Genomic DNA, 69,619 nt, shown 5'->3' on the forward strand with positions numbered 1-69,619 from the left:
AACATGTCTGTAGGTTCGGGCGCCCCCTGGTGTCTGGGGGACGCTCTGCAGCCCCTCAGGTTCTGCTGGTTATCACTTAAATTTTACATTTATGTTAAAAATAAATAAATAAAAAAGGGTTTTTGTGTTGCAGGCCCCGGGGTCTGACCTGTGGCAGCAGAGGGAGGAGCTGCAGCTGATCAGGGTTAAATAATGAGCCGTGGGTGTGGACTGACTGCAGAACAGGCCCCGGGCCCCCCAAGTTAAATTAAAGCAGACACCAGAGAAGAACCCGTCCAGGACCCCACGGTGGATGAACATGAGGTATTTGGTGTTTGGTGAATGAGAAGGTTCATAACAATATGTGATTGTTTACATCTGGACAAAAGCGTTATTTGAAAGCATTTATCCCTGAACTAATTAGACAATTCATTTTGAGGCTGGACTGACTTCTTTGTAAACGTCGCCCTCTTGTGATAGAAAGTCCTCTTGACACCAAACCTCCTGAAACATTTGGATTCATCAACGACCCTGTTTGCTAAATGCAGTAACTGCTCAGAAGGACACAGGTTTTGGTCATGACAGGCATTTTTTATTGATCCTCAGGTCATCAGAGACACTAAAAGAAATAAATATTGATCCCATGAACATGAAACAATATCCTATCATGACAGGAAACACACGGCCCGGCACAGACGGAGATTTATCAGCTTTCTGACAAAATAAAGTGGCTGCCCAGGTTTAAAATGAGAGTAAACAGCTGAAGCAGTGGATTTAGTTTTTCTTCTGAGGAAACGCCGCCTTCACCAGCTCATACACGACGTACCCGACTCCTGAAAGAAGATGCATCAATCAGCACACATGAACTGTCATCCAGCAAAAGACACAAACACCAACTCACATTTCCTCTAACTTCCCAGTCTGTCCTTTCATGTTACTGATCAATCCACCAATAATGTGGACTCTAGTTCCTAAAATACCACGTCATTTTAAAAAGTGTTTCAGCAAAAGATTCAACAGAAAGAAGAGAGATTTGCTCACCGACGACAGTGAGCGCCATTGTCGCTCTGTAGAGCAGAGCGTCACTGGTGCCTCCTTTTAAATGAACTGGAATTCCATTATCCTCCTGCAGAGAAACAAGACGGAGAAATCAGAACAGGAAATAAATAAATAAATCAAACTCCTATAAAAGGTTTTAACTTGAACCGTAATTTACCTTTTCTCGTCCTCAACATCTCATCCAAAGAGTTTATACATAAACTGGGTTTAAAACATGTGGAAGTGCAGCTGTAGTTTGGGTGAACATCCATCACACAGCAGTGCCTGAGCCACACTGCAGCTTACGTCGAATGATGAACTTCGACTATGGGGCAGCAGCGAGTCTCAACAAAGAGCTCGGCAGATGTCACATTTTAAAGGAAGTTCCAAAGACTTTCTAAGGTCTGCTGGGAATAAAATGTGCTGGTTTTGTAATCAGACCTCACAGAGGTCAAAGGTCTAACACTGATAAACACCAATGCTGCATAAAGCACTTCTCACATTTCTTCTGCATTCAGTAAGTGAGCAACAGAGTTTTCCTGAATATGAGGCTGCACACTAAAACACACTTCCTGATAATAAACCAACAATGTGTTTTTCCTCATCAATGCAAAACAACTCACTCACTGAATGACAGTTACATATATGTGACTGCTGCATATGTACACAAGTTTCATACACATATGCTAAGATTTAAAATGGATCTTTGAGTGATTCAGTTGGTGTCTGAGGTTTGTTGGACCTGCAGCTCTATGTGATCTTTAGCTGCAGCAGGACAACATGCAGGCTGGCTTCAGTCGCTGCAGCACAGACGTTATAAAAAGCATAGTCCAGAGGTCATCAGCCAGAAAAGTAGCTTGTTTAGTCTAAAAGACACTGGCAGCCTGTTAAATCATCAGTTTACTTAAACGTCAGCGGTGAGCACATCTGGCTGCCTGAGCTGTGAAAGCAGCATTAGAAGCTCTGAGCTACTTCTCTGGCCTCCTCAGCCCTGATTCCTGTGACCCCTGAATGTAAACGAACACTGAAAAGGTCCTTCACCTACACACTTATTCACCGCAGCTCAAACATATAGTACAACATGCAGCATTAGTTCTCCACCCAGTTAGAATGCTTTCACGTCAGCTACTTATCTGTGGAGCTAAAAATGACAGTAACAGATGTTTCAGATCTTCATAAGAAGAACCACTGCTAAGGAAATGAAATATGCACTCGTCAGAACATGGAAAACAGAATCATAAAGTTATACTTTCACACATGGAGAACCCTGCAGCGTCTGCCTGCTGCTAGATGTTTTTTAAGAATTCAAATGACTTTCCCTGAACAATGGAGCTTGAATCACACTGAGAAAAACATGAAACTGTTTGGGCCATTATTCTTGCACCACTATGGTTTCCTCCCTCCAAACTGTACTTCACCGCTAAGGAATGAGAAAGAATTTACTACTTGGCCTTGCAGAAGGAAAAACAGGCATGAATCCTGTCACGCTTTTAGCATTTCAAGATTCTTAGTATGTGTTCTTAATTATTCATCAAGTTACTGAAGACCTTCCAAGACCACTTTGAAGTACTCTATCAGGGTTTCAAGGGGCTGAGAAAGTAATGTTTCTCGTGACTTTTTCTGTACCGTGGCCAGGCTGTGAATGTTCAATTATTCTGTGGCAGCAGGGGGAAAAATTTGTTTTGACCATTAAAAATGATTCGGTCAATTCCAAAGTGTGGAAAAGCAGAAAACCTGCGACAGTCCCCTAAACATTAAGCAGACACTGGCACACATGCAGTACATTTGTTCTATCTCCATCATATTGCATGTGTACACACTATTACAGATGGCAAATAAATTGGGCCTGAAATTGTGACTTCACTATGTGAATCCATCATTTCACCACATAAGGCACTTCTGGACCAGAGGAACTTTATTTTTTAACGTTTATCATAACCTTTGGAGAACGTTCCCCTTTTTGTGGGCCTGCATAGCACAACTATATTATAACTATAATACTTTTAGGATTTTTTTTAAACTCCTCTTTTGGAGTAGGTACTTTTTGTTGCAAAAAGGAACGTGGGCTTCAGTGTCTCACCCAAGGGCATTTGGACATGAGACCTGGAGAAGCCAGGGATCAAATCACCAACATTTGGGGTCATGGTCTATTTGCTGTGCCTCTTAAAGTGTTTTAAATAAACACTCTTGTCTAAAAAAAGCGGGTCCCCACAGGAAAAGTTTGGAAACATTGGTTTAAATGATGATTTATAATATATTTCACCAGGCAGACACCTGAAGAATCAGGTGAGACATGACACAAATCAAAATATTAAGACCAAATCACAGAAACATATTGATTAGCAAATGTTCCGACATTGATATTTACCTCAATATGGCAAACACACAAAAACCAATCAGGCTGTTTGACATTAAACCGAACTTAACTGCTCGTCTCTGTGTTTAGGGTTAGAGTCACAGCTAAGACAATATCTCACGGTGTAGACGAGAATGTTTATCATGTATATTTGAGGCGGTTGGTTCGGGCTGGTTCGGCTTTACCTGGAACAGCTTCTGGTTCTGAGGGACCTTATTTTCCACCGGACGGCGGGCGGAGGTGGACACGGTCCGCCGCGCCACCTGCTGGAGCGCCTGGAAACAGCCAGAAACCAGCAAAGTCAGCACACACAGAGGACACGGACAGCATAGTGTACCCCTTTTAGGTAAATGTAGATAAAGTCCGTCGTTTAAAACCCAAAAGAACCGGATAACGGAGAAAAATACCCATGAGCCACCGCGGACGCTAAGCTAATGCTAACTCTCCCCTCGCCGTGACCCCTAGCTAACAGTCCGAGTTTAAACTTTGCCGCCTTTTTTATACCCCCCCCCCCCATTTATTGATAAAAACCAGATACATGACGCGTGATAACGACAGTATTTGACCATGTGGTAGAAAAGAAACTTACAAAAATGTGTCTGTTCATCTTCGCAACCTGCCTTCTCTCACAAGGACACCGGAAAACGCCACTTCCGTTTTTGAGCTATTTCTTCTTCGTCTTTGACATTAGCGGCAGACTGTGTTGATGCTGCGCGCTCTGCTGCCCCCGCAGACACAAACACGAACTGTTTCAACTGATTAAGGCTGTTTGTTTTCAAGGTTAGTAAAAAATAAAACCTGTCACACATCGTTCATTGCAATTTAAAGGAGACCGGTGCCTCAAAAATGTACTTTGAAGAAATCATTGATTTAATTATTTTATTTAACTGGAGTGTGCAAACACATATTTTAACTTTAAAATTTTAATTTAAATGTGCAGTCCTGCTTAATTCTGACATGACAATTATCTGTTGTGTAAAGTTTTTTTGTTTTTCTCACTGTAAATCATGTGTTCCTCTGTTCTGTGTGGTGTCCTAGAACAGAAGTCTCTGTTCCTTTACATGGCACCCTTTACATGGCGCTAAAATCATAACACATCAAAGAATGGTATTAGTAAATTTAGTTTTTACCATAGACTCTCTGATGTTACTGGTTTATTGATTATTCAGTTATTGTTGAGCTCTTTATGCCATTAGTGCAGACAAATTCTAAAATATTAACATCACAGTGGCAAAATTTTAGTCTTGAATGTAAATACTTAAACATATACAACACACTTTGCTGTTAATACCTAATGATATAGTTGTGTACTTAAAAAAAAATAAAATCAACCAGAGCTTAGAAATTTGCTTTACAGCATCAGGAAAAAAAAAAAGGAAACACAGTGAGGGGACACCTGCTTTAACTCTGAAATGACACATTTATTCTTTTAAAGCAACAATACACATATGGAGAATTAATGTCACATCTAGTGCTTCTTATAGTTGCCATTAATTTTGATAAAAAGTATTAAAAGAAAACAATAAATACATTTTTACTCAGCACATTTCATCATGCAGCATCTATAAATCTCAGCTAAAAATGACAGAATGTGGGTGTCACACTACTTGTGTCCATTAGGACTGACTGGTTTAAATGTCAGACGACAAACATTTACCATGTGCTGTGCAACTGTTCTATCATGCTGCACAGATGATCTATTACTGCATGTGTATGACAATGAATGAAGCTTCAACAGCATGTGAAATGACCTGTCTTGGATTTATGTGTTGCCATGTGCACAAACTAAGACAGAGCTTTTAAACCCTTCAGACCAATGAGCTCTTGCGCGCAAATATTTTATAATGCAAACATGTCTAAAAACTCTAAAATAAATACAGAAAAGAAACATGTCATGTGTACAGCTCCAACAGTTTGTGCTGCCTGAACCTGGTCAGCACGTTTGTAAAAGTGCTGCGACTCAGTACAAGCTTGATTTTAGTTTCAAAGCGAACAAAATGAGGCACAAAGACGAGCTGCACCCGCAGCTCCGTGTTCACATCAACATCTCCATTACCCAGCATGCAACTCTGGACTTACAGCAACAACAATCCAGCTCACCTTATCTGCACCATCAGCCCATAAAGGTCTCCGACTCCTGGGAAGATTTTCTTTTCATTCTGTTGGACTTTTAATTGTTTCACACAGAAAATCAGCCGTCGTCAAGAAGCTTTGAAGCCCCAAAGTGACATCCGGCTGCTGAAGAAGTTAATGTGGGTGTTACATTTTGAACTGTAGGATGATTTTTTAGGGGAGAGACAGGTCACGAGATCGATTCTTTAGTGCAGCAGAGGTGAGCTGGACTCCAGCCGCTGTCTCAGTTGGAGATGTCGGCGCTGTTGTTGCGGTTTCCATATTTGTGGTGAATAATCAGCAGGACGACGCCCAGGAAGAAGCAGATGGAGCCCACAGTGATGTACGCGATGCCCAGGAACGGGTTCTTGCCTCCCATCCAGGAAATGGTGCTGAGGATCATCCTCTTCCGGCCTTCGAAGCTCCGAACGGGATAATCTGAGATCAACAGTTAAAGACTGAAACAGTTTGTGGTGGTTACAGCTCAAACAGACCTCAGGGACCAAACGTACAACAGTTTGTCAACATTAACTTTCCACTTATTTCTTTTCTCCAAGCCCCCCAGACATGAAACATGTTTTATTAAAGGTCCACTACTTTTTGAAACTAAAGATGAACAAATCTGTGATCCCCCGTTTGTTTCTCTGCTGTGTTTGATGTAATAAACTCTGAAATTCTACGTGTAAACTTTGTGAACTGTTTGATGCCTTGTGTGTAACTCCTTATAAAGGATACTGTAGACCACCTCCAGAGTGTAGTTTCCTCGGGGCAGAGTTGGAACCATGTTGTTCTTCTTCTGGATGATGCGGTAGAGTTTGCGGAAGGTCGGCAGTGCGGCGGTTCTCATCCACACAATGAAATCCTCGTTGATAAAGCCGTTGTTCTCTGGGTCAGAGTCCAGCTCGTAGACTGGCCTGCGCCAATTCACCGGCTTTGATGTTCCTGAGTTAGAAGGAAACATCAGCAACAATGAAACTGAGTTTTCTCACTCAATGACTGGTCAGTGAAGGAACCCTAAATGTGGATTGGCTACTGCACTGTCTCCTACCTCAGGAACAAGTGCATCAACCGTTCATTTCCTTAATGTTCTCTATGTTTTAAATTCTGTTTTGGCATCTTACTTTCAAATCTATACACAACAATGAAGACCAGTTTGGTTGAGGGTTAGTGGATCTTAACAAAGGCCAGTGACCTTCTCTATTTTTGATGCTGTCAACAAATCCCATGAATACTTCTCTATTCTGTCAGTGGCTTCCTAAACCTGCTACTCACTGTCGTTTTTAAAGAACAGGAGGAAACACTGTGTTTATTAGAGACTATTTTCATCTTAACTGCAAAAGTCAGAGACTCCAGAGAAAAGTCTGCACCAAGCTGCTGCTGGTACCTTGGAAAACTGCTGTGAGGTTTGCGTTGCTGCCTCCCGGGTTTCTGAACTTCACATGCTTGTCTGTCCACCAGGCGATTCCTGTCGCCGTCAGAGGAATTCTATTCCTTGTGCTGTTGGGGTCAATGTAAAACAGCTCTAATGTGTCTGCAAGAAAAGCACAGACAGTTGATTAGAAATGATTTGTCAGTAAAATGAAGTGTGTGGTCAGCAGGAAACAGAGAAGGACTCACCGTTGAACATGCTGTTGGCGATGGCCCCACACGGTGCGATTGGCTTGTTTTCATAATAAGCATAAGGCTCACACTCCTTACTGGGTTTCTGTGGGTGATGGGAAAGAGAGCAGAGATGTTGGTCACATCTGAAGATGCAGTAAATGTGTTCATGCACAGAAATGTCACAAAACAAAAATCCAGCCAACCCACCAACCCTACTCACTAGAAAAGTTCAGCTGTAGTAAATTTGTTCCAAATAAACATTGTGATGTTGGACTGAGTGAACTTTCCTGTATCCACCACAGTGACAGGGAGGCAAAGTATCAGTCCGGTCAAAAGACAAAGGACTAAAACTGACTGAAATCTTTATACTCATTGGTCTGTAGAGCAGAAGACCAAAGATTCTACTGTATCCTTAGGGAACCAGTGAGTCTTTGGTCTGTGGTGCGTCCTTATAAAGCAGCTGCTCATAGAAACATTCAGACGACAGAGATTTGTGGAACAGATATGTCAAAGTGGTTTATGCAACAGAAAAGGCTGCTAGTGCGGCACCACTGAAAGTAATGGATGACTTGTTAATTTAATATTATACATCAAATTCAGTCCAACTGCACTGAGGGAGTGTTTCTCCAGTGAGAGCTGGACCCAGGTTGTTCCCTTAATATGCTCTAAGTGAGGAGGATCAGACTTGGAGAGACTGGCAGAGGTTTTTGTGCAGTTTAACTAATGCACCGTCTCAGGATTTATGACTTCTGATGTTAAAATCTCCTGCAGAGTGGCCTGGTCCAGTTTTAACATGACTGAGAGTCATCGTTTTGGAGCAGCTCATACCAGGAGGGATGAACCGTCTCCATTCAGCTGGCTGTCATCTCTTGACTTAACGTAGCGACGGTGATTTTGGTAGAAGTTGGACAGACCATAATACATGAAGACATTACTCTGTTGATTAAGAGAAAAATAAAAAATGTAAATATACATATGGGAAGCATTCTGAGCATTTGCACATATAATATTATCTTACTTCATATGGCTGGTCCAGGTAGAAGGGTATTGTGCAGGTACAAGGCCTTGTGTTGTTCCAGCTGAAGTTCTGGGAGCAGTTGAAGCAGGGACTGGACATGTCAACTCCTGTGTAATCGATCTGCAAGCAAGTAACCGAGCTCAGAGACTGAAAACTCTATGTCGCATTTGTCAAATCAGAATGAACAATATGCTTCATGACTGAAAGGAGCCAGACAAAGGATAGAAAAACATAGACGGGGCCCAGGAAAAGCTTTTTGAAAATATAATCAACTCTCAAACTCACATACGACTGTCTGTCTTCACACAATATGAATAACATTATTGTGAATTTATCGTTTGTGGGCAAAAAATGAAAAATGCAAAAAAAGAGAGAGAGAATTTCTCTGATGATGGTTCCAGATGTTTTGTTTGGTCTGATCAACAGTCGAGAACCCAGAGACATTCTCTTTATTATTTATGCTTCAAAATGCCTTAAACTTTTTTTCTATTATTTTAGTATTTTCTCTTTTATAACAAGATGGATTGGGATGTTTTTATTAACTAATATCTCTGCACATTCATACACTGTTTTGAGCTGAACATGGTTGAATAATTAGCTAAGGGACGCGGAAGTGGCATCTGACTGGAAGATCATGTTGATATTTCACTGACGAACCAACTAGATTCAACTAGATATTATTGTCTGAATTTTGCTCACAATTACGCCGACTTTGCCATCCGGGCACAGCCTTTCAAGAAAAGTCGATTTCATAAAAAGAAGATGTCGATATGCACAGTCAGAGTAAAATGCAGCAATTTCTGAATAGAGTTTGGCAGGAGCAGGTCACAGTCCTCATAAATCCAGTGAGTAATCCCGTATTTATCCCTCGGGTCCTTCTGTTTTCATGCTGACTTGTTAACGTTACCTCAAACTCCTTGATGTTGTTGGACGTCACGTACAGGCCGATGCCGATGGGGATGAAGATGAGGCCGATGATGAAGAAGGCGGGGAGGACGGTGCCCGCAGTGAGGATGGGTTGCCATGCGGGAAGTCTCTGCTGTTTAAACGCGGTGTTTTCGGGCTTCTTGCTCCGCAGAGTCCCGCCACCGGCACCGGCGATGTGTCCGTCTTCGTCTTTGGCGTTGTAGCTGGACGCCATCATGATGCCCGCTAGCCCGTTAGCCGTTCGCTGCCGCTGGGTTCAAACGGTTTAGCCTCAAAGCCCCACGGACGCGTTAACAGCTGACACCTAGTGACGTTAACCACCGGATTACGCTGCTAACGTAACACCACGTGTGGTTCTTCACATATTTCTGATGATTTAATCCATTACGGTAACCGTCAAACCGCTAACTAGGAAGCTAGCGACGGCTGCTCCCTCCGGAAGTTTACACGCAGGGTAACGCAATGCGTGGTGACGTCACACGACAGGAAGTCTCCGACGTAAGGATTTGACGCCACCCCCACCCCCGTGTATTGATAATAATCGATGATTATCGATGAAGAGTGCTTCATTCATCTTTATGAATTTGTGTGGTCTGAAATTTACTTTGTGAAATTCATTAATCTGCAATTTCAAAACCTTATTCGTCTTTTTGCATTTCAGGATTCTCAACTCAAAAACCTGCATCTCAAGTTCAGATCATTAAATTCACAACATCCAGATTAAAAACTGACACGTGTGAGCATGAGTTCAATCATCCAGTACATAATTCTCCTACAATACTTCCTACATATCCAATTTTAAATATGATACTTCGATAGGCCGACACTGTGCAGTTTCCCTGCACAATATCAAAGCAACACAAATGGACGAGAAAGAAACCAAAACATCTACAAAGAGACGCAACAGCCTCAAAATCCACAAAAGGACTTTTATCCACCTCCACTGCTCTGATCAGTGAGAAAACATGACACATATGTTCACAATATGCAATTAAATTTATATTAAACTGTATTTTTAATCTGCTTGTTGTTACTATGATTTGCCTGATGCATCACAACTAACAAGGTTCTTTTCCAATCAGTTTTGTTGTTATTGACTGTTTAACAATGTGAAATACCTGAAGGCATCAAAGGTTAAGCTGAAACTTTAGTGTTTAGTATTTACAGTGTAGTGTGTCTCCAATGAGCTGAAACAGTGAAACAGTTAGTGTTTATTTTCAGTGTTAATACATGTTTATTTATTATTGACTATTATTTACTATGGCACAGAAGAATCCACCGCTGGACAGTTGAGAGTACACAGAGGTCACTCTTACAGCATCGTTTCTGCAGTTTCAAGTGTCGCAGCAGTAGGAACATAATCAAATGAAGTGAAAACAACGTGTGAATTTAAAATGAAATTGAAACAGTGGCTTTTGTGAGACAGTTAAACTTGTAAAACTTCAAATTCCTACGTGTCTTAGCATCGTTGAGTAAACCTAAATCCAGTTTCAAGCCACATTTCCACTACGGGGGCAAACTGTCAGTCCAGGACCACATGTGAACAAAACACAAGCTCAAAGGCTCAAAAGCTCAAAGGTCAAAAATGTTTAACTCACAAGAAAGAGAAAAAGCTTACTTGAGAAACAGATGTTACTTGTTACGAATAAAGCTGTAGTCTGGGTCAGTGTGGAGTTTATTCATATAGTCACATGTTTTGTTTCATATGTCTAATAGACTGGGTTAAGTGGACATCACAGTGTTGGTGGTTATGGCTGTATTCCAAGCTTTGGATAACATTTCAAACTGCAGCCCTTTTGTGCTGAAAAGGTTTTAACTGGGGGTCTTCTAAAACCACAAGGTCTCCCATCAGACACCTTCAGATTTCTCCTCGTCACATCAGAGATCACGGCTCAGTGTCGGCTGATGGCTGAGGCGGCGTCCGTCAGTGGACCTGTGGTAGAAAATCACACAGATGTTTCCTTCAGGGTCACACTACAACTTTGTGAACAGTCATATTTACTGTGACCCAGTAAACAGCTTCCCAAAGGCCATTTTGACCACTTCAAACAATAAGAGCCAGTTTCTATGTTTGTGTTTTTCAGCACAACCCAGTCCAGAGACAAAAGGCTGATCCTAAAAGGATCCTGGAGCTGGTTTTTGGAAAGAGACGGGCCTCCCGTTATTGGTGAGGAGGAACCACGTGAGCCAGTAAATGAGACATAAACTGGGCACACACAGCTACACAATCACTGATAATAGTCTGAAGAATCAATATAATGATGTTGTTTAGTTTGTCATCAATCATACATTGTGATTTTGTAAAGAATCAGCTGATGGTTGTTAGTGGAGCTGTAAGGAAACAGTCTCCTGTTAAATTCATGTATTTATTTTTATAAATGGAGAAATATGATATTTGATATCTGATTCAAAAAATTCTTAAACCTGTTTTTATTTATCATCATTGAATTTCACTGCATTCATGTCGGCAGATTCCCACTGAGCTCCTCATGAAGCAGCAGAACAGCATTAACTCTGGCTGCATTTCATTCCCATGTGCCAGATCCAGATCCTGGAGTCTCAGTCTTGGCTTCACTGGAGACGTCATCAGCTCAGTTTGTTCCTCCTTCCTATAGCTCAGCTTTAATTCTGAATGAAGTCGGTTTGACCTTTGGCTTTTCTCTCTTTTCATATCATCGTAAACTGAACATTTTTGGGTTTTGCTCAGATACAGCTGATTTCAGGACCTCACCTTGGCAGCCTATAACTATTTCCCAATAGTTAGCTAACAGTTAGCTAACAATGGCAATAATTAAATAGATTTTCTGCACAATGCAGCTGCACTGCAACAAGAAAGTCTTTGTCCCCTAGTTTCAAAGCAGCTTCCTCAGAGGAAGACGACACAGCATGACCAGAGTCTCAGAGGTGGTTTCTATGATCCTGCTCCGCCCACAAGCAGTTGAGCCACCTATATTTCACACTCTCTTTGCGGTGACCTTCCTGTTTTCCACATACTAAATATCCTGCACTCAGACACTGTTTTCCTCATATCAGCAGTATTTTCTCTCTCACTGTCCAGGCTGCTTCATTATTACATGATAAAGCAGCAGCATTTGTTGCTTCATATATTCTGGTCTCTGGTCTCTTTTTAGAAAATGTACTAACCTTAAAATCATAGTTTATTGATTTGTGTTTTGATTGTGTTTGCTCTGTCTGTTGCAGAATCACGATTCAGGTTTCTGAATAATGTCCGTTGCTTCTTGAAACCAAGAAAATCTTTAGTCATTCTGCAGTTTAGCACTTGTCCATGAGAGGGAGCTACATGCAAACGATATAGCGCTGAAGATTCAATATGAAACAGTAAAATGTATAAAACAAAAGAATATGTAAAGGTTTTCCCCCTAAAAATATCCGTACCATGTCTGTGTGATCAGATTTGACTGAATTATTCCAGGACTGAAAGCTTTGACAGCTCATGTCTCCACTTTTTCATACAAACTCCTTCCTAACTTAAATATTTTGGTCACTTGCTGTGTAATTTCTGTCATGACCCAAAGTGTAATCAATCAACAGGGACACTGTTTAGATGGTGTGTACAGGCCTGTAGTACAGCTACGTTATGGGCTATGGAAACATCAGGCATGTAAGCTGAGAAAATTAGTTTCCCTGGTTGTTCAGGTGTGTTTGGTTTAGCAGCATGGGTTAATATTATGGAGGTTTCCTGGCTGATTCTCTGGAAGTCACACAAAGCTCTAACACACACACACGCACACACACATAAAATGAAAGCTACAAAGCAGCAGCATTCAGAGATAAATAGTTTTTATTTTGGTGCCTGTCACACTGATGGAAAAGTCACACACTGTTAACAATTCACGGTGCTTGGGTGACTGGAAACCTCCATGATGAAATAGACACATGCTATGAAAGATATGAATGATGAGATTAGGTCTAGAGCTACTGCCCAATGTCAGAATGCACTTAAAATCAGCAGCACTGTCACATGCAAAGAGACATTAAACCCCAAGAACCTGTGCTTCAGATCTTTCCTGGAAATGTGTGTAGCTGCAAACTGAAGGCCTGAATAATAAAATAGTGCTGTGAAAGCTAAGCTCTCGTAAAAGGCAGCGTGACGCAGAGTCCCAGCTGTACACGGATGTGGCCTGTAGCTCAGAACTCAATCGGAAGATGTTCAGGTTGAGTCTCAGCTCGAGTCTCAGCTCTTGCCTCCTGCTGCAGAGGCGGAGCTGCTCACCGTCGACTTCCTCAGCTCAATTTTCATCGACTCAAACCTCGTCACCGTCGACACGCCCAGAACCGCCTTGCTGCTCGGTTTCATACCTTTTGAAACTGGGATCCGCGTGGCCACGCCCCGAGCTGACTGCGCGTCCGAACTGGGCTGGAACAATAACAATAAGACACAGGAGAGGATTTGGATCTCAGAACCACAAAGAGCCAGCATTAGTCATGGTTAGAAACATGTGGTGTGATCGAAAAATAAAACAATCCACTAAAGCGTCTGAAGAATATTTGAAAAAGTGTCTTAATGTCACAACATGCTGTCAGTAAAATGATTTCAGACCACAGGGGTCGGCACCCTCTCAGTCTTAAACCAGGTTTAGCCTGAATTTAACCAGCTTAATGCTTACTGGGACCTTCTCCAGCAGTTAGCTGGGGTTAGGACGTATTAACTGGCTTAGACGTTCTCACATTAAGTGAGTTTGAACAAACAAAGTGATCACAGTGCAAAAAAGAAACATCCAATCTCTTTCTTGTGTTTGTAAAGAAGGGAACGTGTTGGTCGGTCTACACAGGCCTCTCTGGAGTGGGATCTAGTACATGTCAGGTCATTCCAGTGTTATTTCATACACGTGTGTTTTTAGATTTTCTGGTTTATACCTGGAGAGAGGGCTATCTACGGAGCACACACCACCTGATTTGAAACATTTCAGGAGCAACTGCAATGTAGAAAATTAGACGACACTCAGACATTTTTGCTTGCAGATGAAAAGAAGAGTCTATCTACAGTTTGTCTCTAGGCCTATGGAGTCAAACAGAAAGACAGATGAAGGACCTGAGAGGTAAATGACCCTCGGTGCTCTCACCACTGATTGTGTTGGTTTGGAGGCTGCAGAGCTGATGGGTGTGATCGTTATGCTACTTGTCATTTTGCTTGGAGTCATCTTCCCGGTTGAGGGCTGGCGTGGGGAGCGGAGAACCGTTCCTGTCGATGTTTCTTTGTTTTCTGAGCTCACACCGAGAGGTCTGAGCGTCACCACCGGACTGCTGCATCCCTCAGCAGGCCTTTTGAACTGTGGACCCAGGTGGATGTGGATCTTGTTATCCTCTGTAGTGATGATGTTGCTGCTAGGGTTGTATTTCCGGACAGGCGTCAGTCCGGGAGGCTTCTCTGGGCTCACCTTGATCACAGTGCGGCTTGCGGTGATTTCATGAGGCTCAGATGAAGCACATGCTTCAGCCACAGGAGTAGTGCTGACTGTGATGATGGACACTGGAGACTGGAGGTTGCCAGAGCTGCTGCTGCCATTGATCTTTTCCACACTCTTGGCCCTGGAGATGGTGGTTATTGTGACTGGAGATTTGGCTCGATCCAGACCTCCCCTCATGTCACAGGCTTTGCTCTTTGAGGTCACAGTTGTGGGCTTTGGCACGATTGTGATGCGAGGTTTCTGAAGACCGAGAGTTGGGATGATGGTGGTGCTGGAGAAGAAATCTTCAGCTTGAGGGCTGGTGATCTCCAAGGTGGCGGTGCTGTTCTCGTGATCTGGGGTCACTCTGATGTGCAGTGGCTGACCTGGCTTTTGGGTCAGGCTCATTTCAGTTGGATGGAGTAATGGTGCTCGATTGTTCTTCTCAGGAGCGGTCTGTGTGAGTGTGATGGCCTCTTTCTTTTTCATCCAGGGTATCCAGGATTTCCTTGCCCCAAGTTCTGTGGATGCCGGAGGGTATCGCTCAAGAACTGTTGGTTTCTTAAGCCCCTGTTGTCTGAGGTTGCTCATTAAGTCGTGTTCTTCAAGGACCGATTTTCGGATAAAGCCTGCTGCCGTCTCATCCTCACCAGGCTCACTGGCCATCACATCCGTCTGCACTGCTGTGGATGTAACTGGGACATCAACCATCCTCCTACCGTTCATGGTCGGCCTCAAAGCGCGACTATAGCGCTTGGTGGCTTCCAGCTCCTTGGTAAGGTTGTCCACTTCTTGACTCATGCTCTTCTTCTTCTCTTCCTCCTCCATGAACCTCTGCTGGAGGAGAGAATAATCCACCTGCAGCTGGGACAGCTGGTCCTCCTTGTTCATCAGTTCGTGGATTTTCTCCTTCAGGGCCTGGACGTCTGCCTGCAGCTCTCTGGTTTTTGCCTCCTCCATCCTGCAGCGGATTCTTAGCTCGGCCTCCGGATTCATGACTTCGCCTTTCTCTATTGCTTTGTTTCTGGCAATCTGACCTTTCATTTCATCCAGAAGCTTAGAAAGGGCATTTGCTTTGTCCTGCTCTGTCCTAAACTTCTTCTCCAGTAGATCATACTCATCCTCAGTTTTCATTAAATCTCCCTCCACAACCTCAAGTTGTTTCAGCCTGCTCTTAAGTCTTTCAATTTCTAGCGTAAGCTCTTTTACTTTATTGTCTTCGTCTGGATTTCTGTTGTTGTCCCTGCTGGCCCACTTCCTCTGCATTTCCCTCTCTGTCTCCTCTAGCCCATCCATTCTTATTTTCATCCCACTCAGTTTGGTATTTAGCTCCCTACATTTTTCTTCTTCACTTGCAAGTTTATTTTTCAGTTCATCTTTCTCTTTAGTGAGAGTTGTGACTTTAAACTCCATCTCTGATTTGAATTTGAGGATATTTTTGCTCTCCTCAATCAGCTTCTCTGTGACCTCTGTGACCTTGCCTTGCTCTGCTTTGAACATTTTATTCAAATCATCACTTTTCTGCTCTTCCTGTTTAAGCCTCTCCGCCATGTTTTTTCTTTCATCTACCAACATGACGGTGAAGGACTTCAGCTTCATCAGATCATCTTTGAGTATCATTTCTGTCTTTTGGAACTTTGACTCTGATGACTCTAGTTCTTTCAGTCGGCTTTTCAGCGTCTCCAGCTCAGCAGCTAGGTCTTTCACAACAAGTTTCTCTTTTTCCAGGTTTGTGTGGAGTTGTGAACACTCTGTCTTGCTCTTGTTGAAAGCCCCTTCCAGTTTTTCCAGTTCAGCCATTCTCTTCTGCAGCTTGTCCACCTCCAGCCTCAGTTCCTTGCTGTGGTTCTCCTCATCCTGCAGCTTTTTCCTCAGCTCGCGACACTGAGTTTCTGTTTTCGTTATTTCCTCATCCTTGCCCTCCATCTCCAGGACTCTCTTCCGCAAAGTCTCCAGTTCGGCCATGAGAGACGAATTGCCGCACTCTCCTTTGCTGATCTTCTCCCTGAGCTCCTGCAGGTCCTCCTCTGATTTCTGCAACACCTTGTTTCTCTCCTCCAGCTCTTCAATCTTCTGTGCCAGCCCTGCCAGCTTCAGCCTGAGCTGCCGGCTTTGGGACTCTTGGTTAGCCAGCTTGGTGGACGTCTCCTCGTGCTCCTGTGCAAACTTGGCCGCTTTGTGCTCCAGCTCGGCCTCCAGCTTGAGGACCTTCTGGTTGTCCTCCTTGGCGGTGTTGGTTGCAGCAACCAATCGCTGCTCTTTCTCCTGCAGCTTCTGAGTGAGGTCCTGGATCTTTTGGCTCTGCTGGTCGATCTGCTCGATGTGCAGCTGCCGTTCGTCCACCAACATCAGGGCAAAGGACTTGAGCTTTACCAGCTCTGCTCTGACCTTCTCCAGCCTCTTGCTGTGGTCCTTGTCCTTACGAGCCTGGTAGGCCTTTTCCTGCTCCAGCAGCCTTTTGAGTCTAGGAAACAGAGACAGAAAAACACGACATGTGAGAAGTGATTAAACATATTTTACAAATGTTATATCAAAATGATGACAAATATGCTTTCTCTCATGAATCGCTGGCTGCAGAAAAGGAACAGTCAGTTACAAACAGGCACTTCAGTATCCTCATCTGAGAAAGATTCATTTTTGACGATCCTCCCATGGCATCTGGTGACCAAAGTATAGTCATCAAGTATTGTTTTGTGCATTCCAGTATCTCTGAAAGCATCTCTGAAAACCAGACCCTGGAAGCGTGGGAACAAAGGAAATAAAAGAGAAGCACATTGGGACCTAAGTGGTGATTCTCTACAACAGAGCCCAATCTGTTCTGTCTCGAGTTCAATAAAGAGAAGAATTGCATCTGCAGGTCAGGAACTCCAGCTAGCAACCATAGCATGTGTGGCCGTGTGACGGCTCACGCTGCGACCAATCCCAGGACTCAATCCCAATCCCAGCCTGTTTAACCCTTTTCTAGTCTCTGCATGTAGACAATCGAGGCACATCTGAAGTCTGTCAAACACACCTTTACATAAGAATAACATGTTGATTTGACTGTACAACTTACTACTGCACCTTTTTACACTTACATCAACAAATGACAAGAAGCAGTGCAGCACTGCCAACTCAGTTCATGTCCTGTGAATGGTTAACTAATCTCTGTGGGAGTCTGTGTGTGTGTGTGTGTGTCTGCTGCAGTTTCTCTTTCACATGGAGCATGCACAGTCACATCAGACATTCAAAAACATCAATAGGTCTCAGCTCCGCACAACAACAAGAAGGACTGAAAGTCTAGATCACAAACCAAATCCACAGATTCTACACAGAGAGTCTGCTCCTCCGAAACTCTGCTCGACTTACCAACAAGTTGGGATGCAGGGCAGGTTGATCCATATCTGAGTGTGTTTTCAGAGCTAAGCAGACGCCAAAGTGCTGCTGAGAGTCTCACCGGGTCAGGGAGGGAAGGAATGAGGGGCCCCGGCTCTGTGGGGAATTAGCCATCACATTCCAAACATGTCATCCCATCAGTGGACAATGGAAAAGGTGGATGTTGTGTTAAACAGCACCGCTCTGCTGGGAGCTGATGTCACCCACTCCTCCATATATGGTGCAGAGGCGATGCCCTTTTTTGGACTCGGGGGAGGAGGTGGTCCAGCCTGGGGGGGGGGGGGGGGGGGGGGGGGGGGGGGTGGTTTCAGCTAGCTCTTCCTCTTCTTTCTAATTATTCCCTTTAGGGGAGGCAAGAGAACTGGACAGCAGGTAAGACATAACACATGCAGCCACTTTCAGTTCAGGCTTTTCTGTTTTGGTTCTGTTTAGTTCCCAACATGTTGTCTCCTGTCCGTCTTGCAGTCCAGCAGTGTTTCCACAGAGACAGGACAACAATGCCAGGCCAGGGTTTTTTGTTTTGGAGTGGACAATGCCGCACTTGCACAGCCTTTCTCATCATAATCCCCCAGTGTTGTATGAAAGGAGAGGACTTGGATATAAATTCTCCATAGTGGAGAAATTGTATGTGTGAGAGATCAGAGCTTCAGAGAGAAGCGCAGGCCTGTGGCTCCTCAATGAGCCAAACATGAGCGGCCCAAAGCACTTACAGATGCAAAGGCTTTCCTTCACTGCTCTTCATTATCTCAAATACACGTTATACATAAATATCACCAGCACAATAAAGCACTTTGTTCGTTAATTGGCTGCATTTTACAGCCTCGATACTTGTGCTTTTGTTGGCTGCCTGTAATTTTGGAGACATGGGAAGAAAGTCCATCAGCTGCTGCACACGTTTAAACTCTCAGTGGATAAAAGTCCCGAAAATATCTGCAAAAGCAACAATACAGCAAATAATCTCCCCATTATCTTCATATCCACTTCCTCCTCATCAAAGCCTCACACCGCCGGCCAACGAAAACAGCATCAGATTACAAATGAAGGGAAACCAACCACCAGCCGTCGAGGCTAAAATATCATAAAACAGCTATGAAACAGATCGTCTTGAGATTTGAAAACACATTAATACAGTCCAGAGATCCTTTATTGTTTCATGTGATGCCATTATCAGGTCAGAATTTAAATTTCAATATGACTACATGCTGCAGATGTAGTGTCATGTGCCTCACCATCATGTTAGCAGCTGCTGTTAGCATTTATGTCAAATCATTACCATGTTATCATATTTAGATCTTAATTTCACATTAGCTGCCTGTCTCCATCTCCAGCCTCTGCTCTGTCAGGAACCTTCCAGACCTGCCGGTCACAACCAGTCCACCAGACACCCTCAGACCTTCCCATCTTTCTCTGCACCATTATCTCCACCTGCCAACACACCTGTCCCTCATTTTACCCAGTCAGGTGCCAGTTAGTGTTGCTGCTTGCCTGTGTTATTCCTGATCCCCTGCAGCTCCTTGTTATATTGGAGTCACTGAACTGTTCCTGCCCGTCTGCACTTGGATGGTTTTCCTTGTACACACTCCAATGCCAACACAGACTACACTAGCCCCAGTGAGTGGATATTAAAATAAAAATCTGGTCGAGTGCAGCTTTAAAGTATAAATATATCATTTTCTCTTGGTATGCATCTCACATCGCTCTTTAGTGGAAGACGATGGCTCTGCAGAAAGCTGCTCTCTGTTCGGGTCTATTCATAGTGTCAGCGCAGACAGAAGCCTGTCAGAGAGAAGAGGCCCCCGAACCCTCCTAAAACTGATCTGAGCCAGGAGATGTTGATCTGAAGCTAATTATAGCCACACTAATTACCACCTTTATTAACATCCAGAACGGTCGACACAGAGAAAGAGGATTTGTTGACTGTTTAAAGGGCAAAAACTGTTTTTTTTTCCCAGGTTGTAATTTAACATGACTTGGAATTGTCCACCACTGTGAAATTACAGGGAATCATGACATGATTTACTGTTTAAATCCTAACTTCTCAAACCACATAACCCCCTACGAGCCTGGGATCTGGGCCCTGACAGTTAGACATGAGTGTCTCATGAGGAAAAGCTCACATGTTTGAGCTGGTTATACTTTTCTACACTGTCTGACAGAAACATAATGCTGCTGACATTAAGCAAATCTCTGGCTCTTTAGCTGCTAAATGCTCCACTGAGCTCACCAGCTCGTCTCTGTCGGCTGTTTTTGGACTGGACAGCTAAATAAATCCAGATTTTTTCAGTTGTAAAATAAAAGAAGTCCAGTTTCTGCAGCAGTATAATACTGATGGTACTTCTAACAGCAGGTTCCTGAGAGCTAAAAAACCAAAAAGCTTTGTGGTGCACTTGTGTTTGCCCATGACCGGTGTTATGCAAACAGAGCATCTAATCGTCCAGCAGGATCTCTGCTGGAAATGACATCACCCTCTGTGTGTTCGGGGTCGACCCATTCATGATATCACCTGCGGCGAATCTGCACGCTGACTGCAGCCGACAGGAATGTGAGATCAGACGGAGCCGAGAGCTTGTCGACTTCAGGGAAGCCGCATGTGGACGGTTCAAAATGAAAATGTCTGACATGTGAACCACAAACCTCCTGAAGTAGAATCAACAGCTCAACCCAAAGTGAACGTTATAATCTTAATGAATCCACATGTTAAAGGCCCCATAGAGACACAGGACCAGCACTGAGCACACAGCTGTGCAGTTTGTAATAGTTCTGTGTGTCTTTAATGAGCCATTTTATATTTATTTGTCCTGCTCTGCTGATTTTTATGTCTCTTTGTAATTGTTTGGCTCATTCTGCATCTCTTGTGTCTCTTTGTGGTCATCTGGTCTCTCCTGTTAGAGAGTACTCATATCTTTGGGACTATTCTGCAGTAGAAGCCTCACCGAATGAGTAAAAGTACACAGAGAAGATGCACGGGATGCTGTTATGAGCCATACAGAGAGATATGAGATCTGCTGAGGGTGGATGAGCTGCAGTGAAGCGTTACTCCACCCTCAGGCTGGTATTTGAAGTTATATGGAGCATGTGGAGCAGATGGGAGCGATGTGGCGTGATGTTTGTCATCTCCCTCATCTGGCTGCTCGAATTACAGAACGAGACTTAGGTTGAACATTAGGTCCATTTACTGACTCTAAATATTTAAATCTGACATACACACTGAAATCCCAAATAAACTATGAAAGTTTGAATGAAATGAAAAAAACTGAAAGAGAAGGAAGGTCAAAATTGGGTCTGGATTGATTTGCATTGTGGTCCAGAGCCAAACTAGGCTGGTCCAGTGGATCGGGTTTAGATTTAGACTTTAAATCCATTAATATGTAGAAATCAAACTTGTTTAACCTGTTTCTGACCAAGAGAATCTCTCATTTGTATGAAACCTGAACTAAACCAGACTGAGAGAAAATCCATTGGAATAATTTGAAAGACATGAAACTAGAAGTCCTCCTTGGAGCCAGTCGTGGCTGAGCGTTGAGCTTCATGTCCTCGATGGCTTGATAAGACACAATTCATCACCCTTCACATCAGATCCCTCCTCCACCACACTGCTCGGGGCTTTATCTGATGCCTGGCGCTGCATAAATAAACATGTTCTCCCAGCCTGATGAGGGACTGAAAGCCACACTGCTGTGGGCTGTTCTATGGGTCTATTCATAGAAAGCTGTCAGATTAACACCTTCACACAGGGCCTCACCTCTCCCTCTCCTGCTCCAGCAGGTTGGTGAAGTCGTCGCTCTTGTTCATGAAGTCGGCGTGTTTCCGTTTCTCGTTGTCCAGCTCCGTGACGGTGCGGCGGTGACACTTCTCAGCCAGCAGCAGCTGCTCCAACATCCGTCTGTACGTCTCCTTCTGTTTGTCCTCCAGACGGTCCAACTGACGGGAAACACGTCAACACTCGTTACTGCCAGATCCGCCAGCACAGAGTCCCAAACCATTAGCTACGGTTCTATTGTGTTTCTGCCTGAACAATGAGCACAGAGACTCTTTCCACACAATTCTCAGCTTCATTCAGACGTTTTCACGCTCGCCGCTCATTTGTTCGGCCTTTTCACTGTATTACACCCTGCAGACATCACCGAGCAAAGCAGATCATACTTTCAAGAAGAAACCGCTGCCACTGAAAACACACAACAGGATTTCAGGCTCTAATTTCACTCTTCACTTCCCTCTTCAGAACAGGAGCTGCACATTTTATTAGGGGTCTTTTTGTAAAGCCAGTCTGATTACAGCAGGCTGCTTTGTGGGCCCCTGAATATTGTTTTAGGACACATGAAGCTATTGTTTAAGTGAGTCTAAACGGCCCCTCCTTCAGTGTTTTCCTCCTCACCTCAGCTATGGGTTTCTCGTACACGTCGTCGGTGCTGGTGCTGCTGTGGGTGAGCAGCCCGTCTCTCTGCAGGGCCTGCAGGGGCTTGAGGGGGGCAGCCGAACCATAATGAGCCTCCAGAGTCTCCGGCCTGGTTTTCTCTGATTTCAGCAGGCCGATGATGTCCTCTCTGGCCTGTGGACACATTAAGATTTTGTACTCACGAGTGAATTGACTGTTACTTAAAAAAAATAATAACACATTTTCAGAAATGAAGCTCGGTGGATGAGTGGTTGCCTCACATCAAGAAGGTTCCTGGTTTGAAACCCATCAGGGGCCTTCCTGTGTGGAGTCTGCATGTTCTCCCTGTGCTTGTGTGGGTTTTCTCCAGGTACTCTGGTTTCCTCCCACAGTCCAAAAACATGTATGTCAGGTTGATTGGTGACTCTAAATTGCCCATAGGAGTGAGTGTGAGTGTGTGAGGTTGTTTGTCTCTATGTGGCCCTGTGATGGACTGGGGACCTGTCCAGGGTGGACCCCTGCCTTTCACCCAAAGAGAGCTGGGAGAGGCTCCAGCTGATCCCTGGGACCCTGGTTAGGACTAAGGGGGTCTAGATGATGGATGGATGGAGTTTTGACACATTGATGATTATTGATAGTTGTTTGTCTGCTGATGAGGTTACTACAGGTCATATCTGACCATTTTAAAAACTGAAAATAAAGCTGTCAATCTGTTTTACACGCTCATCACAAACAAGCTAATTAAAAACAATTATAGAATAAAAAACAAACATTCAATAGATAATAAACATCCAGCTGGAGCAGATTAATAAAGTCAGTGTAATAAAATACAGGACATCACCTTTAAAGTTTAAACATGATGCTGAGATTTTACTTCACTTCCTCTCCCTTTCCCTCACATTTACATCAACCTGATTTCTGCTTGTTGCAGGTTTAAACCAGCAGAGGGCGCTGCTTCCCTCAATCAAATCTCATTTCACTCAACAAGGCCCTGACACAGATTCCTGCACACAGATGGAGAACAGGACGAAACCTTGGATGGTCTGCTTTTAATTTTAAGACCTTTTGGGGGCTCCATCTCAAATATCAGCACTAGAGAGTGTCCTGCTGAGGACTCACCTGTGCCTGAAAGCACCTAGACAACAATAAAAACACATGTAACACTGGTTTCTTTCACAGCCCAGACTGAAAGCAGCAGGGACTGGCTGCTGATGTTACAGGTACAGGTGTGGAGCCTGTGGGTTCACACTAAAGAGGTCAATCCAACCAAAATGCTACTTCACAAACGTTTAGTTGTTTTTATAAAAACTCAGTAGTTTCCAAAGCAGTAGCTGCTCACAGGTCTTTAGCTGGGGACTATTTTCAGCAGTGGATGAATCTACATATTTTCTCTGTAGGTTGTGGTTTGTTAGCTGTGTCTGCAGCTGGTCCTCCATTCTCTTCACTGCTATTATTAAACATATTTAATTTCCTCCAAATAAGCGTTTGACTATTTGGACCCAGCAATGCCAATCACAATGAACCTATTGATATTCACAACCACAGAGTCTGGTTCTCTGTGCAGTTCAGGGCATTGAAAGTGGTGGTGAGAACTAAAGCAGAACAAAAACAGCTTTCCCGGTGTGAAATGTCGCTCGGTGTGGGGTATTTTATTTTTGTGGAACAATTCAACACGCCCAAACAGATGAGCAGAATGGAAACAGAGGGAGAGGCAGCAGCTTCATAAATGTGCCTCCATTAGAAAATCATTATCAGAGGGGAACCCAGCAGCAGCCAGCTGCTTGTTTTCAGACTCTAACCTATCACCTGCTGTGAAATGTCAATATGTCTCAGAGGCCAGACGCCACAGCAGCTTGGGTTAAACTAAAAATGACAATAACTCACTAAAGGAAATCAACATTTTAGTTTCATCGCTCTCCCTGTGAGCGGTTTGTTGGTCGCTGATCTACAACCTCTGAGAGTCCTGGTTCTTCACAGTCACCCTCTAGGATATAAGTTATTTTCAGTCACACGTTTCCCAGTCCACCACATTTAAAGCTCCACTGTAACAACAAACACTGGAGCAGTTTTAGCCCCATAGTCTGATACTAGTGAAAGCAGACTGGTTACTACATTAGCATTAGCAGATTGGGATCTGGGTTTTTGCATTTACTTTCTGGTTCAGTCTGGCTTGATACCTTCACCGTACACAACCATTCAGCACCAAACAGCCAGACACCAACATTTAACATGTAACAGCACTCGGTAGAGACCAAACCAGAGCTAAAAGAGCGTAAATACTGGACTGATGATTGTTGTTGGACATGTATGTTCAGCCACTATGGCTGAAATGATAAAGGGCAGATTGAAGAGTAGCAGCAGTGTGATGTCAGTTTATGTAGAATGATGATGTGGTTTATAACAGAATGATCTGATCTGTCCCACCTGAACTTCTCCTTCCATGACTCCCAGCAGGTGGAGCAGGTCTTTCTTGGACAGATCTGGCATTGCCGTCTTCTTCCTCTCCGCTGGTTTCTGAAGTTTCCTCGTTGTCGTCCCCGACACCCCAGTCCTCCCGTCCTTCTCCTCTCGCTGGACTTTCATCTTCCTCTTTGCCAGCTCTGGTGTGTTCTCCTCATCCTGCTTGATGAAACTTTTACTGGGCTGGATGTGCCCCTCATCTGGACCCTCCATGGTGCAGGTTCTGGATCGCATTTTCTACCTGTGGGAAGGAACACAATGGAAAAAAACAGTGATCCAGGAAAACCAGATGTTTGTAGTTTTTAGATTATGTGCCTCCCTTTGAGACAGCCATTAGTTTTAGTTTGGTTCCAGTGCACAGACGTAAATCTAACTTGACATCAGTAATCCATCACAGTGAATACTTCATCACCTGTAGCATAAAGATATGTAGCGTTTGAGTTTTTCCTGAAATGCTGTGGTTTTTCTTGGGAGGAAAGTCTTGTTTTACAGGATTAATTCTCATTTTGGGGCTGACGGAGCAGAAGTTATAAAGCATGTGCATATGAGTTCATTAATTATGACAAGTCATGTTTGGATCAATCAACCAGGACCGATCTCCACAGGATCAACAACTACCGGTCAGTGTGGAAGTGAAAACTGCAGCTGAGGAGCATGAAGCCAGTGAAGTGGCTGTTTACCACCACGCTGACTCCAAACATGTTGGTCCTGAGAAAAGAACAAGTTCTGGATCCAGACAAGACCAAAGTTCCTGGAGGCCGCAGGTCTGGATGAAAGCGGGTTGTGACCCGGCCAGAGACGGTCCTGGCAGTGACGCTGCCTGTTATTAAGAGCTATTCCAGGGGAGGTGCCAAGATTCCTCACGTGTCAAACCCACAGAGCAAAATGTAAAGCACAACAGTCCTGAGGCAGCAGCTGGAGGTTTGGTCTTTAGAGGAACAGAGTTTTGACAGGACCTGGATGAGGGTCTGGATTCAGTCCACTTACCAAGAGCTCTGATGTGCAGTGGGCTGCCAAGGGGCTTTTATATTACCATAAATATGCAGATGACTCACATCTTCTTATGTCAGTGTTGTCTGATGACTCGCAACCAATACCCCCCCAATCAACCGCCTGGATGAGATTAGCCAGTGAAGTCTAGAGCTGAGTGAGTGAGAAAAGTCCCTGGAGTCAAAGCCACTAAAAGCCTGAGACCAGATTAAAAACCTGGGAGTGATCAGAGAGTGTTCGGGGTGAAAGAAAACAAACATTACAACCATCAGCTTTGAACAGTTATAAAAAGAGGAGGCGTTTTTCACTTCATCTGACTCAGAAAAGCTGATCCAGGTATTTGTCACATGCTGGCTGGACGTTTGTTTATGGGAACACACCACTAATTTTTACATTGTTTACCAGTCACCCTCAGAAACTTCTGCTCCTGCTTTACAAAGCAACGAACACTCTGACTCCAGAACCAGGTCCATGTTCTTGACGTACAGTTCCAGCAGATCTCTGAGGTTCCTCACAGCGTTCTCAGCATTGAGCACTTATGCTAATGGAACAGATCTCAGACTTGCTCCAACACTGTGTTCTTTTAAAAGTGATATTTGTTTATTTGTTTAATGCCATGTTTATTTTAAGATGTTGGAAATATCTGTGTCATTCTAACAAGAAACAAAGGGTTTGTTTGTGTTTTCTGTGGGTAAACACACTAATAAACAAAAATGCACTGACATTAAAGCTTCACATAAGATAAAAGTGGACATTTCTGATTTCATATTGTTAATATTTACAGTAAGTGAGTGTGAAGAGAGTAAACAGTTAGTATACGGTCTGGAAATAGAGGTTTGGTTTGTTTACAGGTGGTGTAGAAGATTCATTTCTGCTGCCAAGTGTTACATCGAGGAGTTTCCAGGTTCCCACATGCCAGCGTGATGTGGTAACGAGTCCCAGATAAGCAAACTGAGCCCTGCAAACCGTTCACCTTCACAAGAGAGGAGCTCTGACTCACAGCGTGACCTTAGCGAGGCGGCTGCAGAATAAAGAGCAGTCAACAGCACTGACGACAAGGTTCATGGGGATGGAAAGACAACTTTGGATTTGTGACTTTGTCTTATTTATTCATGTAGACCTGTTATAAATATCAAAAATAAACCTTAATACTCATAAAATAAAGTTCTATTTCTGTCTTTACTGCAAAGCTCCGTCTTTTATTGCAGTGCATTTGTTTGATCGGGTGTATTTTTAGGAGTAAAATACAAACACATGCATTTTGTGGCTTTTAAAGTTTTGTGTAGAGCCGCTGAGGAGAAAGAGCTGCTTTAAAAAAATGGTTTCCATCTACTGGCATGTCAAACTCCTATGGCACAAATGTAAACAGACCAAAAATATAAGCTGCCAGTTGCAGATTGGACCCACCCCGGGGAGAGATATTTACGGAGATGCAACTGGTCTCTCTGATTTACACTTCAGCCCAGATTAAACCTCAGACAGCTGTGGCCTGTGGTCGACACACGAGACCTACGGTGGGTAAGTGGCGCTGGAGAAACGTTGGCAGCAGAACGTCCAAGTGCTCACGGATTTGACCCTACAGGCGTCTCCAAAGTGGCTCCTTGTCCTGATGAAATGCCCCCGTGTCAGCTGAAAGGATCAGAATCTAGGTCTTCACAGGATAAATCCTAACGATTGTTACGATGCTGTATTTCTGTGCAACCCAAAGCTCCACATTGTCCATCACTTTGCACCAGTTTGAAAACCATGAACTCCAGTCAGCTCGCTGGCTGTAAACATGTCTAACGCCCATGTTGACGTGCTAACGTTGACACACGTCGACATGTTTGGAAGGAAGTGGCAGTGACGATGCATTTGCAGCCATTCGTCCAACAGTTTCACATCTTTTTCACCAGGCGACAGATATGGTCGCTGTTAGAAATGCCCAGTTGCAGGAGGAGGTTTTCCACAAAGCTGTGCTGCGAATGCAGCTTTATAACATAAACCAGTATTTGCATATTGTTGTTTAAAGTTCTGTATGTTCTGACGTGACTCTGATGTGGTCTGCCATAGACACGCACAGGAAAACAGACCTGCTGTACAGCCTCGTGTAGCTGCCTCTATTTGGGAGCTGGACCCTGTGCAGCATCCTCAGCTGTTTGGGGAAATTTAAATCAGGTATTTTTAGGGTCTCCCCACTGGGGTCCAGAGTCCAACAAGAGGAAACTGCCAGCTCTCACTTTGTCAGCCATCAGCAATCCCATGGATGCCTGGGCCTCCATTTGACTTCACAGCTGCAGCTCTCCCACTCTTCCACAACAACACCTGCTATAAATAAGCAGCTGCTGTTTATCGGCCCGACGCAGGTCACGCGGGGCTGACCCCTGCATCACAGCGGTTTCACCAAACCCCCAGCGGGGTCGTCTTTCTTTGTATCTGTTTCGTATTGACGTGTCCCTGATAAATATAGATCATGTTAGCGTCTCTGGCCTCTGTGCTCAGTAATTGTTTTCTCTCTGACTGTCAGTATCACCTCATGAGCCACAGTTAGCTTGTGTTTCTGGTATTTATGGCCATGGAAGAGAAATGGTAGCAGCAGTAACACACCGACTGTCACGTCTTTATATCGATCTCATCTGATCGGACATGTGCTGCTGTTACAGGAGATGCATTCACTGTTAGTCACTGTCATTTACCCTTTAAGTGTCATTAATGTAACGTCCGGTATAAAAAGACGTGTGTCCCTGTAGGCTGCTTTGCAAGTGATGGCAGCTGTGCAGATGCAACAAGCTGATGTTGTGGTTGTTTTCTCTCGTGCATTATGACGTAGGCATGTAGATTCAAGTGCGACTATATTAGGGAACAGTCAGCAGTGCGAGGAGGTCTCCAAAGATCTGGTGGTAAATCACCATAAGGGGGTAGGAAATACAGGAGGGCTCCAGATGCAGCTGAAATACAGTAAACACACTGCTGCCTTAACTCACTGTTAAACCCTCCAGTCACATGTTGACCATGACTTCTGGGCCACTCCGACTATTTTTATTGCGTTTTGTGACAGTGTGACAGCTTTAGTGTTTTCTGAATGCTGGGAATGCAGGAGGAACATCAGCAGCAGAAACTAAAACTACGTATATCAGATTGATCTGACTTAAAGAGAAACTCCACACTATTGTTCTTTGACCACGGGTTCTAGTTCGTGTGTGGTGTTATTATGTTAATATTGTTATTATTGTACCGTACTGGTCAAAGGTTTGGAGTCACCTCAGTTGTCCAGCTGTTATAAAAATGTATGTAGATTTCTGTCTGAACTGTTTCATTTATTCTCCTGCTGCAGTAAAGATGGAAGGAAGCCGTCACTGCATCTCTGACACTTCACTTTCTGACACTTTACAACCTTTGGACCGGTTCAGCTTCAGACCTGGACCTGAGCTGAATAAAATGGGGCTGATTCTAAACTTCTGACATCATGTGGTGTATATCAGCTGCTGTGCCAAAAACTAAAACATGCAGAGTAAAAGCTCAAACCCAGTAAAGAAGGACAGCGTTAGTGGGAAAGGTCCACCAGCCAAAGGCTTGTCTGCCATGTGAGCTCAGCTGGCAGGGATCCACCGACTGTTGGAGGTTTATTTTTATCAAACAGGGCTTGTTAAACAACATGAGCGCTGAGAGAAAGCTGGGAGGTAACAACTACTGTGAGCTGTGGATATAACAGCCTGAACTCCAGCAGAAATCATCTCTGTGGTTAAAGTGAAAGTATTTTAAGTCTAAAGTAGTCGGGGTTCAGACGCGGGTCAGACGGCCTTTTAAAGACTCACAGTTTGAGTTTGATCACAACAGAGGAAGCAGATTTTTATGTTTTTCTACCTTCAGGTTAAAAGGTTGTGACTGATTCTGTGGAGCTGATGGACGAGCTGGTTTTCCCTCCTCTACTAAATTGTCAGAGTGTAAACTGCAGCACTGCAGGAAACCAGGAGCATTTTATAAATCTGTGGAAAAACACTTGAGCCTGCAGGCTGGACTGTACGGTACAGTACCAGATTAATACCAGTCTATCAGAACCTCGTGCTGGAAATAGTGACACTTACAGTCCGGATGTGAATGTCACTACAGGCTCACAGTACCCTCTTCAGTGCTCCGTAGTGGTGTCACAAATAGAAGGCTCATAATTAACACTCATCATTAAAACGCTGAAAATACCTGTGCAACAACAAGACGGGAGGATTAGTTTTGTTCCTCTTCCAGCTCAAATTCATGCACATTTCTCATGTGATATACCATCGTGCTGCAGACGACCCCTGCCTCTGCCTGACCTGCCTCAGTACCTTCCACCTTACATGGAGGGCTTAAGGCTGCACACATGAATGGGCCACTACAAAAATGGAAACCATAAAAGAGCTCAGGTTAGTGGGAAAACCGTGTCAGAGGTGTGGACCCAAGGCAGAGAAGCTGAAGAGAAGAAATCCTGCTCACAGTGACGCCTCTAACTCAAACAGGTTCAGTCCTTCCTTCTAAATCCACAATGAAAATGTTTTGCTTCGCTGATACAACTCAGCTTCTCCAGAATGACACAGAAAACTCAGCTATAGCACATATAAGTACCACAGAGGTCGGTCCGGTCCAACAGCAAAGCATCTGGATGAGACAAAAACATGTTTGTGTTGCTTTTTTTGGAAGAAAAATGATTAAACATTCCTAATTTTATTGAACTCATTCTGAAAATATTTACTCAGATTTTTTTACCTCTTGGATCCAGTCTGGGTTTTTTTTATCTGAATCATAACAGAGGGCAGACGGGCTCGTCCGTTAGCACCAACACTGCAGTCTTAACGCTTTAAGACTGAGATGTCTCTCAGCCCACAATAATCACGTCAGTAAAGCTGTTGTTACAGTTAAAGGAGAACCTTAGGAATCAGTCTGGGGATCTCACGGTTATGTTTTGATCTCCAGAACCAAGAACACGTCCCATTATGACGCTTTAAAGGAACATCTAACTCGGGATGGGACGCTTTTTGAATGAGTTACAACACATTCCTCATCCGTCATCGCGGGAAACTCGTGGGCTGAGACGAGACGGGTTTTAGAAATCCCAGCGGTTCGTGCAACGGCTCTAATCAGCAGTGACCGGGCCACAGAGCTGACATCACTCCCGACATGCAGCCGACCAGCGGCCAAGTCTCACATGCCTTTCGGATGGAATGAGCATGAAGTCACTTCCCTCATAAACTCTGACAGGAGGGGGAGTAAACAGGGACACAGAGGCCAGGATGTCTGAGGGACGAAAGGCGGTTTCACCACTTCTTCTTGTACGTCTTTTTTCTTTTTTTTAAAGCCATTTAGCTCCTGAACAACGATGAACCTCAAGAGGCTGGTGGTCAATTTAGCCTGGTCTGAGAAATGACTCCAGAGAGAGGAGTAAGTGGCATCAGAGGAGACGCCCATTAATTCCGCAGCCCTTTAGCAATAACCTCCGGGAACCTCTCATGTGACACGTCCAGACTCTCCTGCAGTCACTGACACGACTGTAGAAGCAGAAGACCTGATTTTTCCAATCCGTCTTTTTGAGCCTCACACCAGTTAATCCATTCAGTTTTGTCTCTCAATCTAATTAATCTTCTTCTACTAATCCGTTAAGTCGCACTACACGCTTTAATCGACCTTCCTGCACAAACAGGCCCTGCGGTGTCTCTGCTCGCGCTGGTTACTCAGAAATGACGTCCCACAGGAAGTTTAATGATCCTGCACTGAAAGGAGAAGAGAAAGACCCATGGAAGTTCACTTTCAAGTTCACCTTTCAAAATCCAGGACCAGGTCACCGATTGATTAATGAGATTCTGAAATTAGTCAGGGCCCTCCAGGGCTAGAATCAGGCTGAAATACAGAGTCTGCAGCAGAACCAAACTAAACCTGGGACACCAGAACCTCTGGGTTGTATTTTATCCAGTGAAGCAGCACGGTGGTCTCTCTGGGACCACCTGCAGCATCAGAGGGAGCTTTCATTTCATAATCACATCTTTCCCTGCGTCATCCGTCCTGATGTTATTGATGTTATTGATACGCCCACCCACCCCACCACCAGGACGGAGACCTGGACCCAAACAAACACCGTGCTCCTGTCTGCGCCCTGTTGTGCTGTCATGGGAACGGCAGCTGCTGTTATGAAACCAAACCGGACGCTGCAGAACGTCCCACACAGATTACTGAGCAGAATTAGCAGAATGAGCTCATGGTCCCGTCCTATCAGCTGGTCTCAGGCAGACACTGTGGCCTCTGTGTCAACGGACGATTTCAGGAAGAGCAGAAAACTGGTGTGAGGGAAACTACATTAACTACCTTATATACTTCTAATTTGAAGTACTTTATATACTGCTGGGTATCTTGGGAGTTTCCCCCCAGGGATCAATAAAGTCTGATGATCAGTCTGTATTTTGTTGGATCCATCTGATCCTGAAAAGGAACTAAAGTTATCAGATAAATGTAGAGCAGGAAAAAGTCCAAGGTTTGACTCTGACATGTAGTGAAGTCCAAGGATGAAGTAGTACAACATGGAAATACTCACGTAAAGTACTAATACCTCAGACCTGGACTGAAGCACAGTACTCGGTGTAACCGGTCTGGTCTTTTAACATTCAAAGATGTGTCAGATGTTAAGAAGAAGCTGCTGCATCATGGCAGCTCTGCCTCCACATCCTGTATGAGCGGCTCGTCCCCCAGAGAGCAGAGCTTAAGTACTCTGGTAAAGGATCTATTAAATTAAAGCTTTCTAACGCACAGCTTCCTGAAACAAGCCTTTACTGGGCTGTTATAGAGCAGAGCCATAACTCACTGATTCACTGTGTGAGAGTGTCACAGCTGCTCCATTCATCAGTCAGAATGAACAGTCTTCTCTTCTAATACTCTCACAGTTCACATCTGATCCCACTGAGGATTTACTTCATATTGTGTTTTATAGACTCAACACTTATTATATCCAACTTACTGCCACATCAGCCTGCTCTGCTGTATAGACGATGCTCTGCACCATGTTCTTGGATGATGTTTGTGTGGATGAAGTATATAAATGGAAATAATGAAGTTAAAGAGTTTAACTGTGGGACCCTCTGTGAGATGGGACCTCCACATTATGGGATGTCTGCTATTGTGTTTACACTGTGCAGACACAAACACTTCATATCATGAATATGACATCATTCGTTTTGCTATCAGGTCAGTTCGACATACTCTGGTTAGTTAGCTCTGCCTACTCCCGAGCCTTTGGATCTAATGTTTACTGTTTTTACCGGGAATGTGGTTTGGGTTCAAATAATCCGACTGCAACAGAAAAACAGAAAATAAAGATGCTTTGACCACTAGAGGTCATCTAACTATAACACGGCTCCATGAGCTGCAGCCTGTATCGTCCTGGAGCGTCATTACGGGCACAAAGACGAGACTTTTTCATAGAAAGTACAGTACAATATTACAGTATTACCAAACTAATATGTGATTAATCAAATACTACTAATAATAAATAATACTCAAATACTTTTCTACAGTTGTGAGGTACTTGCACTTCACTCCATCCCAGTGTAGGATACAAGCTAGAAATAACATAAACGTATGTAAATAAAAATATGGAAGACAGGTCACATTAGCTCCATGGCTCTCTGTAATGCTGCTTTAACACAGTAATAAACAACAAGCTAACACTGACGGGGGCTTTTCTGTCTGTGATTTTCTAATTCCAGATGATTTTTTCAGATGAAAAGTGAAAAAAGTATTAAATGAATCCATGAATTCACATGAACCAAAAACAATAGACATAAATAAATGAACAAATCATAAGTTTGTACTAAACGTAACAAATCACAGCAGCTCTGATGTCATGTTCAGTTCGTTAATGCTTGAATTTAGACATTTGCTTTGGGGATATTTCTAATTCTTAGATTTATTTTAATTGTTTACAAGTCAACCAGACTTTGGGAAATATTAAGGAGCGTCAGTCTGTAACAGATACCTGTTGGTGTCGACATCAGGCTGAGTTTTTCTTACCTGTGCTCTCAGCTGTTCAGTCCCACAGTGCCCCCAGTCCTCTCTCAACATCAGACTTTAATTCCTAAATGTCTTCTTTTCCTGTAACGTTCCTCTTTTAGGTCCGACCTTCAGGTTTTCTCCTTCTTCTTCTCCTCTGCCAGAGCTGGAGGCAAACTGACCCAGCGTCCTCGGTCTGGTGAGAGTAAGAGCTGCAGCTGAGGAGACAGCGAGAGAGAAGTGCTGTCAGAGATGAGAACAGAGTCTGTGTTCAAGCCTCAGTAAGAGCAGCTCCTCTTGTCGCAGCAGGATGTTCAGCCTCGCTCCTTCAGTCTGTTTGCTTCTGGTCAGGAGTGAGCGCCTGCTCTATATTTAACCTGTGCTCTCAGTCTGTGTGAGCAGCTGAACTTACTGACTGAGGTTTTTCCAAACCCCCAACAGCTGAAGTACCAGCCAGTCCAGCAGCCTGACCACTCCTCCTGCTGCTCACAGCCAGGGGCTCGGCCTGGCACGGCTCGGCTCGGCTCGGCTCGGCTCGGCCCGGTTTGCATTAGTCATGTTGTCGGTTTACTTTGGTTTGGTTGGGAAGCTTGTTTGTGTTTCTCAAAGACATAAAACTTTAAATTCCAGTGGAGGCCCCTGGGGTGCCAGAGAAATAAAGAAATACAGAGTTTTGAGTTTATTAGGAACCCCAGTGACAGACTGAGTCAGTCTGATCCAACAGTCCTGCAGTAAATCCTCCTCCTACACCTTTTAATATCTGGTATTTGTACAGATTCATGTAGGAAAACCTGATTATGGCAAACATTTAAGTGTGAAGCTTGAAAAGAAGAATAAACACAGAGAAGCACACATGTTGAGTTTTATTTTTTGACAGAAATCACCTGGAAATGTTATTTTTTTTGGCCCACAGTGAATCTCAGCTATGTAAATGAAAGGGCGTGGGCGCTCACTAATTCCTCTTTATTCAGGGTTTTTGTGTAAAAAAAAAAACCCACTTGGACGTGGCCTTCTTCACTGTCTCAGCAGCTTTACCGAGGACCAGGGGAGCCTTCAAACTCAAAATGATTTATCCACGGCCGTAAATGCAGGAACATTTGTTCCTAATAAAAGTCAGTCAGGGCTCGGTGTTATAAAAGAGAAGCAGTGAGAATTTGAGCGACAGTAGACGCAACACAGATGACCCTGAATCCATCATCTCACGGAGAGCGTGGCGTTAAACCTCATGCCGTTTGCTTATAGAGATACTGCACAGAAAAACTTTGATTTCATAAAGCGAAACAGTGAAGCCAGAGCAGCTTGTGTGATTTGGAGTTTTCACCTTTTCCAGGAAATATTCAGTCTTATGAAATATGTCCACACACACACACACACACACACACACACACAGACGTCATGTTGATCACTCTGAGAACTGAACACCCCCACACATGCACTGGAAGACAATGTACTGTTGATTTAAGAGTCAAGTCATCCAGGACTTGTTTTCCTAATCCAGGTTATGGTTCCAAACCTTTATCTGACTCGTATTCACTCAGTGGTCAGTTTATTAGGAACCCCTGTGTCAGTGTAAATCCAGCAGCCCTGCAGTAAATCCTCCTTGATAACGTTCAGTCTGTTTATTTTACAGACTCATGTTTGTGCAGTCAGCCCCACATTTTGTGCCAACAAATTCATGTGGAGACATCTGAGAGAATAAACAGCACAGAAACCTGGTGTTGGTTAAAGACAATACTTAGTTTATGGAAAGGTTCCTCATTTGGACCTGGACATATCAGAGCAGCCGTTCATCTACCACTTATTCTTATATTTAGACAATCTCAGCTGCCAGTGGGCGAGACCTGGGGTCTGATATAGTGCGACACCACTGCTTTTGTGGGTGTTTGTGGGTGAGACATCTATCCTCTGGGTACCATGAATGTCTGTGCAAAGAATCATGGGAATTCATCCTGTCGTCACGGTTCATTAATGTTTGAACCAAGGAGCTGGGCGGACTGCTGCCCATGCTGCAGCAACTGGAGTAATAAACGATGTGTCTGGACACATTCATCTCACTCAGGTTTCCTGCTGCAGTCACACAGCTAACACAGTGAGCTGCCACCTTTCCTGTTTTATCAGAGATTTTCCATTAATCTGAACCCCTGAGTGCAGATGAACGAGGAAACCGCTGTGTGATAATCATCACAGCACATTAATGGAGGGGAAGGCCGTGATTCAATTCACTGTAATGAGCTGTTCCTGCAACTCTGCACATTTGGCTCTGAATTATCGGAAGGACTGTGCTGGATTTAATGCTGATGGTGTAAGCTGCTCATTTTTCAGTGCTGTGCTTTCATCTGAGGCCAGAACATGAGTTCATGTGGCATCACAAATCCCTTATGTCACGGATACGCTGAAACATCTCGGGAAACACACTCACTTGCTTGAATTAGAGGAGAATGTCGATACCAAATTAACGTCTGTGTGTTAGGTGGAGACAGGCAGCAGTTAGCTTAGCTTAGCATAAAGGCTGAAAACAGGGGGAAACTGTTAGCCTGCATTTTTGTCATTTAACATGTCAAGGATATTTATTACTATTGTCTAATATACTGTACAACAAATAAAACAGAGGACTAATCAATAATAATAATAAACCAATCACTGTGGTTAGTTTAGTTGTGTAGTGAACAGATAAATTATGTGTCCAGGTGCCAAAAAACGTTTAAAGTTAAATGAATAAACTGTAATAAACTACATTTTCATTTAAGTGACTATTAATGAGAGTAAAGGAACAAACTACAAAGGTTTCATCTTTATTTTTTACAGGCCGATTTGAGGTAAAGGGAAAAGTATGAAGCTTCATATTCTTACATTTTGGACTCATGAGCTTTCACTGACTTTTATTGTTTATTCTCCTAACAAAGAGTATTAAACTAGTTTGACACTACAATGCTTTGTAAACCCAGTGGTTTTATTTTAAAACAATACTCATCAAATATAAAACCTGTGTCCAAAGACACATGAGCAGCACCCTCGATAAACTGGACCGTGTGAGGTGACATCATCGCACTGAAGGTGATTATTCACTGGATTTCAATGAGGAACATCGCCATCTACAGTTTATCATCATCTCATCATCAGACCTTTAAAAACCTCTGAAAAAGCCTCAATTCTTCGCTAATTTGAATTAAGAAAAACCCTTAATCCAAAAATCTATCAATAATTATCTCATGTTAATCTGCTATTTCATACTGATTCAAAAACGGGTCTTTACAGTGGGAGGTTTTTTCCAAAGTGTGTAATGGTAATTTTTTTAATTCCTAATTTTAATATTTTTGACAGGGGCTCAATAGTTGTGACAGTATTTTGAGCTCATTTTACTTGGAATTAATTAAAACCAGGATTATCGTGATTTTCATCAGAATAAAAAGTTGGCACATACAGAAACTCTAGGCCAGTGCACATATGCACCGTGTGCAGGTTAACAGGAACCACAACTAGACCAAACTATAACAAAAACGCTTCCGGAAATTACCTTCAAAATAAAACTAGTTTGGTTGGACGTGTGTGTGGTAGAATAGGCAGCACCCATCAGGGGCCTTTCTGTGTGGAGTCTGCATGTTCTCCCTGTGCTTGTGTGGGTTTTCTCCAGGTACTCTGGTTTCCTCCCACAGTCCAAAAACATGTATGTCAGGTTGATTGGTGACTCTAAATTGCCCATAGGAGTGAGTGTGAGTGTGTGAGGTTGTTTGTCTCTATGTGGCCCTGTGATGGACTGGGGACCTGTCCAGGGTGGACCCCTGCCTTTCACCCAAAGAGAGCTGGGATAGGCTCCAGCAGATCCCTGGGACCGTGGTTAGGACTAAGGGGGTACAGATGATGGATGGATAAAACAGCTTGAGCTACCTGCCACCGCTGCTTTTATTACTTATAACTTAAAGTATGTTAATGATGTGTCCAATAATCTGTGTGTGACCATGAAGGATAAAAGTGTAAAAGACAGCATTTCTCTGATCTTGGAAATATTGTCTCTACTGGGGAAAGGGGCTTTATTGTGAAGTGAGCAGCGGTGACTTCCGGCGAGCCGCAGATTTCCGCGGGTTGCTTTGCGCTCGGAGCAGCGTTAGCCGCGTTAGCCGCGGAGGAGGACCACCGAGGAGGATCATGGAATAAACATGGCCCACAACAAAAGCCTTTTCTTGGAAGGTAAGCCCTGACACTGCGCCCGGCGTGCCCGCCCGGTCACCACACGTTTTACCCGGGCGCAGCCGTCGGATTCGCGCCGGTACCGGCCGAGGCAGATTCGGGTCCGGCTCAGATAGTCGGTCCAAGATATAAGCGAGTCTGGAGCGGGTGCACGGTTGGCTAGGTGGCTAACGTTAGCATCATAACGATGGCTGCTCTTACAGCCCTGATCCCGAACCAGCCGGGTTTAACTGAGCGCTGCCAGGCCGGTGACACCGCCACATCTTCGGGCCTGCAGCCGGAAGGGGGAAACTGGCCTGTGGGGGGACGGGGGGTCCGGCCCGGAGGATTTTAAAGTGCATCTGGGGCTGAGCTAGCAGCGTTAGCGCTGACGTTAGCTGGATCTGCAATGTGGAGCTGGGTTAGCGATAGCGGAGACAGGCCTTCCTGTGTTTGCGAGGCTGACAGCAACCACACAGGGTTTATGGAGTCCAGAAAGACCCCAAAAGACCCCAAACCGCTTTAAAGGTCCAAATAAAACCGTCCAGGGCTGGTCCTGACGCCCGGACAGCTGCTGGGCTCCTGGGCTAACATGCTAACTTCCAGGTTGATGCGTTGGCTGCCTGATATTAAAACATGTAAACAATCATGTTCCCAGTGATGTGAGGGACGGTGGTTTCACACGGGGGCCCCCGTGTCTCTGGTGGTCTGGACTAAACTGATATTTACCAAAAACACACGTGTCTAAAATGTAAACAGCCTGAACAACAGGTACAACATCATCAGCCATTGCTGCCTTGCTCTGTGGCTTCAATGAAAAGTTGAGCTCTGACAGATTTTGTTATAGAAACAAGTCTCCAAGTCTCCAAGGTCCCCCCTCAGCCAAAGCAGACCTAAGTTCAGGTTTGGAAATAAAAGACGTTTAGAGATGACATGACTAGTTGGTTGTGTTCTCGACTGACAGAAAATGAACCTGCAGCTACTGAAGATTTGCTGCTGTTCTCGTCATTTATCTTTGTTTTCATAGGACAAACTCTGGCTATGACCCAAAGCTAAAATGACTCACTACAGCACGATATGTGGATTAATCCGCCTCTGGAAATAGTCCTCAACTAAAACAGTCTCTCCTACGTTTCTTTCATTCCAAAACAACAACAACAAACAGCTGTAGGAAACTTCTAGGTCTCAAAAAATGCGGCTCAGGGTTTGTGAGGTGGTTTTAAATGGGAACCAGTGAGCTTGATGGGTTAGATGGGGCCAGAGGATTTTCATGGACTTTTATTTTCTCAGTTTCTCTGAACAGCTGTGCAAGAAAGCATCCAAGGCTAAAACTGGGGCAGAAAATATTTTTAATAAGTATGTGTGTACATAAGTATGTATTAATCTGACACAGACCTTTCAGTTCACATTTACAGATCAACTTCCTGTCTTGTGTTTATGTTCCTACATGGTTTGCTAGTTGGGTGTGTTTTAATGAGCTACACAGGTTGGTTTGTTGTGTTATTACATTACTTAGGATGTTTAATCCCTTTTGTTTGTCCTTCGGTGGTGACATAAGCCAAGATAATGCAGTGCACGGTCACAGTTAAGAGGACGGTAAATAATCCCATGTTTCTCATCAGGGTTTGGATGTTTGTCATTGGTGAAACTGGCCTCAGACCAGCATTAAGATCTGTGTGTGTGTGTGTGTGTGTGTGTGTGTGTGTGTGTGTGTGTGTGGAGCATAAACTGGAGGTTTAGTAAATAGGTGCGTTACATTCGAGGCTCTGTGCGGCCGTGAACGGGTCATATGGATTTCAGCGTCATGTGAAAGTCAAAGCGCTCTTTGAGCTGACTTCGCCTCATGTTTGCATAGACGGGGTTTGTGCTGTCGTAGTTGCCGTCACAGATCCACGATAGAGGATCCACCGCTACACCCTCCACACATGAAATAAACAAGCGAAGTAGAAGTGAAGCTCAGTGGGAAGCTAAACGTCCCCTCACTAAACCGCATCAGGGTGTTTGGAAAGTGAATTAAAAGCTGAATCTTGTGGGTTGACTCTGTGTATTAACTGGCAAATATAAGAAAAACCCAATCAGGTTTGAGGAGGATTGAAGCAGATGACTGATCCTCCTGAGGCAGAAGAAATCTGGGACCATAATCCATTGTGTGATTTTTAACTTGGGAAGATCAGTTTTCTCAGAAATGGATTATCAGACACCAGTTTGTCCAGATAAATGTTCTGCTGCTCGACTGCGTGGGGAGGGGAGGCCAGGAGGAAAATGGGCTCAGTAACTCACAATTTGGTTTTGGAGGAAACAAAAGGAGACAGCTGCACTTCAGCACATGCACAGTATGTATGAGATGTCAGGAACTGAGTCTCTTCAGGCTGAGGGCTCCTCCATTAATGATGTGCACACATGATGGTGCAGGTGGATTCGGTGTGGAGGCTGAACCGGCAGGACCAAAGCGACGGTTGGGTTGTGTAGAGCTGCAGGAATATTTCTTTGCTGCTTGGTTTATGTTTCCCAGGTCTAGTGAAGAGAAAACCTTCCACGTTGGATGTGTCTTGTTGTTGTTGACCGTTTTGTTGTTCACAAATTTCAGTTGATTTGGGGAGGAAATAGGAAACCACAGTGCCAGACAAAAACCCTGACACCTGGCAGATGGTGAAGGTCTGTGCATCAGCAGAAACATGGTGAAAACAAGAAAATAAAAAAGGGGGGCAGCAGCTGCTCACACTGTGGGCAGATGCGGTACAATAAAAATCATAATTATTTACAAACCCTCGGGCCAATCGTTTGTTTTTGTTTGGTGCCTCAGTCCATAACACTTTATGAGTGTAAATCCCACAGTGGACTCTTCAAATCCCAGTTTTATCTGGCCCACGATCCCAAATCAGAAGGTTTTCAGTTCACTGTCAAATACGTCAAAGCTGAACTGCTTGAAGTTGAAAATGACTGAAATGATGAATGGATCTTTGCAGACTGCAGAATGTTTTCCTGCTGATTAAGGGTGAATTAGCGGGACTCACCACCTTGAAAACACAATTTAGAGTTAGCATGACATTTCACAGCTACACCTAAACGCAGACAGACACGGACTCCAGTCAGTCTGAGATGAAGGAGTTCGACTGAAGGAATCAGCTCAGTGATGTCTTAAAATAATGAAGATGCACTTGTGAGTGTGTTTGTGTTATTTCTAGAATGATGCTCATGCAGTTGAATAAGTGCAAAAGGTTCTGTTAATTACAACCAGTTTTTCATGTCATCCAGCTGAAATGACCAGTCCTAAGTGGGACCTCATCTGAGTGGTCATTCCAGCTGATGCCTGTGTCCCCACACTGATCTGAGTCTGGTTTGCTGTTTAATTCAAGCCCTGGATAGATCAGAGACCAGGAGAGATGGAGGCTACAAGCACAACTGGAGCTTTTCTCTCTCTGGTGACAGCGAAGAGGAAAGGAGACATGAGTAAGCACTTCTCCGGCCCTCGTCTTCAGCACCACGGGCGCTGCACTGCATCACTTTCCCACCACACAGGCCTCGCTCCACACTCAGGGAGAGACGCCTCTGCTGATCAGCAGCTCTGCGCCTGCATGTGTCATACAAACTGGACCCTGCTCGGGTTGGACCGACGTATTCGTGAGCTGCTGAGTGAAAATGGATCATCAGACCCGAAGAGATTCCTTTAGTTCACAAATAACGTTCGGAGTCACTTCTTTAACAGTTGGGTCTGGATTTTTGTGTTTGAGTACAAATATCGTGCGGAGGCTGACGCCAACCATGAATGTGGTGTACTCAGTGTGACGTGTGTGAATCCAGAACCCGGTTTATCCTATCAGATGTTCTGGATTAGAAGCAGCTATAAACCGTCTGTGGGATGAAAATGGTCAACAGACGCTGCTTTGGTTACGCTTTGTATATCTGCAGCGTAGGTCTGCCACTGTCTATTTAACTGCCCAATACAAACTACCGCCCCCTGCTGGTGTGGAGAGGCATTTCCTCTCACCAGGCGCAGAACATACGAGCTGGTTGGCTGTCAGCTGGAGTCTGTGGTGCGTTCAATTACACTTTTTGGTCCGGATGAAGGCGACGTTTAGGGACACAACAGTCGGCCTTAGTCGCTGCTGGTTCTTTGTTGTTGGCTCAATAAATTATAATAATTGTATAATTGTTACTGAAGTCCATTTTAAACTTTAAACAAATCCACAAGCGGCAGTTACATGAAAATATATCGGTCAAACCCAAGGGTCCTGTTTGTCTCCGTTATTGTGCAGATGTGTCATTTGACATTCACACAAAGACAACACAATCAACATCAGTCAGTAAAAACGCAGTAACACACAGCACCAACATGTTGTCTCTTTTCTTTTGCTCTCAGAGCGAGCGTGGTGAGTGTGGAGGAGATGGACAGGCAGCAGTCGAGCTCCCCTGAGGAGAAAAAGGTAAACCCCCCCGTCTCCCAGCCCCGATCTTACTGAGTCCCAGTGGGCCGCAGGGCTCTGCGACACAGCTGCTGGCACCTGGCGCTGTAGAACATTACAGCACCCTGGCAGCCCACGCTGCTCGGGTGCTGGGGGAAATGTGAGTGGGTGCAGGATGTTGGTTTGTGATTTATCTACAGTGCATAATATTCCTGTTAAATTGGATGGTGGTGATGGGGGTGTCACATGAACATGTTTGGGTCTGGGCCTTTGTTCATGTGTCTGTCTCCCATTTTGGTTCAGAGTCAAATCTCTCAAATGATTTCCCATGAAATCTGTGTCACACATTCATAGCTCTTACAAGAACGACTCCTAAAGAGTCTGTGGCTCCGACTCTTCCTCTAGCGCCACCAGCAGGCCAAGAGGCCCACTTCGTGTCAGGACTCCTCACAAACTGACTGAATATGTGTCGTAACGTGCTGTTAAATTTACGTACAGCATCTTAGAAGCTTTGCTGTCTGCATGTTACTATGCTGATCACAGCATTGATGGAAAAAATCAAATGTTCTACCTGCAGGTTTGCTGATATGTTTACATGGAATTTGTAGGAGCATTGGTGATAATGTAATTACAGTTGTTGGTTTGTATTTGTTTCTGTGTGAACGAAGTAAACACAACCCTGCAGCCATGAAAATGAGCCTCTCTCTCTTTTTCACAGGTTAATGCTACTGTTTATTTAAACCTGTAACTGCTTTTAAATTCAGCACTAAAACTAAAATAACCAACTCAGAGATTGAGCGCTTTCCCACATATTTAGTATCAGCAGACCCATCACTCACTTTCCTCTGGGGATTAAAGAAAATTGGCCAATTATTTACCGTTTTTTTTTGGTTCCTGTAAGCGACGAGCCTTTTTATGAATGAGTGTGTTGTCTCTGCAGTCTCCCAGCCTTAGGCACTTCAGCTCCTCCGAGCCCCTGAGAACGTATGAGAACCGGACGAATAACCACATGAAGTCCATGAACAAGCTGGCGCCCAGAAAGCTCAGGTCTGTTACTGTTCCAGACTTTATGTTTAGCTGAGTGCAGACACCCCCCCCCCCCCCCCCCAACACACACACACACACACACACACACACAGGATAATTATGATAAATTGACACTTTCCATCAGAGTTTGATATTTCAATGTGGTCTTTGTGAAATCAAGACTTCTGTCTGATGCATGAAGTGTCTGTGTTCCTGTCACAGTGAAGGTCAGCTAGCAGTTGCAACGTCCTCCCCTCTGCCTAACAGAACCAACTATTTAATCATCAGTCCTGCACCATCACAGGGCCTCGTTTTACAGGGGCGACACTTCCAGCACGCACAACTGTCTTCAACGATAAGGAAACCAGTCCAAAGGTAAGACACGGCGAGACCAAATCGTGTGATGAGTTTGTGCCTCGCAGGAAAAACAACGTGCAATTTTTGCTGCTTTTTTTCGTTAGTGCTACGTTTATCGTTCAGCTGGAAGTTCTTCAAGGAGTTAAACCAGTAAAAAGTCTGTGGATTTGTGTTTAATGCACACAGTAGGATCTTAAATGTAGATGAAAGTAGTTTAAGTCTGAACGTGGTCCTCTTGATAGACGCGTCTGTAAAACAATCAGCTCTTAATTGAGCTGCAGGGTCTAAAAAATGAATGATTGCATTCATGAAGACGTTTCTCTTTGATTTCTGTCTTCAAGCAGCCTTGATTTGAAGGAGAGGTAAGACTTTGATCCTGCAGAGCGAGTCTTTAACAGATCAGGTCTCATTTCACGCTTCTTTCATGTCCACGAACGTTTAATGTGTTTCTGTCGACAGACTGTGGCGCTCTCTGTTTTTGCTTTGTTGGTTCATGTGTAAAATTCGCTCTGTGCTGTGACAACCACATTTTACATTACTACATTATCAGTGTTGGCAGGACCAGGTGCTCGCTTCCAGCAGGCGTCTTCAAAAGTTTGTCGATGTGAAAATAAAACTTGTTTCCTCCTGCAGAAATGACTTTGCCACCACACGAGCTGTGGAAGTGGACAGCATCGTCCTCACCTGTCCCGAGACCCCAGGTACGGGAGAGCAGGATGGCAGCCATTGCTGTTAAATCTGCTTTTGTATTTACTCATTTCGGTTTAATAACAATGACCTGTAAGTATTTAAAGACTCAGTCAGTCGATTGTTCTGTTGGTTTAATTTTGCAGATGACGACACCTTGAGCATCAAACGTCGCGTCCAGCAGAAGAGGAGACCGTTGGAGGACTGCTGCAGCTTCCCCTCACAAGTCAAAGCAGCAGAGGTAAGAGAAAGGACTTCACTACCCAGAAACCACCTGTATGTCGTCTTCTCTCAGAGCTGGTGCAGAATCGAGCTTTTTCTGGCAGGAGTTCTTTGCTGCTGAGTGAGGTTTTGGTTTATCTGCCGCACGTTGCCACAAAAACAACAACATTTGTGTTTTTGTTGAGACAAAAGACCAGTTTTCAAATCATGTTAGAGATTTGATGTGTGCCAGTAAATTGTTCTCGTTAGAGGAAGAAAGTTCATCTCGTCTCTAATGAGCGTTTTTCTTCGGCAGCCTGTCGGGCCGGCCTCCTGTCAGTCGGTGTGTATGAAGTGCAAAAAGCCGACGGAGGACAGCAGCAAGTGTCAGAACTGTGGTCTGCCGGTGCCGCCCTGTCAACAGGCCACGCTGTCGTCTCCGACACCCCGGCCCCCCATCAGGTCGCAGCCTTCCCCCGGACCAAACAGTCTGCAGATCAACTTCTACAAACCTGCCACGAGGGCGCCCCATGTGGACACTTTGCCCATGCGGATCACGAGCAACAGAGGAACCCTGCTGCCTCTGAACAACGGCAGGCCGCCCCTGTTGGCCGGGACGTCGAGCTGCTGCAGAGTCAGGAACCCCCCCAAAGGGAAAAGGACGGCGGCAGCACAGCAGCACAAGCTCAACGACCCCAGTAAGGAGAAACAAGTAGTTGTGCTGTGGTTGGTCATTCGTAGCTATTAAGTCCTTTGTTCGGCAACAACCACAGATCTGCTGCAGCGTCTGGGCAGATCTGGCTCCTGGTGCCGGTTTGTCGACCAGTGGGGCTAAACTGGGATTGAGTTCAGGATGTTCAGATGTGTCAGTGATGGCTGCAGTCAGAGCCAGGCTGAAAGCTGGAATCTGACACTTTGCTGCCTGTTTGAAGGCTGTTTACTCAGTTTCATCACTGCCGTTCCCAAAGATTCATAGCTGGAATGAAATTATTCCACCAATGCAGGTTAAAAACCACCGTGGACAAAAAACATTAAAAACTCAATCCAGGGCAGTGTTGATTTCCCAAATGCAGTCAAAAGACAGGACGTGTATATTTCTGCACATAAAGTGATGCACATTTTAAAATCTATGATCCATGGTGGGATTTATTAAAAAGAAAAATAGGAGTAAAATAATTAGAAAAAGAACAAATACGACAGAAAAACCAGCCAGAAACTGATTTCGCCTCCATTTAAATAACACATTTAAAGTTGCACCTAAATCCTAAAGGCTTTGATGTGATGTCATGTGTGAAATTAAAACTTCAGTTTCTGTTGGACCTAAAAAGGCGTCACTGCCTGGAGCTTGCATCAAAACACAACAATCCATTGAAAGACAATCACAAGAAAATATAATATAAATAAATATAGCCCATTATATATGTGTGCACACATTAAACTGAAGAACAGCGTCACATCGCTCAGTCTCCTCCAAAGCTGCTGGGTTCCCATATGTTCCTTCCAGTTTGGCTCCATCAGCATCTTCTCCATAAAAGTCCAACCAATGTGAAGCGTCCTGGTCTCTCCACTGCCCCCCCTCCTCCATGTTGATGTTTCCCACACTGAACGATGACGACAGGCGACATGTGCAGAGGAGGGAGACGTTAAAACGACCACATGGATTCTGATCTGACAGGAATCAGATCTAGGACCACATATGCAGGTGGACCAGATCTGGTTTGGTCTGTTCACACTGAGGGAACATCAGATTTAGGAAACTTCTGCTTAAAGATATTCTGACGTTTTCCCTTCTCCAGTCGTCCTGTCCAGCGATGATGATGAGGAGGAGGAGGCCGACAACGCCAGCACAGGAAGCGTCAACAGGTTGGACAGCGTTTCCCCTCGACCCGCTGACTCGGCTCACTCCTCTCCGGCGCCCTCCGGAGGCAGAGTGGAGGCGGCGGTGAAAAGTGCCGAAGAGCAGGAGGAGCTCAACAACGACGAATTCTTTGAAGACGTCAACATGAAGATCACGATACCACGGAAAGGGCGGATGAAAGATCAGGTGAGGCTCAGCGGCAACAGCACCTGCAGAGGAATTATGTGAAGCTTCATGTCTTTACCCTTCAGTATGGCGAGTCCCTAAAGCCACATGTTTCTTCCCAGTTTGGAAATCAGCCTGCTGAGCAGTTTTCACCCAGGACAAAAAAGCCCAAATTGAGTTCGAGTAAGTGTGACAGCATCATACTGAAGTGTCGGAGCATCAGAATAGGAACTCTGCGCAGGATGGTGACCAAACCCGTGGTGGTGAGTACTACTACTTATTTTGAAATACGGCCACGACGCACCAGTGACGTCTTCATCACATTTAGACTCAATAATCCGTTTTCCAAGGTGAAGGCATCTGCTGTCCTCCCAGACAGTAACTTAGAAACAGTGAACTTTTTGTTTTGTTCTCTCTCTTTTTAGTTTTCCATCAACCACATCGAGCTGGAAACCGAAGGTACGACCCAGCGGTGGTTAACTCGGTGGATCAGGCGTCAGCGCAGGCTGCTGTTTGTGAAAGATGCAGCTGTGCAGTTGTTTAAATTCAATTCATTTTGTGGCAACTTCCTGAGCAGAAAACGCCAAAATACAACAAGAAATAAGAGCAGACGAACATAAGAAACCTGATGTTGTCGTTTTATTGGTTCATGCAGGGATGTGTCCTGGTTTTCTGCAGTTTGCTGTCTTTAATAAGCATGTTTGTGTCTGTCGTGTCATGTTTTTGATGTTTCTGTTTGCTTACTTCTGTTTAGTTTGTTGATGTATTTGCGACGGAAAAAGACTCAGACCTGCTGTGTGTTTGCCGTCAGGCACGGAGCGCGACAGAATCGAGGTCTTTCTTCAGGCGTCGGAGCTGATCAGCTGCGAGTGGTGCAACGTGCGAAAGCTTCCCGTCTTGTTTTTCCAGACGACGCCGGAGGAGTGCGTCCGCCTGCGCACCCAGCTCGACATGACCAAGGAGAAAGGAGGCCATTGGTACGACTGTTCTGGAGACCGTGAGTACAAATACACACAGATACTGCAGGTTTTACTTGAACAAACTATCAAACTAAAAGAGTCTTAATGAAAACCTGTTCTGTGCCGTCAGAGTCGGATGAGAAATACATCGTTTTGATCTTCGAGAACGGCCTGGAGATGAAGGAGCAGATGATCCTGGAGGACATTCTGGGCGAGATCGGCAGGACCAACGACCTCAGCGACTTCCCCACGAAGCTAACCTTCGAAGAGGCCAACATCCGACTGGTCAACTACAACAAGGCGTCGAAGCAGAAGGAGGAGAAGGTCGGGGGGCTGCTTCAGTCTCAATTCAGTTCTATGTTTATTATCTGTAACCTGGATTGGATTTTTCTTTATCACAGCAGATGGTCCCAGTTTGTCCACTTGGGTTTTACTCATTAATGTAGAACCAAGTGGTTTTTTTGTTTTTTGCAGGGGAGGCTACCACAAACTCCTCCGAAACTCTCTCCGGTTGCCAAGGTCGCCCCGGTCAGCAAGGCTGCTCAGCTCACGCCTCCCGCACGCACACGGATGGCCACTCGCCAGCAAACCACCTACTATGGGGATGAAGACGAGGACATGACCGACCTCCAGCCCACCTTCTCCGGACCAGTCGTCAAGTGAGTGTCTGCGTCGTGGCCTGTGGGGCCGGTTTGACTGACATGGCGCTGATCATGATATGTCGATTATTTTGGAGAATTAACACTGATCCTGCAGGAACCACGACCGCGCTGTGACGCTTGTTGGTGCTTGTCTTCCAGGCTAATGGTGTATCCTCCCCCTCCAGCCAAAGGAGGCATCTCAGTCACTAATGAAGACCTCCACTGCCTTAATGATGGAGAATTCTTAAACGACGTTATCATAGACTTTTATTTAAAGTAAGTATTTGGCCATTTCCACAGTCAAATGAAAACATGAGTGGAACCTTCAGTTCTCATACTGAAATCAGTCATGTCTGTCTCTGTGTTAGATATTTAGTTTTAGAGAAATTGAAAAAAGAAGATGCACAGAGAATCCACGTTTTCAGCTCCTTTTTCTACAAGAGGCTGAACCAGAGAGAGCAGAGGAGCGTTTCCGACGCAGCGAACCTGCCGTGAGTGTCCAGCAGAGGGTTTCTATCACCTCACCCTGTGTTCACACACAAAAGTTTCACTTTTGGGTTTGTTTCCCAGGATCCAGAAACGGAAGCACAACAGGGTTAAGACGTGGTCTAGACACGTGGATCTGTTCCAGAAGGATTTCATTTTTGTTCCCATCAACGAGTCGTGAGTCCTGAATTTGAAAGGAATCCTACGACTTGAATCATGTCCTGCTCTGCTTTTCTTGACGGGGCTGAGGCTAATTTTAATTCTTGTTTTGCCAGCGCCCACTGGTACCTGGCAGTCATCTGCTTCCCGGGCCTCGAGCGTCCCGTGTTGGAGCAGAACCCGCTGTACCATAGCCCGTTGCCAGTCTCAGCTTCAGACCCTCAGCCAGAAGAGAACATCCCGGACCACTGTCGCCCTTTGTCCCCGGACGGAGACGGGCTGGACAGCTCCTCGGAGCAGCTGTCCCCCGGGGTCCCTGAGGCGCCTGTCGAGGGTCAGTCCAACGGGGACCTCCCCAAGGAGAACTCCTTCACAGATCGGGGGGCGGAGCCTCCCAGCACCGCTGCATTGTCCAGCAACAACCGGGCTGATGGCGAGCAGCAGTACACGAGTGAGTCCAACGTTTGGTGACATGTTCCCAGAGTTTAGACAGAGATGTGTCTGTAACGTGCACAGTAACTGGGTCTGGGCCACTGTGGGCAGGACTGCCTTCATTTTCATAAACACATTATGAAAATTGTAGTTTCCATAAGTGCAGCTGCCGTCAAGTCTCTGAAAGCTGATGTTCCTGCTCTGGTGGAACGAACTGTGCTCCTGACAACGTGTAGGTGTGAGACGTTTCTGTGCTGCAGCAGCAAAGAACACGAGTAGTTTATCATTTAACAGACTAATGGTGTGGTTTTGGTTTGTGGATGGGATTTTTGGTTTTTTTTTTTTTTAGGCGAGTTGCACAGAATCAGCGTTTGCTACGGTTCAGGGAAAGCAGACGACGACACCTACACCTTCTCTGATGACCAGAGCTCCTGTCAGGTACTCGGTTCTGATGTTTTTCTTTATGTATCATTTCTGAGTCGACTGTCAGTCGGCATGAGCTGAAGAAGCTTTAGCGGAGGTGACGTTGGTGTTTCTGTGTCCAGGATGAGTGCAGCGAGGACGGGACTCTGGCTGAAGAAGCGCTCAGCTCTGACGCCGCTGGTTTGGCCTCCAGACAAACCGTCTGCAAACAGTGAGTGGATGCACTTGTTGTTTTTCACCTGCAGGAGGCGCCACCGCTCTGCTTATGTTGATCTGTTGCAGTCAGTGGAACTAGGTTGACACATTACTCTGAGTAAGTCTCATAAGGTTATATTAGCTTCCACAGTGTTCATCATTTAACGTGCACAGATAAGTGTCCTCACCTTTCCATTACATTGAGCATTAAAGTTTTTCTTTACCTCAGTGCATCTTTAGTTTAAAGGCCTTTTTTCCAGCTGATGCAGAAAGAAATTGCCCAAATTTACCACAACAGGCTCAGAGCCTCTGTTGGAAAAGAGTCACTAATAAAATCAGTTGTCCGGGGCCTGCTGCGCGACATCACTGGTCTGAGGTTCTAGACCTTTAAAACTTAACTCTTCTTTCTTTCCTCAGGCCTTGTATTCTCATCATGGACTCTCTGCGTGGTCCGGCCAGGTCGACCGTGGTCAAAACCCTGAGAGAGTGAGTTCCTGCTGCTCCATCTGTAAAACACAGCTTGGTTTGTAGAGCGTTTAACACCTGAAATTTGCAAATGAAATTAGGCCTGGAAACTAAACTAGAGGGAGAGACAGACAGATGTGCAGCATGTTGAAGCACTGATGTAAATGAATTTGTAAAAATGTTATTGTAGACACATTTACAGTAAGTTATCCCAGTAACTCTAACGTCAGGTTCAAATCCAGGTTTATCACAGCACTTCAGTGTGTTCAGTCCCCGACTGAGGACGTTTAATCTGCTTCAGAAGAATCAGTCTGTGCAGGTTTGTAGTTGGAGATTGTTAACACTGAGCGTAACCCAACGTCCAGCTGGGGTTGACGGCCTGCAAGTGAGTTGTGTTGTCATGTGACGTCAGAGACTGGCCCTGATTGGAGGCAGAAAATGTAATAAAATATTAGATTTTTTATTGACTTTCATCTTGGCTGTTTTTATGACAAAACTAACAAGGTTATTTAGATGATGAGAAATTTATTTTTTTTAACGGAATCTTTGAGTAGGAAAAGCTGGGACTGACACTGGGTGCGTTTGTTTTAGGTACCTGGAGGTGGAGTGGGAGGTGCGTAAAGGGACTCAGCGGAGTTTCGGGAAGGATGTGATGAGGGGCTCCAGCCCACGTGTGCCTCAGCAGGATAACTTCAGCGACTGTGGAGTTTACATCCTGCAGTATGTGGAGAGCTTCTTCGAGGTGAGAGGAGGAGCTTTATAAACGTCCTCCCACCTTTATCAGCGTTTCACTTCCCCTGTCGTCTTTGTTTTCATCCATAAAAACTGCATCACCAATTAGTGATGAAAGAAAACGCTGCAGTATGACGGTGCTTAAATCGGCTGTTTCACTCTTTGACTCCAGCGTAACAAACGTAAACTAAGACAGGAAGTAGTTTGAATGAACGCCCGCTAACATTAGCATTAGCAAACCTAGCTGACTAGCAACATTTCCACCATTGGCTGAATCAGAAAGTGTTAGATCTGCTCCTGCACTGAGGAGACCTGGCCTCAGGGTGGCCTCCACAATAAAGGCGACCCTAAGGAGATCCACTGTTTGCAAAATGCGTCATGTGAAAATCTAATTCTCAGGGAGCACAAATCTGTGAACACGATCTATAAACACTGATGTTGGATGTTAGAGGGTCTGTGAGAAATACAAATGAGGATCCCGCTGTTCCCAATGGCTGGTGAATCCACATTTCACGTGGATTTTTATGGGATTTGTTGACAGTAAGAAATATTTTTCAAACCTTTAGATAATCTGTCTTCTTTGATCTTTTCCCACAGAATCCGATTCCTAGTTTCCATCTGCCGGTGAACCTGTCGGATTGGTTTCCTCAGCAGAGGATGAAGACGAAGCGTGAAGAGATCAGAGAGCTGATCCTGAAGATTCAGGCTCAACAAGAGCTGGACAAGAAGAAGTCCGACCAGGACGATGCTGCTCCGGGCTCTCCGGAGGAGCCCGAGATTGAAGAGACTTCTGGGTTGTCGGGCCAGCCTCCAAACCTCGCCATCAGCCCCTGAAACGACCCCACCCTCCTCCGCCTCGGCCTGGTGGTGGGTGGTGGGTGCAAACCTGATTTTAAGCTGCTGGTTCATTTCAACATGTCCGAAACGGTCCCCACCTCCCTTCATTAACCACAGACATCAAACACACCTTTAAATTTGTATTGAATAAACATAAAGTGTAAATATGCTGGAGTTTTCCCGCTGCCTTTGTAATTTACTGTTTTATGACGCGTTCATCAAGTGGCTCATTAAGTTATGTTTTCATAGATGTTCTTCTCTCCAGGAGAGTCTGTGCAGAAGATACTGTTTCGCTCTTGCATCTTTTTTTATGCTTTCAAAGTTGTGTAGAGGAAGACGATAATAATAATAATAAGTAATAATAATAAAAAGCATAGAGAAAGTTGCTGTTATTTGTAAGTTACTGATCCACTCGCCTGGAAAAGAAGCTCACGAGCCACATGCGTAGTTCAGTGCTTGTTGTGTCTCTTCAATGTGGAGTGGATGAATATTTTCAGCATTAAAAACAGCCTTAGATGCAAGAGCACTTTCTTTGTCTTAGCTTTTTATTTGTGCTGTGTTTTCCTTCCAAAACTAATTACAACTGAGATTGTTTTTCTGTGTGTGTGTGTGTGTGTGTGTAAAACCCCTGACCCAGTCAGCCCGTCCGATTCCCACCGAAGGCCAAAATCAGTCCATGAGACAAGCAGAAAGTTCATGCAGCCCAGTCACAGCAGCTTCTTCTTAACGACATGTGGCTGCAGCCTGGTGCGTCCGTCTGAATGCTGCTCTCAGCTTTCAGTCCGCTTCACCAGCGAGGATGTTTCCAGTGTCACGTTACCGGACACTAAAACATTCATGACTCCTTTAAGCAGAATTAAATCATGAAATATAAATTGACTGCATTAACTAACAGCTGGGGACGTGTCTGTCAAAGTAAATGCTCCTGTTGTTGCTGCTCTGCAACAGGGATTCAGTTTGATGTAGCAAGAAAAACTCTGGTTTCTGGTTTTATTTGTTTATTTCTGCTTCGTTGTTGTGGATGTGGTTCAGTTTTCATCGTTTTAACCACAATAAAGCTGATTATTTTGAGATATTCTAATCAAACGGGGCAAACCTCATCTGCAGATGTAGGTCATGTGATATGAGTGAAAGCACCTGAGCAGCCATTAAATGGACCTGGTGCTGGGATTTTATTTTTTTTTTTAAAGAATTAATTAAAATCTCAACAAGCTCATCTGAGCAAATCTGAGAAAAAACATGTGCATGCAACACGTGTAGTATATTTTTAATATATTAAATTAGGAATATAATATATACATCAAATGTTATTGGTAATAATACTCAGACAGAAACAGACGCCACAGACTGTAAATAACAAACTAAAACGATTTCTCTTTAATTAAAATGGATCAAACACAGTTTGCTGCAGTGTCAGGACAAGGTGCAGGTCTGGTTCTGGCTGAGAAGCCAGAAAAAGACAATATTACCTTTATATCTGTTTAACTTTTGTGTTTTGTTGTATTGAACAAAATCAACCTCCCTCTCTTTTTTCCACCTGACAGTTATTTTTATTTATGTAAACAACATTTTGTGTGGACTGTTCCTTTAGGACCTCATCTCAAATCTACCTGCATGTGAACCGGAAGCTGTCGGGGCTCAGGTGTCCACCTCGGACGGCCTCCGTTAACGAATAACCTCCACCGGGTCCCCGACAGCGCCCCCTGCAGGAGCCGTCTCTCTGCCGGTGCTCGTGACGTAACGGGGCCGGTTTCCCAGGATCTCTGCGGGAGTCGGAGGCTGCAGGGCGGGGAGAGTGTGGCCCAGGCTGCCGGAGAGGACGCCGAGCTTCTGGAGACACCCGGTACCGCTGCTGTGGTTGGGACCTGCGGAGATTTGTTTTTTTTTTTTTTTTTAAACCCCATTTTCTCGAGACAAGAAGCGGCGGAGTCCCGGGAGTTTCACACACACCGACGAGGTAGGTGTTACCGGCGGAGCGCACCGGGGAATGAATCACACAGACCGGGGTGTTAGCTAGCTCTCGGCGGCGTCCCGGAGCTGGCGGTGCGGGGAGCCCGTCGACACCCGCCGTAGCTTCACCGGGAGCTGGGAGACAAATTCTCCAGACGACGGAGGTTTAATAAAACCTGTTTCCGTCAGGTTGTTGTTGTTCCCGCCTCCAGCGGGGACGGATTTTTATCATTTTCCCAACATTTTATTTGTCTAGCTTTGTTTGAGAGTCGTCGACGCCAAACTCCCTTCAAACATTTAACAATTTATCGTTTCTTGATTTGAAATAGAAACGAGGATTGGAAAATACACTACCTAATGTATATTTTGACTAATTAGGACTCTGTCTGTAATTCGGCATATATAGAATCTACCGTGACTCTCGCTATTTTAATAAAACTTCAGCTTTTATCAACACGCAGGACCGCGCTGCCTTTGGTCCCAGTGGGTGTATTCTGGTGAGAGAAAAAAAGTGCAAATAACCGCGAGACAATAATGCAAAGTTAGATTCTTTGAATATGATGATGAATTGAGTATTATGTATGTGCCGAATTAAATACAAGTGGCTTTCGAGTGTAAAAATCTGTTGACTCATTGTTAGTATTGCGTGTGTGTGCCTGACAAGCGAGGTAATTTCAAATTGGCATCGTTTCTGAATTAGGTTCGGCTGTGAATAGACACTTCATGGGGGTCGTGCAAAAGGACCGAGCATTTAGCAGAAGCCTCCCAACGTTAGAGGGACTTGAAAAGGGCCAGGGAGAACCCACCGGTGCGTACAAGACATGGGGGAGACTGTTGTTGTGCAGCACCAACATGTCAGCACGGCTGCGGCCTGCACACACTCACATGCACACGCTCACATGCACACGCATCCCCTCCTGCTGCTGCTGAAGAATCAATGGACATGCTTTGCATAAGAAAAAACCCGAGGGTGGTGGGTTTGGCCATTGTGATATTACTGTCTGGGCCATGATGAGGAATAAAGGGCATCCTCATGGTCTGGATGCAGGGAACAGGCTCCGGTGGTTTTATCTGTGTTGTGGTTATATAAGAGCTCTCGCTGCTTATTGTGCTTGTCCTCAGCTTGTTTTTGTGCTGGAGCCGCTTTGAAATCACTATTTTTATTTCCACAGAGCCACACAAAGTCTGTGGGACTCACTCAGACAACACATCACCATGTCTTTTTACTGTGTCCTCGCTGTTTTATGTCTTTATGGGCTCAGGTTCAGGTGGTGGGATTGTAACACCTGTGGTATCAGCTTACTGCCCTGATTGTTACAGCTCTGCTCTCATGCCTTTATGAAAGTGGGTGGAGGCCTTAGTTCTGAGCAGACTTTGACTTTTGCTCCTTCCCCACCGTGTCCTTTTACAACTCAACTGACCTGAAGTTGGTTTATGGCACAACAGGAAGTTTGGTTTTCCGGCCTTCTTGAGTTCAGCAGCTTCAGGGATCAAAGTCCTCTTCCCAAAGTGATCCCGGATCACTGCGTGGCCAGTGGATTTTCTCTGGAAGATGCCCGTGCACTTTGCACCGTGAAAGGCTTTGCGTGTCCAAACTGAAGTGACGGGTGTTAAGTGAAAAAACTGTTTGGCTGCCTGGCATCCTGGGACACGTCCATGTCCGAGTGTCTGATTCGGGATAAGCTCTTTAAGTGCATCTTTAGTCACTTAAGTTTGGATTCACACAATTAAACGTCTACGTTACCTCGTGTATTTTCTCCTCCCATCTTAACGCTGAGGAGGAAGCAGCTGGAGGCAGAGGAGAGGCACATTTTGAGGAAACAGAGTTGAGGAATTCCTGGAATATCCTGGAATATTCTGGATGTGGAGGATCAGGGAATGTGTCGAACTGATTGAGGAAGCTGGAGCATGAGGGATTTTTACAAGCAGGACCAACTCTGGTTTAATGAAATAATGCAACAACACAAATTAGCTGCTTTTCATCAACAGCTGAACAAAAACACATGAACCCCAGACTGTGCTCGCTGATTATTGGACGGGGTCTAATGTTGAACCACTGACTGCAGACTCGTAGGTCCTGATCAGACCAATGCTCCCCCCCTGCAGCGCTAAGAGCAGCAGACCGTATCACCCACTTTCTCCTCGGTGACGATGGGGCTGGGGGGTTCATACGTCTCTTATTTCTGATGGAGGTATGTTGAGTTAGTCACGCCACGCTGAGCGGCCGTCGCTCTTTCTTCTTGTTGATGGTGATGGAGAGTGTCGACTTACAGGCCGCCTCTCTGGCTTTGTTGTTTGGGTCCGAGACAGACGACGTCCCACAGCGTCATATGGTTGAGTTTAGTCCTGAGGTGTTAGTTTGGTGGCTGGGGACTCTGGAAACAAACTGGATTCCAGTCCTTTGCTGCAGTGTCTTTTCTGTTCCTTAAGGAGCTGGCAGATACTCAGCCTGCAGGAACCTCTGAATCCTCTCTGCCGACTATCCCATGCCAACACCTGTGCCTTTTTACCCATAAACCCTTGTGTTTCAGGTGCTGTTTCCTGTCTCACTCCACATCACAAACCAAACTCTGACCCTCTTTGGCTTTGGGTTGACTTTATTTAGACCCTCCACAGGAATAATCCTGTGTCTGAAAACCAGGAGGAGTTTGAGGTGAGGCTGCAGAGGCAACCTTAAAACTGTGGCCCTGGAGTTCCAGGAGGTGTAACTGTGTTTAACGTCCATGTTTGGAGACGTGATGTTTATTTTTAGCTGCAGGCGTTGTCTCTGCTCTCGGCTCGTCGCAGCACACCTGTGTTTTCATGCACATTCTCCCTCCGCTGCGAGTGAATCACCGTGTCATCATGTCAACATGCAAATGAGCCCAACCCGGCGTTATATCATCAGGTGGTAAGAGCTGTAGAAGCAGCCGGATCAGGTGTTGGTGACCTTTGAAACCCAGAGGCCTCCTTGTGCGAGGCCTTCGGCGGCCGATGCTTTGGGAGGAGGTGTGGCGGGAGGCAGCGTGAACGGCAGGATGAGAGCAGCTGAAACAGCCCAGACAGGTCTCTGCTGCTAACTCATGCAGAAAGAAGCTGTGTGTTTGGACTGTTCCCGCTTCGTCACATTGCTCCTTAGGTTTCTGAGGCTTTGGTCCCAGAGGACTTTGCCCTGAGTTAATCCAGCTCTCAGTAATAACGCTCCTCCTAAATGTTTGAATGACACAGGAAAACCTGGGTCAGCTGCTGCCGGGGGCTTTTACACCTCTTGGACTTTGTGACAGCTGTTTTCTGATAATGTTGTTGATTTTGGAAGGTTTAGTGGTTTTGGATCATCCTGTCAGTTAAATGGAGACGTCACACTCGGGCTGCATGTGTTGAACTGATGCTTCTAAACTTAGTAAAAGAAATTAGCCGTGATATTGGACAGGAAACACTTTTCCCTCAGCAGCCTCACGTTAAAAACTCCACGATCCATCCAACCACTAGAGGTTTTGTTCCTGGTACCAAAGCAAAACCTTTTAGGTTTCTCACCAAACTGCACAGTGTAGTTCCCAGTCAGACGTTTTAACTGGAGATCTGGTTGACCAACCCCACCTTAAAGTCCAAGAAGGCTGCTACGTGCGGACATTTTCCAGACTTTTTATTGTTTTTCTATGAGGTTTTTAGTTCCAGCTTCTTCTCCTCCTTCGCTCCACTTTCAGCCTGTGTGGTAAAGTCATTGTCGGCCCCTCGTCTCTCGGTTTATTTCAGCTGTAGTTTGTGTATAAATCTACAGAATCTTCGTTATTCAGCTGATTATGAATTAATCAGATGTTGAAGATATAAAATATGAGGGAATATTAACGAATGTCCATCATGGACGTAGCTGAGTTCAGATGTTTCTTCAGTCCAAACCCACAGACTTGGCGTTCAGGGCGTTTCTAATATTGGACCCGTCACGTCACAGCTGTCTGTATGTTTCTGTTTGTTTCCTGCCTGTTATATTTGGCTGCACCTCCCTGCTCAGCTGCTGCTGTGAGCTTTGTTGGGCAACTGCACGTCTTCCTCGCAGTTTTCTGGACCAGCACGGTTTGTGTGTGTTTTTTCCCATGATGCCCTTGGGTCAATAAGCTGATGCTCTTTTGATCCTCGTCGTCCTCAGTGTGTTGCTGCCGACGCCAACACTTCCTCTCTTTCTTTCTGGGGCGTCTGCATAATGTGCCGGTCTGTCAGCCCTGTGAAACAGTCCACTGTGAGGAAGTGACCGCGGCGAGGACAGATTCCCCAGAGAGACCAGGATCTTTTTTTTTTTTTTTTTTTCAATCACGGCCAAGACCAGAAACTTTCAACTTAAAATTCCTGAGCCTGTCAGTCCCTGAACCAGGGCTACCAGAAATCTGGACTGAGACCATTTTTAAATCCTAAATCCTAAACAATGTACATGTACGGTGGCCCTGAGGGCTCAAAAGGCAGCAACACCTGGGAAGAGAATGTCTTTACCAGTTCTTTACATTTCTGTTAAATGAAACACACCAGCTGTGTCCATCACGTGTAAGTGTCCTCTGGAAACATTTCCTTTATTGCAGCGTGTCTGTGTTTGGCTGTTTCCTCCACTAGCTTGTCCTTTTTAGTATTTTTCTTGTGTTTTCCATATTAAATCATTGCTTTTGGTCAGGTTTGATTAAGGCAGCTGAGAGTAGGTGGTTAAAACTAGACAGAGCTGGGACTTGAAGTCCAGATAAAACCTTAGAGGGATTTTTTTACACTTCTGTTAACACTCAGCCATGAATGAGCGAACTGAGACGTCCTTCGTGAGGACGAACCAGAAACGATTTCCAGGTCAGATGAGAAACATTTAAATCAGGGGTGCCCAACCCTGGACCTCGGGGGACCCCTGCCCTGCTTGGTTTTCTATTATCGTATCATACCATCTCAGGTGGTATCTTCCAGCTTCTGATTGGCTGAGCACACCTGTTCCAGGTTAATTAGCTGTGACTAGGGCAGAGACATTGGGAAAACAAACAAGCAGGACAGTGGTCCTTGAGGATCAGGGGGTGTCCACCCCTGATTTAGCGGAACTGGGATGTAGTTTTCACAGGATACGTGTACATCAGTGTCGGCTCTGCTGTCAACAGATGATTGTGTAGCTAGCTAAGGATTATCAATATCCCAACACCACAGGTAAAAACCGTAGACGCCACGTGGGGCTCATGAGAGTTTGTGCTGCTTTTTGGATGCTTTAATGAAAGAAAGTGCCAAATCCAAGCAGCAGGGAAGAACACGTCACAGATTACACGCCGCCGACCACTAGGCGGCTTCAGCAGCAGCGATGGACGACGCGGATGGATGTGTGAATGGCGACGTGCACGCCAGCCGTCTGCCTGCAGATTGTCAGGGATTATCTGGAGGATGGAGCCGAGAAACGCAGCAGGGTTTAACCCCTAAAGTCGGAACGGTTGAGACGCCACAGAGCACGAGGATTTAAGAGCCCTGTGTGTAATGTACAACTTTTAGCTGCTCATGAGCCTTTTATTGTCGTTAGACTTCGACTTCAGGAGCATGACTCTTGTCAATCTTTAAACTGTTTTACAGGGAGTTTGTGAAACATCAGCACTTAAGAAATTCCACCAATTTGCTGGAATCATCAAAATCGACACTGTGGCCTGGTCACTGAGACATTTGTGAGCTCTCCAACTTAAACTGATGCTCAAACCGCTTTTTCAGATTTAATTATTAAACAGATGTAAATAGATTTCACAGTTGAACAGTGAGGTTTCCTATCCAACATAAGTACAGTCATAGTTTACTATGGGTGTCTCTCCCTCTGAGGTGTTTTAATGCATGTCCAGAAAAACCTTTGATTAGAATAAATCAGTTGTTTGAATCACTTTTATCCAGTACATGTTATTATTAACATGATCAGTCCTGATGCCCAGAGGGGCCTTTCTGTGTGGAGTCTGCATGTTGTCCCTGTGTCTGTGTGGGTTTTCTCCTCCCACAGTCCAAACACATGCAGGTCAGGATTAGGGTCTGAACCCAGGTGGACCCGGGGCCTTTCTGTGTGGAGTCTGCATGTTGTCCCTGTGTCTGTGTGGGTTTTCTCCTCCCACAGTCCAAACACATGCAGGTTAGGATTAGGGTCTGAACCCAGGTGGACCCGGGGCCTTTCTGTGTGGAGTCTGCATGTTGTCCCTGTGTCTGTGTGGGTTTTCTCCTCCCACAGTCCAAACACATGCAGGTCAGGATTAGGGTCTGAACCCAGGTGGACCAGGGGCCTTTCTGTGGGGAGTCTGCATGTTGTCCCTGTGTCTGTGTGGGTTTTCTCCTCCCACAGTCCAAACACATGCAGGTCAGGATTAGGGTCTGAACCCAGGTGGACCCGGGGCCTTTCTGTGTGGAGTCTGCATGTTGTCCCTGTGTCTGTGTGGGTTTTCTCCTCCCACAGTCCAAACACATGCAGGTCAGGATTAGGGTCTGAACCCAGGTGGACCCGGGGCCTTTCTGTGTGGAGTCTGCATGTTGTCCCTGTGTCTGTGTGGGTTTTCTCCTCCCACAGTCCAAACACATGCAGGTTAGGATTAGGGTCTGAACCCAGGTGGACCCGGGGCCTTTCTGTGTGGAGTCTGCATGTTGTCCCTGTGTCTGTGTGGGTTTTCTCCTCCCACAGTCCAAACACATGCAGGTTAGGATTAGGGTCTGAACCCAGGTGGACCAGGGGCCTTTCTGTGTGGAGTCTGCATGTTGTCCCTGTGTCTGTGTGGGTTTTCTCCTCCCACAGTCCAAACACATGCAGGTTAGGATTAGGGTCTGAACCCAGGTGGACCAGGGGCCTTTCTGTGTGGAGTCTGCATGTTGTCCCTGTGTCTGTGTGGGTTTTCTCCTCCCACAGTCCAAACTCATGCAGGTCAGGGTTAGGGTCTGAACCCAGGTGGACCCGGGGCCTTTCTGTGTGGAGTCTGCATGTTGTCCCTGTGTCTGTGTGGGTTTTCTCCTCCCACAGTCCAAACACATGCAGGTCAGGATTAGGGTCTGAACCCAGGTGGACCCGGGGCCTTTCTGTGTGGAGTCTGCATGTTGTCCCTGTGTCTGTGTGGGTTTTCTCCTCCCACAGTCCAAACACATGCAGGTCAGGATTAGGGTCTGAACCCAGGTGGACCCGGGGCCTTTCTGTGTGGAGTCTGCATGTTGTCCCTGTGTCTGTGTGGGTTTTCTCCTCCCACAGTCCAAACACATGCAGGTCAGGATTAGGGTCTGAACCCAGGTGGACCCGGGGCCTTTCTGTGTGGAGTCTGCATGTTGTCCCTGTGTCTGTGTGGGTTTTCTCCTCCCACAGTCCAAACACATGCAGGTCAGGTTGGTTGGGAATTCAGGTGTGAACGTGAGTGTGTGTCTGTCTCTGTGTGTCAGCCCTGTGATTGGCTACTGATCTGTCTTGAGGGGACCCACCTCTCCCCCGTTGCATGCTGGGATTGCCCCAGCCCCCCAGTCCTTTGCAGATTAAGTGGTGGATGATGGATAAATGGTTAAAGTTGGTGTAAGAGGATGCATCATGTCAGTGTTTGTGTCAGGTCAGTGATGGTTGTAGTACAAAATGAATGTAAGTCACTGTAAAGGCTCATGACGCTTGTGTGTGTGTGTGTGTGTGTGTGTGTGTGTGTGTGTGTGTGTGTGTGTGTGTGTGAGAGAGAGATCCACTAACACACCCAGGGTGTGTTACTGTCCAACATTTGCTGTGGGTGTGTCTGTAGCAGGTGAATCACTTCAGAGAATTCTGGGTAACATTCCTGGTAAGAGCCGTGAATAAACAGGGAGGTTTCCAGTCAAACCATTAAACCACAGACCTCTGACACACGACACATGAAGCTGGTTGGTTTCATCAGCACCAGGTCGAACAGGATCAGAGGTTTCTGTTGTCATTACCAATATATATATATATCAGCTGACTATGTTTGGGATTGTTTACAAAACCATATCCATCACAGCTTCTCAGAGGCGTCTCGTAGTGACCTAAAGATGTCTAGATAATGATTGATTATCAAAATACTTTGTCTGTGGATTGATTATTAAAAGATTGATCACTGTCCATAAATGGCAGCAAACAGCATAAATGTCTTAAGATGTGAAAATATTCAATTCCATAATTCGCCATCAATCGTTAAATCATTTAATTGACTTTCAGCTCAAGTTTTGGATTCAGCTCCAGGTCAATGAGACTTAGATCTGCTAACCTTAGATCTGCTAACCTTAGATCTGCTAACCTTAGAATCTGCTGCTAACCTTAGATCTGCCGCTAACCTTAGATCTGCTAACCTTAGATCTGCTGCTAACCTTAGATCTGCTAACCTTAGATCTGCTAACCTTAGAATCTGCTGCTAACCTTAGATCTGCTGCTAACCTTAGATCTGCTAACCTTAGATCTGCTGCTAACCTTAGATCTGCTGCTAACCTTAGATCTGCTGCTAACCTTAGATCTGCTGCTAACCTTAGATCTGCTGCTAACCTTAGATCTGCTAACCTGTGTGACTTAACTTCCCGACTGAATGTTGAGTTTTAGCTGCTTTTGCTCCTGACACACAAACATAAATTCATCTCGGTGGTTATTTTAATGCTGCTGTCTGCACCCACTTTACCATGGGAGTCACGATGCAGCGTAGGAGGAAAACTGAGGCTTGTTAACAGCCAATAGGATCATTATGAGAAAGATGAGACGTCGGCCTTTAGCTGAACAGAAGAAAGTTCATTTATTTCCCAGAAACAAAACCTTATTTTCTGCACAGTTAGAGAAGGAACGATCAGACGAGCAGAGGGAGGCTGGTAGTTTCTGTTAATTATCCCTGAGGATGAGACGACGGGCAGATAATGAGGTGTCCTGGCCTCAGATCAGAGGCAGGGATGTGGTGAGGAGGAGTCTGACTGGTGCATCAACAGGCTGATACTGGTTTGTATTAATAACTGGGTACATTTCTTTCTCCAGTGAAGTGATTTTTAAGTTTTGGATGATAAAACTGAACCATTATTCATATGTTGTAGTCTAATGTGCATCATCAGGATTAGTCGAACATCAGAACAGCTGCTGGTGATTTGACATGATCCATAACTTTGTCTCTGCTGCTATAAAATGGAAGTGCTCAGTTAGACTTTCTGTCTGCTGCGTCTCTGTTGTCCGTCTGCCCTCGGGGGTTTTGTCTGTGGAGCACGTGACCCGACCCGCCTCACGCTGAGCCACACATCCAACAATCAGCAGTTTGTCAGCGGAGGAGTGGGCCGACACACAACTGCAGGAGGCTTCCAGCAGCCCAATGTGGCGTCCTCTCCAACACACAAAGTACCAGCTGCTGGAAGCTGGAGTGTCCACAGTTTGTGTCCACTGCTGCCCCTTGTGTGCGTCCTTTTTGACACCCTGAGGACGTTTGTGTTGTCCGCCCTGTTTGTTTGTTTGGTGACAGTTTGACTTTATGTCCAGGTTTTGTCAGCAGGTGCAGTGAAGTGTGTTTAAACCTGAATGTCACTTTGCTGGTTCTGAAAGCTCTGGGTGTAGAGACTGTCCTCTGGCAGGGATTTGTGCAGGAAAGGGGACATCACGAGACCTCCTGAACACGATGGACGTGTGGAGTTTGAATCAAACGGAGGATTGAACTGAAATTTAGAGCTGGACTCCTGACTGGAGGATTAAACATCAGAATATCTCTGTAGGTTCTGGATTTAGACCAAAGTGGTTCTGGTGTTTAGCTTGTGTTGGGCCTCAGTGGACTCTAACACAGCCCCAGTGTTCAGCGATACATAGATCAACTTTTAATGCGACACCGTAAGAAGCAAAAAATAGCACAAAGTGCACGTCAGCACCGAGCGAAGACGACAGCGTGACTGCATCCCAGAAACATCCAGGCTCAGCTGCATTTACACAAACTCACGCCTGCTCAGACTGGACCCGTGGAGGTTTACGTGGATTTAAGTGACAGAGATAGCGCTGTACCATAAACCTGCAGTAAAACTTTTATATTACAGTATTTGAGTCCTTTATCGGAAGTATTCAAATACATCCCAGCACCAGTCTTTGCCCACTTTGCTTAAATATGCCGACGCTGTGATATGACCGTGTTCTAACAGCAGAGCAAACAGCTGGCAGACGACCCAGATGTTTGAGTATGTAAATGCTGGGAGATGTTCAGCTTGTAACCTAACACTGAGGCTGTTTGTTGTGGAAGTCCGAGCTCCGTGAAGCACAGGTGAGTCCGGCCCCTTCGTCGGAAAACAGACAGGAAAAAAAATCCTTCTCTTTAAAAAAGTCACGGGCCAAAGTTTGACGCAAGTGGGTGGAGCTTGTTTGAGTATCAGGTGAATCAAGGTGTGGGGCATGTGCTTCAGACGTTTCACTGTGCAGCTATTCCACAAATCAGTAGGTATAGAATATAAAATATACTGAGCATTGCAATTTAAAAAGGAGCAGAGTAAAATCCAAAAGAGAGGAATAAAACAAAAGTCTGTTCATTGGAATGAGAAGAGACTTTTAGAGCTGTAATGTTTGTGTGTATGTAGACTGGAATCACACTGCTGTTCATGGTCCCCTGAAGGTGAATCCTAATGTCCTCTGGTCTTTAACTGACTGAACATCTGAACCTCTGATCGATACGTGGAGGATCCTCTGACTTCATGATCAGAACTGAGGCTGGTCTCTTGAGTCTAGTGCTGCTCATGTTGACACGTTAACACGCTGAACCTTGATGATGCTGAACAGGGTAAATATTATCCCTTCAAACAGCCTGCTGACATTAGCATGTGTCTCCCAGTACAACCTCCCAGAGACCAGGAGGAGCCCGAAGAGCTTCTTGTTTCAAATGGGTTTAACCTCATTTGCCTTTTCTCTCTCTGGTCATTGTGTTCATCGCTGTGAAACCTTTAATTTAGTGAAAGCTAAATTAGAATAATGCTTCTGTATGTGTGTGTGTGTGTGTGTGTGTGTGTTGGACCGGTAACACTGGGAATCCTCTTCACATACTCACATCTCAGTTTGTCTGCTTTAATTTCTCACCTGACTGAAGACGTTAATGGGAAGGACGCTGCAGCCCGGTGCACGTTAGTTTCTCACAGGATTTTAATATTTGGGGCAGCAGCTGGAAATAGACCGGAGCCTTTTGCTTTGAGGCTTTGGTTGAAAACAGCATTAATGTGAACACGTGCTGCCATTAGCTGTCTGCTGCTGGCACTTTGTGGTGTTTTTGAATTAGTGGTTTCAGACCGGAGAGATGAGACGTCTCTGCAGCTGGAAGGGGGGTGTTTAAGTTTGTTGGTGAATCCAGAAAATTATCGGGTGAAACCTCCAGAGGTTAAATTTAGCTACAGTGTCAGTTTCTTAAAGTGCATACTTTCTACTGCACTCGTCCCCTGAGCATTTTCACTTGTGGTGTGAATCCAGAACCTGGTTCAGCTTATGGGTCTGTGCCGTAGACCTCCATTGTTGTCCAAAAACTATTAAAAACCCAGCAGGGAGCCACACCGCTGACCTGGCTCACATGGTTCTTCCTTACCAACAATGGGAGGCCCGACTGTTTCCAAAAACCAGCTCCAGACTCTGAGAACGGCCGTCACTGTTTACAGTCTCTGCAGGCAGCTTCCCTGAACTCTGCACACCAACGTCCATACAGCGTGAGCTCAGAGCTGCTCCAGCAGATAAAGTCCTGAGCTGCTGTAGGAGTCGGCACCGATCAGTCATCCTGGAGGCCAGTGCAGTAAAAGAGACAGTTGTACTCAGATGATGATGGTTTAACTGCCCTGACTGGTGTTAATAGGCTCTTAGTGTGCCACTCAGACAGTGCTGAGACTGTTCAGCTAATTAGGTTCCCCTGATAAACCCGGTGCTCTTATTGAGTTTGCAGCTTTGATGGAGGCCTCCACGTGGAGGGTGCTGTAGTCTGCTTCGTGTTGGTCACAGCTGTGGAAACTGTTGGGACCCCGACTCGTTTGTGTTAATGGGGCCAGGATCCCCCTGGTCCCTGGTCGATGGCCTGGTTTTCCAGTTTCCTCACACATGGTGGTAGTTTGTGCTCTGCAGTCCCTCCGGGTGCTCGTGGTTGAGGAGTGGAACCGTGGAAGTGATGAAGTAGAAGAATTGTCCATCATGCAGAGACACACATGAAATATTCAACAACCTGCTATGAAGTTTTTAGAGATGAGTCCTCATGACTTCAGTGGTCTCTGGACTTTTCACACTTTCACCTTTTGTGGTTTTGAGTGGTGACGCAATGTGCAAACAAACACCTGCTTCATCCCTGCTGTGTTGATTATTATAATGAATCGGTCTTTAGCTTCCAGCTCCAGTTAAACCACTTTGAAGAGCTAAAATGTCAATGAATAATGTAAAATAAACAAATTCAAACTGGTTTTTCTGCCTTTTTTTTTTTTGGTCCTGGAGTCGACTCCGAGTGTGGAGCTGCAGTTCATGGCCTGAACTAAATGTGACACCAGCAGCAGTTTCACAGGTCGACCCAGAGGGAAAAGGCCTTCACCGCAGTAACACGATCAGCTGCTGCTTTCACTCAATAACACTGTAATTGGCTTGTTGGCTGCTGCAAAGCCCCAGAGAGCTCAGCACACACGGGTCCACGCGGTTGGTTTGGTTAGATCCTATTCTTAACCCAGCTCTAGTTCAACAAACAAACATAATAGTTACTGCTGTGATTGTTGCAGATGTGGGCAGGGCAGGTAAAAGTGTTTTTGTCAGACAGAAATGTTTGGACGTGTTTTAGAGTCCGTCCCAGCCTCGATACAATAACACCCAAAAAATAGTTTTAGTTTGTTTTGTTAAACTAAGCACTTTGAGCAGTTTCCCTGTAGTTTAACAGGATTTCTACCCTGAACAAGTAAATCATCGTCTTTTAATGAGCTTTTATAGTTTGGATTCTACACAGATCGATTGTGAATGTGTGCACATGCCAGAGGGAACTGATGTTTGTGTGTTGATGTTTCCAGAGCCCCCAGAGCGGCGCGATGGAGGATGGGAAGCCGGTGTGGGCGCCCCACCCAACGGACGGGTTCCAGCTGGGAACCATAGTGGACATCGGCGCCGACAGCCTCACCATCGAGCCTCTGAAACAGAAAGGAAAGGTGAGCACGCTGTGAAAGTCCTGCTGCAAGTCCTGCTTTAAATGGAGTCCCATGGTTTCACTGGGATTTTGACTTCATCCCTGACAGACCAGCTCTTCTCTCTCAGCTTGGTTGTTTGATATATAGAGGCAGGGTTCAGGCTGAGGAGCAGAAAACACCGGTTAGATTGTTTGAGAAATGAAATTGTAAAATGAATCGTCACCGTCTATAAAAGATAAAGTGTTTTTGTTTAACAATCTACATTTTATTCTTTGTCCTGTGTCATAATCCAAATCAAGCAGCTGAAACTTCAGTCGGGTCTGATGACTTTGTATGTGCACATGCATCAGTTTTGCAGTATAAATAGACAGCACCATGTCTGATAGTGGTACGAGGCTAAATCAGAGGTGTGTTAACTTAAAAATGTGAATATAGTCCACGACCGTGCAGCGTTTTTGTTTCAGAGACGCTGGACAGACACAGAACCGACCGATCTCTGATGCCGACAGTGTGTTAATGATTTAATGTGACACTTCATCTGATGCGGAAGAGGCAGAAAAAGCATCATTCGCTCAGTGACTCACGTCTGCAGGTCTAATGAGAACAAAACCAGTCCAGTGACAGACGGTGATGTGAGAGCCCGTTGCCACGGCAACCCTGAACATTTGCGTGCGTCCTGGTAATGTCTCCCCAGAAGGTTTCTGTGACTGAGGGTTCCCTTTCAAACAGACTCCTCACAAACTTTACACACACTTGCTCTGTCTTAAACCTCAGCAGTGTCATTTGAAACACAAAGCTGGCCCAGCGTTTGGCAGCTTGATGAGCTGCAGTAACGGTGTCGGCTGCACAGCCTTTATTACCACGATCACCGTCTGTATCCAGGAAATATAAACTCCACCTGTTTACTACTTTTTGTGACTCTTATCGTTCCACTTGAGTCAAATGGTGTTAAACACAGTAACAGGTCTCTTGGACTACTCTGCTGCATGTTGAAGATAAAGCAGCCGTCCGGTGTTTTAAACAAAGCAGCATGTGAGGAGTGTTATGGAGGATGTAGTCCCTGTTGAATGACTCTCATTGTAATGTGCATATCTCAGAGGCTATATGGGCCTGAATTTGGGGGTTTTAGTATTTTGACGGTGTTCCTCAGTGTTAAAATGCAGATTTCCAGGCATTAAGGTCTGATTTCACACCGAGTCTGTGTCACTTAGATCAGGACTGATAAAATGTGCTTGTGAAGCTTTGTCACACGATCAGACTATTTTGCCCTGAGTTTGGTCTTCCAGACACTAACCTGTACTGACCTTTGCCCTCAATATAGCTGAGGACTCCATAAATATTTGTATAGGGTCAGTATCTTTGGACTCTCAGATCTGTGTCACTGAAGAAAAATAGTATTTACAGACTATAAGACTTTAGAAGCCGGGGCCCTTCAGATCCTTTCCCAGGGAGAGTTTCCAGGTCTGGTTCAGAACAATGTCCAGTCTGTCCTGCTGCAGCCAGCTTGTGCCAGTGTCTGACGACGTGCTCGCTTCGCTGGCAGACGTCCCGGCGTGGACGTCAGGAGAAAGAGCATGATACCCTGTCATACTATCACACACAAAGGCCGACTCTTTGCCCTGTGTGACCTGCCCCTGAGTTTGGCCCAGTTTAAAAGGTGCCGGGGCTGAGGTCAGTAGATATTGCTGACAGTTGCTGGGACTCAACTGAGATAAGTTTGGGTTTAACTGGGGACTGGCAGCTTTGGGGATTTACATGGACCCACTGTTGCTGCTGCAGGTAGCTGGGATGTGGTGTGTAGCTTTAGCTAATGCTGCTGACTTGATCAGCTGACCTGCTCTATGGTGAAGAAGATGCTAACATGTTAGCATCCTAGCAGAGACCAAAGGTACTTCCCAGTTAACTGCTTAACTGCTTCCATGTGGGCCCACGAAAGCTGCAAGGAGAGGAAGTGAGGAAATATGTTTTTACAGACATAAGGTGGTATTTTCTGATGGAGGGTGCGTCTATGAAAGGCTTCCTTCCTCGGCAGTGGTTCCTCCATAAGGCCTCCTCACTCCTCAGAGCAGGAATGCAGGCTTTAGGATGGTTTTAAGATGACGGACTAGAAACTATTTCTGGATCGAGGAGGGAGCAGTGATCAGTAAAGCGAACTGGGATGTGGCCCAAAGTGGTTGGCACAGTGTTGGAATATTAATGACTATTTATAAATAGGTCCAGGTAGAACCAGGAACATGTGAAGGTCTTTAAAATAAAGAAATCTAACTTGCATTTTCCAGCTGTGGGATCAAAGCTCAGTGTTTCTCTCCTCCACTGTGTTGGTACTTTCCTGTTGTTTTGTCATATTATTGCTTTACACCCCCCCCCCCCACGGCTCCACTTCTCCTGCTCCTCCCTCCCTATTCTCTCCCTTCTCCTCACGCGGCTCAGTGCTGTGGACTCCTTCCAGTTTGGGCTGAGAATGTGGAACATGCCGCCACTGGAAAGAATGAACCGACTGTACGTCACCTGGTGCTGCAGCCGTGCTGGAGGCCTGCGGTGCCTCTTTAATTGGCAGATTAAATGGCTTACAGGGTGCTGCAGGAGCTGGCAGGCCCTGGAACACACCCCCCACTCTCCCAAACACTGAGGTCACATGTGTCCTGATAAACCCCTGTATTAGTTCAGCATGGTCAGTTCTCGCTCTCAGGGTGTGTGAACAGCAGAGCAGAGCTGCTGTACGTCTATAGGTCAGTTTGCTGCTAAAGCTTATTGCTGTGTGTTGTAGGGCTGAACCCGAACTGTTCACATGGATCTGATCTGTGTTTACAGC

General features: G+C 45.2%; 5 protein-coding genes across 8 annotated transcripts in view; 2 read left to right on the plus strand and 3 right to left on the minus strand.

Annotated features, from left to right (window-relative positions):
- Positions 1-549: 549 nt before the first annotated feature.
- On the minus strand, positions 550-4,100 carry cox7a2b (cytochrome c oxidase subunit 7A2b). The gene is made up of 4 exons (XM_026329574.1): positions 3,963-4,100; positions 3,559-3,648; positions 1,021-1,105; positions 550-812 (listed from the first exon to the last, which is right to left on the minus strand). The coding sequence occupies exons 1-4, from the start codon at positions 3,978-3,980 to the stop codon at positions 754-756; spliced, it is 252 nt and encodes an 83-aa protein (XP_026185359.1). The 5' UTR covers positions 3,981-4,100; the 3' UTR covers positions 550-753.
- Positions 4,101-4,773: 673 nt separating this feature from the next.
- On the minus strand, positions 4,774-9,483 carry LOC113143951 (cell cycle control protein 50A-like). Its single transcript, XM_026329571.1, has 7 exons — positions 9,013-9,483; positions 8,106-8,225; positions 7,916-8,023; positions 7,103-7,190; positions 6,870-7,016; positions 6,221-6,427; positions 4,774-5,923 (listed from the first exon to the last, which is right to left on the minus strand). Exons 1-7 carry the CDS (start codon positions 9,247-9,249, stop codon positions 5,730-5,732), a joined length of 1,101 nt encoding a protein of 366 aa, XP_026185356.1. The 5' UTR covers positions 9,250-9,483; the 3' UTR covers positions 4,774-5,729.
- A 745-nt stretch (positions 9,484-10,228) lies between these two features.
- On the minus strand, positions 10,229-34,034 carry filip1b (filamin A interacting protein 1b). Of its 3 annotated transcripts, none has more exons than XM_026329564.1 (7): positions 33,648-34,034; positions 24,615-24,891; positions 22,191-22,364; positions 21,558-21,736; positions 14,117-16,904; positions 13,353-13,410; positions 10,229-10,965 (listed from the first exon to the last, which is right to left on the minus strand). In XM_026329564.1, exons 2-7 carry the CDS (start codon positions 24,882-24,884, stop codon positions 10,925-10,927), a joined length of 3,510 nt encoding a protein of 1,169 aa, XP_026185349.1. In that variant the 5' UTR covers positions 24,885-24,891; positions 33,648-34,034; the 3' UTR covers positions 10,229-10,924. The 3 variants fall into 3 exon arrangements, with proteins under 3 accessions (XP_026185349.1, XP_026185348.1, XP_026185350.1); XM_026329563.1 differs by having other exon boundaries at positions 13,239-13,410; XM_026329565.1 differs by lacking the exon at positions 13,353-13,410.
- Positions 34,035-37,696: 3,662 nt separating this feature from the next.
- Positions 37,697-51,985, plus strand: senp6a (SUMO specific peptidase 6a). Of its 2 annotated transcripts, XM_026329567.1 has the most exons (23): positions 37,723-37,811; positions 41,147-41,240; positions 42,151-42,214; positions 43,134-43,240; positions 43,442-43,594; positions 44,210-44,277; positions 44,410-44,504; positions 44,781-45,162; positions 46,261-46,508; positions 46,610-46,750; positions 46,913-46,946; positions 47,299-47,484; positions 47,577-47,770; positions 47,921-48,105; positions 48,247-48,363; positions 48,456-48,578; positions 48,658-48,750; positions 48,849-49,183; positions 49,514-49,602; positions 49,710-49,798; positions 50,200-50,268; positions 50,839-50,989; positions 51,577-51,985. In XM_026329567.1, the coding sequence occupies exons 1-23, from the start codon at positions 37,781-37,783 to the stop codon at positions 51,811-51,813; spliced, it is 3,285 nt and encodes a 1,094-aa protein (XP_026185352.1). In that variant the 5' UTR covers positions 37,723-37,780; the 3' UTR covers positions 51,814-51,985. The 2 variants fall into 2 exon arrangements, with proteins under 2 accessions (XP_026185353.1, XP_026185352.1); XM_026329568.1 differs by lacking the exon at positions 41,147-41,240 and having other exon boundaries at positions 37,697-37,811.
- A 12,408-nt stretch (positions 51,986-64,393) lies between these two features.
- Positions 64,394-69,619, plus strand: part of LOC113143956 (unconventional myosin-VI-like) — a 63,108-nt gene continuing 57,882 nt past the window's right edge. The window contains exons 1-2 of the mRNA XM_026329576.1: positions 64,394-64,463; positions 66,694-66,828. Coding sequence (XP_026185361.1) covers positions 64,449-64,463; positions 66,694-66,828 — 150 coding nt within the window. The 5' untranslated portion in view covers positions 64,394-64,448. The remainder of the gene's footprint in view (positions 64,464-66,693; positions 66,829-69,619) is intronic.

Source organism: Mastacembelus armatus, chromosome 24 (assembly GCF_900324485.2).
Source record: "Mastacembelus armatus chromosome 24, fMasArm1.2, whole genome shotgun sequence".
In the NCBI taxonomy this organism is placed as follows: Eukaryota; Metazoa; Chordata; class Actinopteri; order Synbranchiformes; family Mastacembelidae; genus Mastacembelus; species Mastacembelus armatus.

What these genes read in the sequence shown, in the direction of transcription:
- cox7a2b (XM_026329574.1), bottom strand. An exon ending in AGAACCAGAAGCTGTTCCAG is followed by an intron (nt 1,106 to 3,558) that starts GTAAAGCCGAAC and finishes GTTTCTCTGCAG; the next exon opens with GAGGATAATGGAATTCCAGT. An exon ending in AATGGCGCTCACTGTCGTCG is followed by an intron (nt 813 to 1,020) that starts GTGAGCAAATCT and finishes ATCTTCTTTCAG; the next exon opens with GAGTCGGGTACGTCGTGTAT.
- LOC113143951 (XM_026329571.1), bottom strand. Translation starts at nt 9,249, where the DNA reads ATGATGGCGTCCAGCTACAACGCCAAAGACGAAGACGGACACATCGCC. An exon ending in ACCTGGACCAGCCATATGAA is followed by an intron (nt 8,024 to 8,105) that starts GTAAGATAATAT and finishes CTTAATCAACAG; the next exon opens with AGTAATGTCTTCATGTATTA. An exon ending in CACTCTGGAGGTGGTCTACA is followed by an intron (nt 5,924 to 6,220) that starts GTATCCTTTATA and finishes TGTTGATCTCAG; the next exon opens with ATTATCCCGTTCGGAGCTTC.
- filip1b (XM_026329563.1), bottom strand. Translation starts at nt 24,884, where the DNA reads ATGCGATCCAGAACCTGCACCATGGAGGGTCCAGATGAGGGGCACATC. An exon ending in ACGAGAAACCCATAGCTGAG is followed by an intron (nt 21,737 to 22,190) that starts GTGAGGAGGAAA and finishes GTTTCCCGTCAG; the next exon opens with TTGGACCGTCTGGAGGACAA. An exon ending in CTCCGCCTCTGCAGCAGGAG is followed by an intron (nt 10,966 to 13,238) that starts GCAAGAGCTGAG and finishes TTTCTACCACAG; the next exon opens with GTCCACTGACGGACGCCGCC.
- senp6a (XM_026329567.1), top strand. Translation starts at nt 37,781, where the DNA reads ATGGCCCACAACAAAAGCCTTTTCTTGGAAG. An exon ending in GTACGACTGTTCTGGAGACC is followed by an intron (nt 47,485 to 47,576) that starts GTGAGTACAAAT and finishes CTGTGCCGTCAG; the next exon opens with AGTCGGATGAGAAATACATC. An exon ending in ATCATAGACTTTTATTTAAA is followed by an intron (nt 48,364 to 48,455) that starts GTAAGTATTTGG and finishes TCTCTGTGTTAG; the next exon opens with ATATTTAGTTTTAGAGAAAT.